The sequence below is a fragment of the Stenella coeruleoalba genome, assembly GCF_951394435.1.
Source record: "Stenella coeruleoalba genome assembly, chromosome: 10".
Classification (NCBI taxonomy): domain Eukaryota; kingdom Metazoa; phylum Chordata; class Mammalia; order Artiodactyla; family Delphinidae; genus Stenella; species Stenella coeruleoalba.
Genome location: NC_137156.1, coordinates 42,330,030 through 42,402,118, shown reverse-complemented (window position 1 = coordinate 42,402,118; position 72,089 = coordinate 42,330,030). Strand labels below are relative to the sequence as shown.

At 42.3% G+C, this 72,089-nt stretch overlaps 1 protein-coding gene across 2 annotated transcripts; it reads left to right on the top strand.

The window, feature by feature from the left end:
• Positions 1-23,632: 23,632 nt before the first annotated feature.
• KLHL31 (kelch like family member 31) lies at positions 23,633-37,650 on the top strand (the record flags this gene model as incomplete). Of its 2 annotated transcripts, XM_079935294.1 has the most annotated exons (3): positions 23,633-23,882; positions 34,007-35,211; positions 36,918-37,650. In XM_079935294.1, exons 2-3 carry the CDS (start codon positions 34,040-34,042, stop codon positions 37,648-37,650), a joined length of 1,905 nt encoding a protein of 634 aa, XP_079791420.1. In that variant the 5' UTR covers positions 23,633-23,882; positions 34,007-34,039. The 2 variants fall into 2 exon arrangements, with proteins under 2 accessions (XP_079791420.1, XP_079791421.1); XM_079935295.1 differs by lacking the exon at positions 23,633-23,882 and having other exon boundaries at positions 34,001-35,211.
• Between the last annotated feature and the right edge of the window lie 34,439 nt (positions 37,651-72,089).

Below are 72,089 nucleotides of genomic sequence, written 5' to 3'. Positions count from 1 at the left end.
TCAAATAGTAGCAGCCTTGACATCCTGCAGAAATGCAGCTGAGCTCTCCTGCCCCCTCTCCATTCAGCAACCTACCTTAGGTCCTAGTGGCAGAGAATCCAGCGTAGTGGAGGATGTTACTGTAAAATGACAGGCTGGAGCCCAGGCTTCGTAAGGAAAAAAAAAGAGAGGGAGAGGGAAAACCCAGAAAGGTGCTGAGCATCTATTAAAAATAACCAGGGCTCCAGGGACTGGAAGATGAAAAAAGACATAACAGTATATATAATAATAGCATTTTGGTAAGTGCTAGCCAGTACCGAAACAGTTTATGTATAAACAGATTACCACAATTTTCACAGCAGCTCATTGAAGGGGATGTAGTTAATATCATCCATGGCCCAGAGAGATTGATTAACATGCCTAAGGTCACACAGCTAAGAGAGTGGCAAAGGCAGGATACAAATCCAGACATTTCTGACTTCAGGATCTGTGCACTGAACCTCCACAAACTGTCCCTTTGAAAGATGTCAAGTAACCATAAGGAAAAGACATAGACCCTCTAATAGAAAAGAAGACTCTAGGATTTCGGAGGTTTGTACTTACCACAAAGTCATGTAGCCCGTGACTATCTAGAGATGATTTCTTCCAAGGTAACCATTCATTCTCTATGTCCAGTCAGTTTGCTTCCTTTAAATTTGCCTCCACCAACTTACCCCCAGCCTCCCCACCAGGACAGTATTGTAGGTTCTGGTCACTTCTTCTTCCCCCAGATCTCCCACGTCTGTCTGCTCCCTTGCTCTCACACCCGGAAACTAGCAGTTCTGCTTCTGTCACTTTTTGGCTGGCAACAAAGAGATTGGGTTTCTTGAAGCAGGAATTTTAAGGCTACACTCAGACGTGTCTCCCTTTTCTTCAATAGCAGCATTTTTCTCCCAGTGGATTCAAAACTACTTTTAACTTGGAAAATTTCATCTCTCACGGCATCTCTCTATCGTGGATCAGGATGGTTGACATTGTTTGGGGATTATGGTGAGCCAGGCGTAGCTCTTAGTTCTTTACCTGTATTAGCTCATTTAATCCACATGCATTACCTGATGGGATGATACTACTGTTAGTTCCAATTGTAGATAAGGAAAGTGGTTCAGAGAAGTTAACATATCTCTTGTTTCCTGGTTAGGTAACTGTTGGAAGCAGCAGAATCCATGTTCTTGGATCCTAGAGTTGAGTTCCGGTTCATTTATGGTTTACTAGTGTCCTGGTGAGACCAACGATGCTGAGTATTAACATGGTTCTAGGGACTCTAAGGTGATCGTTGGTAGCCCTAGTTCTTGAGAACATTCCAAAATGCGTGGAACCACATTTAAATCACTGTAAAATCACATTTGTAGACCTGAAGGCATATAATCCACCTGCCAGGGCCACCATATTATATAGTGGAGGCAGGAAAACCAACCCATATCACTTGCAGGCGTAAGCAGGCCAGTGTCCAAGCTGCCATGTTGCAAAATCACATTACTTACAATAGTTGCCGTGGACAGGCAGGGATTTGTGACTCCCAAACAGCACCTTAAATAGCAAGATCCAGCAAGACACGTGGTTCGGATTCTTTTTTTAAAAGAAAAAAAAATCTCTACATTCTTAACAAATGGCCTTATCATATTGGGAATCAACTAAGATATTGACTAAACTAATAATGTTTTATTTTTACTTTGTTATGGACATAGGCAGAAAAAAATATCCATTCAGATAAATAAGTTGATTTGCATACTCAAAAAGAACAATTAAGAGGAATTCCTTCAGGAATATCGAAAAAAGTAACAGTCTCCCATGTGTGAAATCCTCTTTTATGCAAAGTCTAAATAATACTCTCCTAGTGCCCTCATCTGATTATTTCTTTACGGTAAGTTCCTAGAAGTAGAACTATTGTGTCAAATGATATTAAGGGGCTTATCATACACTTGACCAAACTGTCATCCAGAAAGGTGTCCCCAGCTTCCTACAAGAGCCCTGATTTCCCACACTCTCACCCTGGCTGATATTATCCAGGTGTTTTTGAATTTTACCATCAGAAAGTATGTTCAGATTCTGCTGAATCTATTTTTCCTTACTTCTTGGGTTTGTGTTGCACAAAACCAAACCCCACCTATCCTCTGGTCTTGTTTCACCCTCTAGGTCCTCACGCCCTGACCTCCAGCTTCACAGGTCTCCCTACAATCTCTGCACATGCTCTTCCCTCTTCCTGAAACCTCTCTCCCTGAGCTCTGCCTGGGGGACTCCTACTCGGCCTTCAGCTCTCTGCTTAACCATCTCTTTCTCAAGAATGCCATCTCTGTTTCCCTCACTAGATCAGACTCCCATGAAGCTCCCTTCAAAGCACCCCTCTCTGTTGAAATGTAATCTACTATGTGATTCACTTATTAAGGGTCTATCTCCACGACTAAATCGTAGCTCCATGAATGCAGGTATTTTTTAATGTTACCCATTGGATTCTTAGCCAAAGAGTACCTAGGACATCCTAGACACCGAACAAGAATATTTGAACAGATAAATCAATGAATATTAAGAAATAAATAGAACTAGGCTTCAAGTTGCTATTGACTCAAAAAGAGAAGTAAATGCAAAAAAAAGTTTTTATAATACGATGGAATAAATATGCTACTATAGAAATATACAAAGTTCAGTTCAGAAGAGAGAAGGGGCAAGTGTCTAACTCTGGAGCAAACTGAGAAGGCATTATTGGTAAGGTCACCTGAGTTGAGACACAGAGAGTGAGCTCCTAAGAGAGAATGAGGGTGGGGTGAACATCAGGACTGAGGAGGAGGCCCTGCAGAGACCCAGCCAGGGAGCCCTGGGAACTCACAGGCACTGAGGGAGGTTTTCGGAGTGAAGCGGAAGGGAATACTGGAAAATGACAGGGCGAGAGAGGTGACTGGAATTTTATTATGCAGTTTGCACAGGCAGAGAAGGCACCACTAGAATCTGCATTTTAAAATCTTGCTTTTGCAAACTGGAGAAAGCATTGGGGTGGAACGGCGTCAGGCAGGACTCAGAGAGACAGGGAAGAGGCTGTTGAAACGGTCCGGGAGATAGATTAGGGCCGGAGCCAAGGAAGTAGCCGCGGGTTGAAGATGAAGAGGTTGAGACGGGGGTGAGGCGGGGTGGTGAGGGGGGTTGTGGGGGGGCCTGCAGAATTTGCAGGGCTCCGTGTCAAACCGAAAGGCAGGGCCCCTTGTTCAAGGGACAGTGCCAAGAAGTCGTGAAAGGTACAAGTGTTTTCCTTTCTTCCATAGCCCCCCACCTCCACCCCAAACCTCTCTCAACTTAGGGTATTTTTTATTTGCTACTTAATGCTTTTGCCAGTAAAGAAAAATTAAATTCTACATTACTACAATGAATTTTACCCCTCATCTTTATATTGTGCGACGCCAGTGTTAAGTACAAATATCAGAGTTTTTAACTGCGGAATTACACACTTTGAATTTCGTGGCTCATTCCGGAGGGTTCCTCCAGGAAGGCTGGAAGGAGGAAAGAGATTGCCGAGGCACGAATTGCCCTCGGGCGCTGCGGGGCTGAGACACGGGGTGCTTTTGATCCCGTCTGAGGGCCCCCGGGTTCCCAAGGTGCTGCTCCCGTCCAGGTGGGATCTGGGGGAAACAAACCAGGCGTTTCCCTTCCCACCGCCTCCAGCCCCAAGCCCTGCGGGACAGGATCTCCCAAGGATCTTAAACCCGTGCCCGGAGACGCTCCTCCGCTTGGGGAGGGGAGCGGGGGCGGGGGCGGGGAGGTTGCTGCACAGAGAGCGTCCTCCTTTAGCCCCCCGCCCGCCGCACACGGCCCCAGCCCGGGATGGGAACCGCAGCCGCCTCGCCAACCTCCACCCGCACCCCCGCTCCAGACGGCACAGGGCCCAAGTGTCTGATTCCGACGCTCCCGGACAGCGTGAGAAATGCTGGGGGCCCCGGGGAGCAGGCGGAGAGCTCCCGGCGGGGAGGCGGGACCGCGGTGAACCCAGGCTCCGAGGCCCCTGGAGCCTGCTCCATCCCCCCGTTAGACTTCATCACAAAACACAGATTCAGACAAGCTGGTTAAGACTTGCGAGACAACAGCTGCAGAGCGCTGAGCCCCAAGTACACGTTCCCCTGACAGCCCGGCCCTGTCGGGTTGCAAAGCCGTGAAGCTGGCCCCAGGCAGAGACAAGAGATATTTAAGAGGTTAGAATAAGATGATGGGTTTCATTGTGCGTATGTGGGTGTTTTCTGGGAGGCATAAAGGAGAGGGGACCTTTCACAACCAATAGTTTTATGTCTTAGGTGACAGATATGGGGGTTCCATTAGTCCAGAGAGGGAATGTAGAAAAGAGCAGGTGTGTTTCCACCTGTGGCTCCTTCACAGTGTAGCGTTCTCCGCTTAACCTGTTCTCCCAGTAGATTTGCCTTGTCAGGGGGCAGTTGCCTTTAAAAGAAAAAAAGTTTCCCATACAATATGCAAGACTTGAGCATGTGAAAAATTCCATGGAAATCTCTTGGCCCAGAGAGTAAAAGAAAAATTAAACTATTATTTAACTTTCCACTAAAATTTGGAGAATTTTCTAATGCTTTTATAAAGAAAGGAAAAAAATCTTGACTTCTATAATTTCCCTCTTCCCTCAAAATATTCAATAAGTGTGTGTTCCCATTTGATGCCTGGGTCATACTCTTAAGTAATGAATTGGCTGAAAGTAACGTTCCCGTTAAAATATTTAGCATAACTGTTTACAATAGCCAAGACATGGAAGCAACCTCAATGTTCATCAACAGATGAATGGATAAAGAATATATATATAGTGGAATATTACTCAGCCATAAAAAAGAATGAAATAATATCATTTGCAGCAACATAAATGGACCTAGAGATTATCAAACTAGGTGAAGTCAGTCAAAGACACATATCATATGATATCACTTATATGTGGAATCTACAAAATGATACAAATGAACTTATTTAGAAAACAGAAACAGACTCACAGACATAGAAAACAAACTTATGGTTACCATGGTGAGAGGAGGGGGATAAATTAGGAGTTTGGGATTAGCAGATACAAACTACTATATATAAAATAGGTAGACAACAAGGTCCTGCTGTATAGCACAGGGAGCTGTATTCACTATATTGCAATAACCTATAAGGGAAAAGAATCTGAAGAAGAATCACTTTGTTGTACACCAGAAGCTGACACAACATTGTAAATCAACTATTTTTCAATAAAATAAGTAAATAAATAAAATATTTAGCATAGAAGTGTTGAGTTAAAATTTAAGGTAGAAGTTTTTTGAAGCTTTCTGTGTTTTCAAAAGCTTTCTGTGTCCAAAAGATGAAAGTGAAAGTGTCACTTATTCATTCAGCAAATATTTATACTGAGAACCTATAGTGTGCTAGGCTGGAGGTGCAGAGGAGAACAAATAACACACAGGCTGTTGTAGAACAAGATCATCCTAGTGGTAGAAGACCTCCAAAAAAAGGTGAATACAAAAGCACGGTCATTTCTAGATGTATTTTCCTTGCCCTTGCCCTGGAATCAGCCGAATTCTTCAATGACTCCCGGTTCCTTTTCGTAGAAAATGGTATTTAGAATTCAGAGTCCTATCGCGAAGGTAATGGAGCATCCCTGCTCCCAGGGTCTCAGCAAACAGAACTCTAGCCGGTTATCTCCACACACGCATGCACACACACCCACGAATGCACAGCATCAGTGCCAATTCTAATCACACACCACAGGGTTCCTTCTGCTTTCCCCCCTTTTCATATTTATAGCTCCCTTCGCTGACAGTGAGAGACCTGGGACCCACCATTCTTGATACGTTTACTTATCGAATCGATCCCCTCCTTATAACCACGTTCTTACTGCCGCTGCCACCCCTTTCCCCGATGTTTGCTCCTTTCCTCCCACCCTGTTTCCACTCCCATGTCAGTCCCACGGGAGCGTGGGAGCTCCCCTCCCTCCACCTGTGCTCTGACAGGCTGCCCTGTGTGGACACCTCCCTCACTCTGCTTGGATGCGATACCCTGAGCCACGCTCTTCTACATCGTATGCCTTCTTCCCTCCACTTGAGCCCTGACCCCCAGACCTTACTGCCCCTGCATAGACAGACCTCCTGACCCCCACAGGCTGCCCCTCTACGTGGACACCTCCTCACCGGGTTCCGGAGCCTGTGCTCTCATCTGTGTGGTCAAACAGGCCACAGAAGTCAGGAAGAAAGACCTCCAAGCTAGCGTGTGCCTTATTTAAGGGGCTGGGGCAGGAGAGGATGGGTTCGTGGCAGCAGTCCTCCTGCCCTAAAGCTATCGTTACTCTCACTTTCCTCCTGCCCAGTTTATTGAAGACATTCATCTGTGAATTGAACTGGAATGTAATGTGCAGCAGGCATCATCATCAGCCAGTGCAATGCGTTAGATGAAGTTCTATTGTCCTCGGAACATTTTTCCACCAAAATAAGCCAAGTCTTAGGATCTTGTATTGCTATTTTTCAGAAAGTTTCTCTGGGGTCAGGTTAACCCGCAAAGAAATCAGGTACTACTTCAGTGGGTCCCTTGAAAGCATTTTTCGTTGGTCTGTTTTTATTTATTTTTATCCAAATCCCACCCCCCACACACACACAGCTTATTAGGTATGATAAATAAGTTAAAGAATAAGTCACTAAAGTATACTGATGGATGCAACCCTGAGTAGTCTTCCTACCTTTCAAAGATCCTTTCATTTAAAGAGTTCTCCTTTTAATTACTTGCTACCCTCTGATTCCTCTCACTATATCCATCCTCAATATTAATGTCCTAACTTTTCCCATCAGCCTTGCTTTCCAGACCAATCCTGGATTTCCTTGCTAACTCAATAGCAAATTCTGGGATTCCACCCAGGGACCAGAGTACTTGACCATCTTTAAGTCCCAGACACAATCCGTCACAGCCTGGAGTCCATGTAAAGAAGAAGAATGGCATGTGTGCACAGGTATGCACACAGGTACGTGCACAGGTGTGCGTGCAGAGCGCACAGCACAAGCCAACAAGCCAGCTCCCTCTTCTCGCCGCGTCCTGATCACTTTTCCGCCTGCACAGTCAAACCCTGAGCATGGCTTTCGGAGAAAGAGAAGATGACGCAGATTTAGAAGCAACCCTACGGCTTTTTCTGCCATTTCTCCCATCAGAGATCTTCTGCTCGGCACTGACCACAATTCAAGTTCATTATATATTTGGAACCACCCAAGACCCAATCAGATTCTGAGGGTTTGTGTCAGGGGATTCAAACTGACTGCCCCTGGGCTGAATCCAGCCCCGTAAAAAGTTTACATTTGCCCAGAAGAGCATTTAAGAAGTGCCTGTGAATGTTTGCAGGTGGGGTCTGCCCTTCCTACCTGGCTCGGTGCTCAGCACACTTCTTACAAGGCAGCCTCCACACCCTTTCTACATCCTTTGCCTGCCGTAGAGGCCCTGGCATAAACCCTGCACTCATGACTTCCACTGCCCATAATAATGATTGCTCTTCCCCACGCACGTATTTTCCTTTACTTGTTATTCCGGGATCTTGTTCCCTATCCCTGTTAAGAGGTCTTATAATATTTTCTTCCCAGGCTCTCCTTCCACCTTTCATCACATATTCCTTTTTACTGTTCACTCAGCCACAAAATTCAATTGTTTTGGAGCCTGGCTCCGTCCACAGGTTTTGTAGGGAGGGAGCCAGATAGTCATGAGACCTGGCTTTATTCTGGTCTCTGCCCCTGGTGAGCTGTGTGCTGTTGGGCAAGTTGTCTTGGAAACTGCAACCTCCAGCCCCCCATCCCAACGTGAGGGACGGGGAGTGCGTGGTCTCAGTTTCCTGTCAACTGTCCCACGTCACATTTCTGTGATTTGCGGGGGGCAGGGGGGTGTGTGGCGCAGAGAGGTCACAGTCCAAATAGAAAGAAATGGTAAGGAAAAGTAACATCTGTTTCATTAACTCAACCATTATTAGTTGAGAATGAGTAGGCACTGGGCACACGGCAGTGAATAAGATAAAGTCACTGCCTCAATTAGAGGGAGACGGTAAGCAAACGAAGAATGTTGGGTTGTAACAAAGCTATAAAAGGAATAAAGTGAGGTCACTCAGTAGAGTGACTGAGCAGTGACTTAGGCAGCGAGGGAGGGCATCTCTAAGGAGATGATGTTCAAGCTGTGAGCTGAGTGAGGAACCACACGAGGAACAGTCAAGGCAGAGGGAACGGCAGTGCGAAGGCTACGAGGCACGTTAGAGAATCTAAAGCATGCAGTGTGTCTGACATGTACTGCGCTGAGGATAGAAGGTACAAGCAGAGGGGAGGGAGGGAGGCAGAGGTCAGATTGTGAAGGGCCCTGTGGGCTCTGATGAACTGGAGGGTGGTAAGCAGAGAAGTGGCCTGGGCTGCTGGTATGGCTATAAGTGGGGTGGAGAGGAAGCCAGGGAGGACTTCTGGTGATGGAGAAAGCAGGCGAATCTGGTTGTATTTTGGAGGTGGACCTGGCAGGACTTCCTGAGAGATTGTGAAGATGGAGGTGGGGAGTAGGAACCCAGGACCACCCTTGGTGGTGTGGTGACACTCTGGTGTCAGCAGACCCTCCAGTCACATGCATGAAATCCAGCAGCCCTTCCAATGCTCTCCTTACGTCTCCCTGTTCACCTGTAAACAGCAGTTCAGACAGCTCTGTGCTTCCGTTCAGCATATATTTATTGATTGCCTATGACATGTTTCTTTTAAAGTAATGTGGCTCTTTGGTTAATTTCAGTGCGGTTGTTTTAAACCACTCCAGTCGGAGCCGACTTAATCAGCAATCTAAGCTGTGGATGAGATGAGTTCCTTTTTCAGCATTGGCAGGCTGTTTGCAGCAAGTGAAGACGCCTCAGCTTCATGCCAACTGTGGGCAAATACTTCGGGTTCTCAAGCCATAATGTTCTAGAAATTCAGAGGAGATAGCCAGGTTGAGGCTCGGGGATGATCTGTGCTTGTCAAACTCTGTCCTGCTGCGTGTCTCAGCTCTCTCTCCATCACAGATATCATTTGCTGGAGAGGAAAGGCCTCGTGTGGGGTCTGTCATGGTGTCTGTTAGTAGGGGCCCTGTTCAGTCTGATCTGCTCCTTTGAACCGAGCGCCCTCCTTGCTGCTCTTGTGGGTACAGACCTGGGTCTGCTCCACGCAGGGTTTTTAGATACTCAAAGCTGCCACTGAGATCACCACTTAGTAAAGCTCCAATCTATGGAATTATGCTAAAGTGGGCCCCTTCGTAACTCAGGCAAAAGAAAAGTGAAGCCTGTTAACAGGCTTGAAGGAAAAAAATATGAAATCTTCACCAACTCCTCAAAACCTAAAAAAATGTGGTTGTTTTATTCCACCCAGGAAACCGGACTTAGTCAAGTGTAGGACTAGTTCTGCTCCCTTGGGATTATCATTTTAAGATTCTTCAGCTGGACAGGTGCAAAGTCATTCATCCAGCTTGGCTCGCTTCCAAATGGCAAAAGCCTCGTCTAGACTTTGAACATCTTCAGCGGCCATTTGCTGACATTTCTGCTCATTTCCACACAAGCAAGGAGGGAATTCCAAGCCCACGTCCCAAGTTCACTCCTCACGTCGTTCACGTGAGTGATTGCAGCTATACTGGAAAGTCATCAACTTGTCATGGCTTGAGTGGCTCACAGAAACTCCTGACACCCCAGATGTCACCTTCCAATACTCCCAAGACAATAGCTAGACTAGCAGAGTAATAGGGTATCAGGTAAATGCTTTCTTTCCTGTTGCAGGGAAGTATGCTAAAGCCCAGAGAAGGGGGGAAAGGCACCATCACATCCAGCAGCGGGAGCCAGCCACGTCCCCGTAGGGGTGATGGAGATGCACCAATTCCAGAACCAGCAACTCTGCCCCCCAATCCACCCATGGAAGAGCCACATGAGAAAAGGTTTTTGAAAGTGTTCTTTGGAAATCTCTATCATGTCACAGTCTGGTCAGCCTTTTAAGTGGAATCATAAAGCCCTAGCCACCTCCACGTCACCTGTGCCCTGAGCGTAATTCCGCAGAGGCCTGCAAAGGCACAGCTGAGTGTGCAGTGAGGTTAGCAGCTATGTGTGGAGTGAGGGCTAGAGGGCCTGGTTACACTGAACCGTAGCCAGGTGGGGCAGACGCCAGCAGGCCAGGCTGGCAGGAGAAGAAGGACTGACCTGAACTCAGTAATCTCAGTGCACAGGTTACATTAGCATTTCTTCCCCTTAGTAAGAAGCACATGGCTCCTTGTAAGACAAATATACCTCCAGCAAACCAATTTTGGCAAATAGAAGGCATTTATTCATTTAAAAAGTACACCAGTCGATTATGCTGTGTGATTACAATTATGTAGAAGAAGCTGTGCAAGTATATCTTGTCATACCTTTTCAAAATTTGTAAAGTGTTTTTATTGAAGTATAGTTGATTTACAATGTTTCAGGTGTACAGCAAAGTGATTCAGTTTTATATATATATATATATACATCTCTATTCTTTTTCAGATTCTTTTCCATCACTGGTTATAACAAGATATTGAACACAGTTCCTCTTGTCATAACTTTGTATGGTGACAGAGGGTAACTAGACTCATAGTGGTGATCATATGTAAAAATATTGAATCACTATGTTGTAGACCTGAAACTAATATAATACTGTAAGTCTGCAATACTTCAATTTAAAAAAAGATTTTAGAACAAAAAATTTCACAATTTGTATGGAAACACGAAAGACCCCAAATAGCCAAAGCAATCTTGAGAAAGAAAAACACAGCTGGAGGAATCAGGCTCCCTGACTTCAAACTATACTACAAAGCTACTGGCACAAAAACAGAAATATAGATCAATGGAACAGGATAGAAAGCCCAGAGATAAACCCACGCACATATGGTCACCTTATTTTTGATAAAGGAGGCAAGAATATACAATGGAGAAAAGACAGCCTCTTCAATAAGTGGTGCTGGGAAAACTGGACAGCTCCATGTAAAAGAATGAAATTAGAACACTCCCTAACACCATACACAAAAATAAAATCAAAATGGATTAAAGACCTAAATGTAAGGCCAGACACTATAAAACTCTTAGAGGAAAACATAGGCAGAACACTCTATGACATAAATCACAGCAAGATCCTTTCTGACCCACCTCCCAGAGAAAGGGAAATAAAAACAAAAATAAACAAGTGGGACCTAATGAAACTTAAAAGCTTTCACACAGCAAAGGAAACCATAATCCAGATGAAAAGAACACTCAGAATGAGAGAAACTATTTGCAAATGAAGCAACTGACAAAGGATTAATCTCCAAAATTTACAAGCAGCTCATGCAGCTCAATATCACAAAAACAAACAACCCAATCCAAAAATGGGCAGAAGACCTAAATAGACATTTCTCCGAAGACGATATACAGATTGCCAACAAACACATGAAAGGATGCTCAACATCACTAATCATTAGAGAAATGCAAATCAAAACTACAATGAAATATCATCTCACACCAGTCAGAATGGCCATCATCAAAAAATCTACAAACAATAAATGCTGGAGAGAGTGTGGAGAAAAGGGAACCCTCCTGCACTGTTGGTGGGAATGTAAATTGATACAGCCACTATGGAGAACACTATGGAGTTTCCTTAAGAAAAACTGAAAATAGGACTACCATATGACGCAGCAATCCCACTACTGGGCATATACCCTGAGCAAACCATAATTCAAAAAGAGACATGTACCACAATGTTCATTGCAGCACTCTTTACAATAGCCAGGACATGTCTAATAACCTAAATGTCCATCCACAGATGAATGGATGAAGAAGATGTGGCACATATATACAATGGAATATTACTCAGCCATAAAAAGGAAAAAAACTGAGTTATTTGTAGTGAGGCTGTTGGACCTAGAATCTGTCATACAGAATGAAGTAAGTTAGAAAGAGAAAAACAAATACCATATGCTAACACATATATATGAAATCTAAAAAAAAAAAAAAATGGTTCTGAAGAACCTAGGGGCAGCACAGGAATAAAGATGCAGACGTAGAGAATGGACTTGAGGACACGGGGCTGGGGGTGGGGAGAAGGGTAAGCTGGGACAAAGTGAGAGAGTGGCATGGACATATATACAATACCAAATGTAAAATAGATAGCTAGTGGAAAGCAGCCACATAGCACAGGGAGATCAGCTCGGTGCTTTGTGACCACCTAGAAGGGTGGGATCGGGAGGGTGAGAGGGAGACACAAGAGGAAGGAGATATGGGGATATATGTATATGTACAGCTGATTCACTTTGTTGTAAAGCAGAAACTAACACACCCTTGTAAAGCAATTATACTCCAATAAAGATGTAAAAAAAAAAAAAAAAGACCTTGTAAGGCAAACTTTCAACCAATAAAAAATAAATAAATAAATAAAAATTTAAAAAGATTTTAATAAAGGAATGAAAATTGATACAAGTAAAATAATATAATAGTAATAGTTGTCCTTGTTCGTTGGGGTAATTTTTTTCTACATTTCTAATTTTCTTGATTTCATACTTGTTAGTTTTATAGCTTTAAAGAGAAACTAAATAAATGAATTTTGTAAAAAGAAGGCTTAATAACTCCAAAGACAATCAATTAAATTATTAGGGCTTATGAGCCTAGTAAGATTTATATTTAGGAGATAAATATATTTAAATCAGTAGCTGTCATAATCTATTAATAATCAATTAGAATGATGACATATCTCTCTATCTGTATCAGGAAGAAACTTAACAATAAATGTGCAAGATCTATGTTTGTGAAGAACGTATTAAAATATATATGAATAACATACATGAATAAATGGAGAGACAGGCCTTGTTTTTTGCATGGAGCACTAAATACTATAAAAATATCAATTCCACTCACATTAATGGATTAAAATGTAATTTCAGTAAAAATTCCAATAAGACTGCTTTAGAACCTGCCATGGGAATTCTAAACCCATCTGGAAAAAAGTAGAGAAGAAATTTGTTTAAAAAAAGAAGAAGAAAAATGAAAAATAAACTTTCTAGAAGTTCTATGAAACTGCAGAAATTATGGCAGCTTGGACAGTCACACAAATGAAAAAAGAGATGAAAAGAGGAACCAGATTATATCTGTGGGGTTGATTATATGATAAAGGAGGTATTTCAAATTCAGAAGGCCTGTTCAATGCTGAGGATGGAATTTGAAAATAAAAGAAACAAAGTATTGTGCGTAATCCCGAACAAACTTTTTGGTCAACCCAATAAGAGCTCAACTTTAAGTCATAAGTAAAATACGTATTTTGTGCACGGACTAATGATCAGATGGATTAATAAATGACAAATCTATGCAAGTAGTAGATGGAAAAACCAGGGATATATTTTATAAGCTTGTGATGAGGAAGTCTTTCTTAAACAAGAAGTAAAACTCAGAAGTCATGAAAGACAATTGACAGACCTCACTATATAGAAAGGGAACACGTCTGTGAACCATTGTCAAACAGACTGAACAATGAACTATAGTCTAGAAGGAAAATACTTGTAACATATAGTAGACAAAAGATTACTGTAAAAAGATAAGCAACCAAACAGCTAAAGGGATAAAGGCCATAGACAGGCAATCCCAAGAAGAGATCCTTAAGTCTAACAGACATTCATCTTCATGCCTTCATCATGATGTGCAAATTAAGACACCCATGGGAGCCACTTTTCACATATCAGATCGGTTAATCTTGAAAATATTGATAATACCCATTAATTGCAAGGTGGTAGGGAGAAGGGGCACTTTTATATGAGATGATGCGTATGTAATTTGGTGAGCCTTTTAGAGATATAATTTGGAGGGCAATTTGAGAAGAGCTATTTAAATAACCCAGCAATTCCACGTCTACACGTCTGTCCTACAGAACATCATGTACATGTGCCCATGGATGTGTGCACACAGTGTTATCTGTAAAACAGAAAAATTAGAGTCAACTGAAAGTCCCCCTTATGAGGGGCTGGTGAGATGAATTATGGCTCAACCGCGCTGTAGAATACAACACCATGTCGATAAGGACGAAGTAGGTCTACAGGTACTGACGATGGAAGAGGCTCATGACATGCTGAGTTAGAATATCGTGGCATACGTGTGTGCAGGGATAGCTTGATTTAAAAAAAAAATATTCTTTATACTATGTGAAGAATGGAGGATTCTTTTATTTTATAAACTTTCATAGTTTCAAGTTAGATTACTCATCTTTTTAGAACACTTGCTTAACTGAAGTATTCAAAACTAAGCACCTCTAGAGCAGTCCACTTCTCAATGTTCTTGCCCTCCCTAGGGTCCCAGGCTTCTCATCACTTCTACTCTGTTCACAAAAGAGCCCTGGAAAGCTTTTAGAACACAGCGACTGCCTGGGCTCCATCTCAAGCAAGTAAGTCAGAATCTCAGGGGTAGAACTGAGGCATCTCAAAGCATGGTCTGCAGACCAGCATCACCAGCCTCTGAGAGCTTGTTAGTCATGCAGAATCTCAGGCCCCACTGCAGGCCTTTGCCAGCAAAATACGCATTTCAAGAGAACTATACTCAATATCCTATGATAAACCATAATGGAAAAGAATATTAAAAAAGAATATATATATAATTGAATCACTTTGCTGTACTACAGAAATTAACACAACATTGTAAATCAACTACACTTCAATTAAAAATATATACATTGGGGCTTCCCTGGTGGCGCAGTGGTTGAGAATCTGCCTGCCAATGCAGGGGACACGGGTTCGAGCCCTGGTCTGGGAAGATCCCACATGCTGCGGAGCAGCTAAGCCCGTGAGCCGCAACTACTGAGCCTGCGCATCTGGAGCCTGTGCTCCGCAACAAGAGAGGCCGCAATAGTGAGAGGCCCACGCACCACGATGAAGAGTGGCCCCCCCCCTTGCCACAACTAGAGAAAGCCTTCTCACAGAAACGAAGACCCAACACAGCCATACATACATACATACATACATAAAATAAATATTTTTAAAAATATATATATATATATTAAAAAAATACGCATTTCACGTCATACACCCTGGGTGATCCCTGGGCACATTAGAGTTTGAGAGGCACTGACTATTCCACTTATTGGCCTAGAGTAAATGACTTAATCTCTGCAAACTCCACCTTCCTCTATTATAAAATGGGGGAAAATCATATCTGTGAAAACTGAAGAGCTGTCACATGCCCGGGGTCCTGCCAGGCACATGGTAGAGACTCAGGAAATGTGGGTTTCTTAAGCTGGCTACTTCCAACTTTGTACCTGAAAGTGGGGGCTTGCTCAAGTGACCTCCACCTGCCAACTCAGAGAGCATCCATGCTTTCCGGTTCCTGAGAGGTGTAGGCCACGCTCAGGATGCACAGAGGCTCTCGGCAGTGGCTGTCCTCCAGCACACCCTGGCTTCTGCTCCCAGAGATTCAACCGTGTGTTTACCAAGAGGCAGCTGGGTGTGTCCCCAAGCCTGTTCATGCCAGAACTACCTGTTACAGAATTTAATTAAATAATTTATTTAAATATTATGTGAACCAATTGAAATATTAGTACAAAAAGAAGGTGGTTGTTTCTATGAAACGCTAACTTGAATGCTTTCTAAAACACAGTTAAATGCAAGCTTCTAAAAATGGGTGTGGATGAGACAACTGTATAAGACAAGAGAAAAGAAATCATATACATTTATAACTATATTTAGGTCTCCTTGCAAGTTTCTCAAAATTTTCAATCCAGTATAAGGAAACCAAAATTGGAACTCACAATCAATGTTTTGTGGGTGAGTTAAAGAAAGATCTATTCACCTGTGCTCACACAAAAGGCCTTGGCTGTACATTGAAAAATTGGGGGTGAGTGTACATTTTTAAGTTTCAAGTGTAAATAAGATGCTTCAGGAATTGATAGGCATCTCTTGAAGGGTTTCGCAAGTGGTCTGGTTAGGAAGGCTTGGTGCTCAATAGGGTACAAAGAGAAACTTTGGGGTCTGCTCCCCAGCCTCTGCTGCTTTGCACTGGCTGCATGGGCTGGTTCTTTCCCTGTCCTTGTGTGACGTCTCAGTCACTCTTGGGTGGGCGGTAATGTCCTGAGGTCACCTTTGGTCTTTAGGAAAGTCTTGTTTTAGTAATTAATAATGTTCAGTTTAGTATAATAATCAAATTCCAAAATTTTTCCCTTCCCTGAGCTGAGGCCTGATTTAGGCCAAGAAGCCTGGAGTGGGAGTCCTGGGGGTCAGGGGCACAGGGGCCATCAGGGCAGGCGGGCATCTTTCCTCTTCCACTGCCTTCCCTCACTAGCTGCCTTTCCCACCCCTCCATGTTGGGCCCAGGGCAAGAGGGTTAGGACGAAGGGCACAGTCTTCTATGGATGGTGCCTCTAGTCTGGAGCTGCTGCTCATTGGACTTGGCATTCAGGGCTGACTCTGTTACAAGGTGCTTCCCTCATAAGAATCCCCACTGGGAACTCCATGATGACAGCGTAACTCCTCGGCCTGCCCACTTTCACCATCACTCAATCCTCAGGCTTCTATTTTGAAGAACCCTCTAGAAAGCCTTTTCTTTGGGCAATCCTTCTTAAGAAAAGAAGGCTCCAGGCCAGGTCCCTCCCAAGAACTCACACAATCAATCAGAAAAGCATTTACCTCCTTGTCCCATTGTTGGAAAAAGTACAGCTTGCTCCCAGTGCTATTACTTAACTGCAGCTCCAGCCACAATAGCCTCATGGAGAGTCAGACACCCAGGGAGTTCAAGCACAGTTTTACAGGTTATAAACATTGTCATCTCTGTGAATGGGACCTGTAGACTTGTACAGTGTGCAACTTGAACAGCCATCCTCAGAGTTCAGACACTAGTCCACTGAATTCCAGAGGACACAGATCAAGCACCTGAAGTGACTCCCTCAAAGCCTTTCTCACCTGGATTGAGAAGGGAGGACACACACTTCTCCCCCTCCCCCCAAAAGGGAAAATGCCATAGCTCTCCCAAGAACTTCCTTCAGAGGAATCCTCTCTCTTTGCTCTCTTTTCTCTTCTTCTCAACCTCCTAGCTCCATCTTAAATTACTTCCAAGGGTCACAGAAACAGTTTTTGTTTTTGTTTTTTTGACAATGTAGCTAATGAGAAAAATGAGAAGCTAATCTTTGGGGTCTTGTTTAATCTTGTTTCAGTCTTGCTTTATTCTAGAGCTAGTGGGTTATTAATACAAGCAAATCCCTAGAATGACAAACTTTCTTGAGCATTGATCAGGTATCAGGCACCATGCTGGGTACAGAGATTCAAAAAAAAAAAAAAGGACACTACAAGGACCTTGTCCTCCAGGGTCACATAGGCTAGGGAGGGGAAAACCACGTTAGTATAATGTGGCAGGTGTCACGAGACAAAGCTATACCCGTGGCATTACAGGAAAATGGAAGAAGGCACATAGAAAAGTCTGGGAGATGGGTGGGAAAGAGGCAGGCAGGTACGTCAGGGAAGGGGTCGATGAAAAGAAGGTTACTGATAGAGAAGATATGCTATCAAAACTTGTTGGTAAAGAAACATATTATTTTAACCCTGTGTGGCCACAGGACTCAGTATCTCACTTTTATTAAGCCAAACTCTGCCAGGAAAGCAAGTTCTCTGATTAACAGGCGTCTACATTTTAGAAGGTGGACTCTTCAATGGTGCCACCGCAAATGAGAGCTGGTCCTCGAGGCTTTCATGTGTATACTGTTTTCATTATTTGACACCAAAAGGCAGCCCTCAGTGACTATACGCTTACAGTCGGAGAACTCGTGCTCTGTGTTTTGCAAACTGCCTCATACTTTCAGAAGTACTTGCAATGTACATGTTTTCTCCATTCCAAGTGTGTCTTATCCAAAACAGTGCTGCCACCTTTAAAATGTCACAACAGAGCATATGGCTCGCAAGTGTCCACTTACGTCAAGAAGCTCTTAACTATATTGAGCACAGCCCCAGCACAGCTGGCATTTCTAGAAGTTATTGGGACAAGCAGTGGGAATTCACTGGGTTAGCTGCAGTCTCCACGAAAGTTTCTACTTCATTGATGGACCTCGTGTTTATTTTCCGGAAGTCAGAGTTTGATGGGAACTCTGAACACATCTGTGCTGCTGGCCTGAACCTATCTTAGCCAGGGCTTCCTGCTTCAAACCTACACGTGTCTGAATAATAAAACATCTCCCTTTGGTTCCCCTTGAAAAGGCAATGCTTGGAGTCTATTATCTGGAAATTCTTGGCATGTGGCCTCTGCTCATTCTGTGTGTCCCATTTTTTCACAGAGTCACTAACAGCTCCTCTCGCAGGCAGGTTCCATCTCCACAATAAAGATGGAGACAATGTGGGGGGTGGGGTGGGGGGATGAACTGGGAGATTGGGATTGACATATATACACTACTATGTATAAAATAGATAACTAATGAGAACCTGCTTTATAAATAAATAAATAAATAAAATTGTTTTAAAAAAGAGATGGAGACAGCATTGTTGTTCCCTGTGACCCGTCCACAAACGAGCACGTCCTTCTCAGTGAGGACAAGTGGATTAACTCTGGTGTGGCCCAGACGTCAGCTGAGGTCTCCAGGCCTTTTTGATATTTATTTATTTATTTGTTTATTTTTGGCTGCATTGGGTCTTCGTTGCTGCACAAGGACTTTCTCTAGTTGCGGCGAGCGGGGGCTACTCTTCATTGCGGTGCGCGGGCTTCTCGTTGCGGTGGCTTCTCTTGTTGCAGAGCACGGGCTCTAGGCACAGTAGTTGCAGCATGTGGGCTCAGTAGTTGTAGCTCGCAGGCTATAGAGCGCAGGCTCAGTAGTTGTGGTGCACGGGCTTAGCTGCTCCTCGGCATGTGGGATCTTCCCAGACCAGGGATCAAACCCGTGTCCCCTGCACCAGCAGGCAAACTCCCAACCACTGTGCCACCAGGGAAGTCCCCTGATATTTAAATAAAATTGGCTTGACCTCTCAAAGTCACTGCCATTGAGAAGTTCCATGCCCTCACCTGCATTTCAGGGACTGGCCCAGGGCCTTAGGCTTGTGTCTATCGCCTCTGACCCCAAGTGACCCCTCTGTTGGACATTCCATCACAGCCTATCTCCATAGCTCTCCTCTCATCTCTGCCCACCTGGGTGACCCTTCATTGATTTCCTCTCAAAACACCCACCCAGTGTTTATGGAGAGCAGGCTTTACCGAAACTTCTGTGCCACGGAGAGTCCTCACCCCGCAGAATGCAAACCACTGAAAACAGATCATGAGGCACTTTTGCTGCTCCAGGTACTTCAGCCACTGGCCATCAGAAAGTCCTCCAGGGCTCCTTTTCCCCCACAGACTCCAGTTCATGTTGTGCAGCTCAGCTCTCATCTCCCTGACTCCCCATCTTCCAGACGGCCTGCTCCCAGCTTCTCGCTTCTGCTCATTTCATGAGCTCCTGAGCTAGTAAACCACATAACTATAGAGGAAGGGAGTCTATTAAAGGGGGGATGGGGAGGAGAGGGATAAATTAGGAGTTTGGAATTAACAGAGACATACTCCTATATATAAAATAGATAATCAACAAGGACCTACTGTATAGCACAGGGAACTATACTCAATATCGTGTAATAATCTATAATGGAAAAGAATCTGAAAAAGAATATAATAATGTATGTATGTATGTGTATGTGCGTGTGTGTATATATATATATATATATATATATATATATATATATAAAACTGAATCACTCTGGTGTACACCTGAAACTAATACAACATTGTAAATCAACTATACTTCAATTAAAAAAAAAAGAAAGAAAATTTTAAAAATGAAAACATTATTAAAAAAAAAAATTAGATCCCATGCAGCTCAGGGAATCACTGTTGGAAGGCCAGAGAAACAGGCCAGGGAAAGGAAAGAGCAAACGGGGGCTTTGCAGCCAGAGCCACAGCCAAGAAGAGCTTCAGTCACCACAGCTGCCCCCACAGAACCATGGAAGCCACAGTTGGATGTCCCAAAGCCTCCAGCTCTTGATCCAGAGGCTACTCAAAGTGTGGTCCTTGGACCAGCAACATCAGCAGTACCTGTGAGCTAGTTAGAAAGGCAGCATCTTGGGCCCCACTCTAGATGTACCTGGTCAGAATTGCTATCTAACAAGGTTCCCAGGTAATTCCTGTATCCATTAAAGTTTGAGAAGCAGCATTCTAAATGACTTCCTACTGAGAGTAGGAATTGAGAACTGGCTAAGTGATCAGAGCTATAATGTACAGCAGATACATATACTTTGGGGACCATGGGTTATTGTCCAGTGATTCTTTCAGCTATAAAAGATTTTATAAAAGACACGTTTTAGCTAGAGAATCCCTGTGAATTGTTGTAGGAGACAACTAGGATGAGTAAAAAGCAAAATATCACAATACTTTTCATCTTTGTAATTTATTGTGTAGTCAGTATTACATTTTTATGCAACAAATGTTTATTGAGTACCTATTATGTGCCAGGCATTGTCTTGGTTCTGCGGCTGCAGCAATTAACAAGAAGAATTCCCTGCCCTCGGGACTTCATATCCATCCTTATTCAGCTCAGTTTTGTGGTCTGTCATTATAATACTTCTTGGCATACACTCTCAATTCTCTTGCTCTCTAACTTCATCTTACTCATTCAAAATTTATTTATTCATTCATTTATTCACCTAGTCAGTTAATAAACAATGACTCATCATCCACTATGTGCCAGGCACTGTTTTAGGCACTTGGGGCTCATGAGTGAACAAAACAGATAAAGATCCCTGCCCTCATGGAGCTTACATTTGAGTTGGTCTGTGGCAGGATCAGGGGAGGTTGGTGAAGGAGAGGTAGGCGCTAGCAATGGAAACAAATAAATTACCCACATTGCAAAACCCCTTCTCCAGTTAAATCCAGCTCTCTGGTTTCTCTGCAGTTGAACATGGCTTAAGAAAAACACACAAGCAGGCTGACAGGTCTCAGACCAGCAGTCATGGCCATTGACCTCAACTGGGCCTTCTATCCTGCTGGGCAATCCTAGCCCATGTTCTCCGTCACCAATACCACCTACACTACCCTAGTCTTTGCTGATAACTCACCTAATATTTTCAATCTCTTTCTAAACCTCTATATTCTACAAAGGTTATACTCCCCAAATGCCAGAGCATTCTTTCCAAAATACCAATCTCATCATGGCCATCTTTTTGTTAAAATAAACTTCAACACGTAGGTCCCCATTGCTTTAAGAATGAAGTTCACATTTCTTCAGACACAGGCATAGAGATCAGACTTGTGGTTGCCAAGGGGGAAGGGGGGAGGGAGGAGGATAGACTGGGAATTTGGGGCTGCAAACTATTACACATAGAATGGATAAACAACAAGTTCCTACTGTATAGCACAGGGAACTATATCCAATCTCCTGGGATAAACCTTAATGGAAAAGAATATTAAAGAGAATGTCTATATGTGTGTAAAACGCAGTCACTTTGCTGTACAGCAGAGATTGGCACAGCATTGTAAACCAGCTCTATTTCAATTAAAAAAAGATTGAATATCTTATTATACACTACAGCCTCCTGTCCAAGCTCCTTTTCTACCCATGTTCCATGCCCCCTATTTCCAGCATACCAACCGCAGCAGTAGTTGAATCCTGGCATGTGCAGCTACTCTGTGAATGTTTTTCAATTGAAGTGTCTCTTAGATTTTCCATTTCTGCCATTTATTCTTCCACTTGGGTTCATACCTCTATCTCAAATAATATTCTATTGAAAGAATTATCTCAGGGTTGTTCCCGTGAACAACGTGAACTGAAATTAACAGTCTTGAACAGATGAAGACAATAGTGTTGGTCCCCACACCTACCTCTTGACGGCCCTTTCCATCATCATATCAGCATTACCATAAATACTGATATAAGGCTGACTTTTTTTTTTTTAAGATGTTGGGGGTAGGAGTTTATTAATTTATTTATTTATTTTTGCTGTGTTGGGTCTTTGTTTCTGTACAAAGACTTTCTCCAGTTGTGGCAAGCGGGGGGCCACTCTTCATCACAGTGCGCGGGCCTCTCACTATCGCAGCCTCTCTTGCTGCAGAGCACAGGCTCCAGATGTGCAGGCTCAGTAGTTGTGGCTCACGGGCCTAGTTGCTCCACGGCATATGGGATTCTCCCAGACCAGGGCTCGAACCCGTGTCCCCTGCATTAGCAGGCAGATTCTCAACCACTGTGCCACCAGGGAAGCCCCAAGGCTGACTTTTTATCACAGTAAGAGTAGAGTTGAGTGCTCTGGTCCTTTGTTGGACTAAAGGAGGTAGAAATAAGAAGGATCATTTTGGAGTGAGTCGTCCTCCATTAGCTTTATGTCAACCATAGAATAAAGAGCTTTCTTTGATTTACTTCTAACACATTCTGGGCTGGAGATCTATGGGTGGAAGTAAATTTTTAAAAATCAAAAGAGTTTTTCCTACAAAAAAGCTGGCTGGTTGCTGTACACCTGAAACTAACACAACGTTGTTAATCAACTATTCTCCAACATAAAGTTTTAAAAATTGTTTTTAAGGCTGGCTGGAATTCAAATAGAAGTGGTAACTAAGATGTTATCCAATGAGTTGAGAGGGGTCAGGAGAGCTAGAGGCAAATACATATAGAATCATAGAGTTTTAGAGCTGGAAAGACACCAGAGATGATCCAACGTGAGCAAGAATCTCCTCCGTGTCACCTCAGTGCTATAGCTTTTTTTACGAGCACCCTTCTAATCATAGGGAACTGGTTCCTTTTCATCACTAGAACCCATTTGTTATCAGAGTTCTCCTTCCTTATTTTTAATTTTTTCCCCTGGAGTTTCTACCCATGGGCCTAATTTTTGACACCTTAAGCTACAAAAATTTTAATTGAATCCCCTTGCTACCCAACAGCCCCCAAAACCCTTGCACCCAGGAGACTCACTTCTCCTAAGTCCTCTCTTAGTTCTCCTTTTCTGCAGAGGTTCCCAACATGCCCAGCTTCCTTCCAGCCACTTCCTTCAGGATACAGAAAACCTTCTCAGTATGCCACAGCGGCCAAGCAATGCTGAATGCATGACCTGACTAATGAAGAATAATTAGAACATTTATTTTCTATGATCTATTTTTCTTTTATTGCCGCCTAATATCAGGGTAACTTTTTTAGCAGCCACTTCACGCCCTTGGTGCCTATTTAAAGCTTGTGGTCAGTTATAACCCTCTACATTTTTTTTTTCCACAGGAAGTGTTGCCAAAGTATTTCCCCAAGCTGCATGTGTGCTGGAGCGTGTGTTCATCTCAGGCCTCCCTGTGGATCACCGGATCATAGAGACTGGTCACGAACCTTACTCTGTTGAACTGTACGATGACTCCAGTGATACTGGTGCCATATGTGAGCTACCCCAAGTTCCTTTTCTAAAGAACAGTCTATTTAAAAACCCAATCTTCTCAAAGGAACTGAGGTGACCAGGCTATTAACCTTTCTAGTAGCTCATTTTTATCCACAACCTTCCCTTTCTCTTACCAAGTACACACACTCTAATCTGCTTCCAACAATTAAATACCCACCTAGTTAATTTTCTTTCCTCACTCCCAGGTTGATTGAGTTCTTGACTTTCTTGTTTTTAAATACTGAGCAGGTCAAGAAACCCAAGCCCTCTCCACCAACCAGGGCTCCGCCCTCTGCCCCGGGGTGGCCTGAAATTGAAGCCAAAGCGGGGGAGGAGGGCTCAGAGCGCAGGCTCGGCAGCGCTGCAGCCGGAGGGACGACAAGAGGTCACTCTAAAAACTGCTGCTGCTGGGACGCGTCAGGTGGCTGCTGGTGGTTCCCCAACGGGTTTTCCTTCTCCCTGTCTCTCTCTCCACAGATTGCTTCTCAAAAGGAATCTGCTGCTGAAACTTCACCATCACAAGTCGGGGACGCCCCTCACACAGGACGGTAAGGACCTGGCGCCTCAATCTCCAATTCTGGTCTTCTAATCCTGGGGTGTGAATGGTGGGGGGGGGGGAGGCGTCTGAGTTCGCGGTGGTAGAGCGATCTCATTGACAGTGGTCTACAGCTTGGTCAGATCCTCCTGTTGGAGCCAGAAGACATCTTCTTGAAATCCAAGGGATGCAATAGATGAGAAGAATGTCATAGCAATAGAAATGCATGCTAAGGATGCCTTATGAAAGTAAAGTGACTTGTAATTTCTAACAATAATTTTAAGTCTCTAAAGCCTAATGTAGGTTTTTCTTCCTCTATTTTATGGAGAGGGGAGGGGGGAAATGAAATTCTTGGGTTTTGTTCATAAAGTTTAGAGTTTCACCTCCATTTTTTGTCAGGAACCGTCAGGAACATTTTGTATCTGATAAGTTTAGATAAAATGTAATCAGTTTTGTTGAAATGGGTAGCAAACAAATCAGACAACTCTTTGAATCCCCAGAAATAGAACCTATTGACAAAATCCCTCCTGCAAAAAAAGAACAGCTTTTAATTTAACTGTGAAACAAGTTTTTGTTCCAAATGTGTACCTATAGCAATGCTGACATATGTTTTATGCTAGAAATCATTTTGGAAATGAAACAGTAAAGTAGAGAAGCCCCCTAAAGTTGGACTTCACTGAAAATGGCAAGAGGCAGAGGCTGGGTGTTTCTATTCCGGGGTCAGGCTGCCAGCCGACACACGGGGGGGCTGGAATGTGGCGGTGACCGGGAGCGGACGCAGCTGACGCCCCCTTGGCAAGAAGACCTTCTGGGACCCCAGCTCATTCTGGCATGAGAGTGACAGTGACACTTTGGCACACATGGCTTCCCAGCTTGCCCTGGGTACAGTCTCTCCCAGGAGGCCAGGGTGGAGGGCAGCAGGAAAGAGAATGCTCTTACTTATACAGTGACAGTTCTTTTCTGTAATTGGTTCTAGGAGTTTTCATCTGAAATCTGTTTCAGGCCAGGAGGGACAGGTGTGATCCTGTCACATGGACTTGCCGCCTTGTAGAAGAGGGTAGAATTATGTTACCATGTCTTGGCAGCCTCATTTCAGTCCAACGGTTCTGGATCTATTTGGGATCATGGACCTTTTTGTGAATCTCTGAAAGCTCTGGGCCCACTTTATAGAAAAATACACATAAACACACATGCACAACATGTTTTCATAATATTCCAGAAATGTTCATGGAATTCCTGGGCTCACCTGAAACCCAACCCAGAAAAGGGTTGCCTGATAAAATACAGGACACCCAAGTACACTGAACTTCAGATAAACCACAAACCAGTTTTTATTATAAGTATGTCCCAAATATCACCTGGGATATATTTAAATACTAAAATAGATGGGTGGTTTTTCTAAAATTCAAATTTATCTGGAGATCCTATATTCTTATTTACTAAATTTGGCAACTCAGACCCAAATGCATGACTTGCAGATGGAGAATCCCCTGTCTCTGTTGGTTTATCCATATCCGATCATGAGTTGATGCTAGGGTTCTAAAAGGCCATATTGGGGGGGCAAGGGGAAGGAGGGAGAAGTGATACAGACCGGACTTTGACTATTCTGACAGCAAAAGCCAGCTGTTTATTTTTAACTCTCTGTAAAATTTTACAAATGAAAGGTACACATCTCATCTGACGGATGATTAAACTGAAATCCTAAAAAGTTGAATGTTTTGCCTTAGGTCTTTCAAATGGTTAGAGCAAAATTAACATCAAAACCCAATTCTCAGTTCTGTGACAACCAAAGGGACATTAGTCTTACAAACTAGATTTCTAACCCCACTTCCTGCAACCTTAACGTACACACACAAAAGACAAATAAAAGAAAGAGCTATTTTACTAAAATTTTCAACAAAACCAAAAATCTTAGCACAGGGTCCTTACATCCTGTATCCAGGTTTGGAAAATAGAAGTTAGCTTTATGTATAGAGTGTGTATATGTTATAGATAGCAGGCCTCTAGCTAAGTTGAGCCATCAGAAATTGATAATATTTGTCTTTAAACAAAAATTGATAATTCCGTATTCAACCTAACACTGAAAAGGAGGTGTCTGGTTCTCTGATCAACAAATTCATACAAGATCTCCTTGAACCTACTTCTGTTTTTGGCTTACCCAAACTACTAGAGTTTCATAGACTTACAACCCCTAATAGGATAAAGAAACCCATAGGCTCTGATTGTCCCCAAACGAATCTGTCTTACAATTAAAAGGGCAGCTCTTTTATTTCAGTGTTTGGAGCTATAAAGAACCATTTCATGTTCTCCATATCCAAACTTTGATTTTATAAATTTGAGTTCCACCTCACTCAATCTCAATCTTCCCATGTTGGAAGGAGTTAACTTTTTAACCTGCGACAGATTTCAACCTGCCCTGGATATAAGGGCTATATAGGGGGTCAGGGTTCAATCTGGGTTTGAATCTTTGCCCTACTACACGTTATATACCCATCGTGTGACCTTGGATATGTTTTTAAAACTCTCTCTGAACCTTAACTTCTTCATTTGTAAAATGAACATAATATTACCTGCCTTTTAGAATTTTCACGATGCTTAAATTTTAAAAAATAATATCATGTCAAGTATTTACCTAGGCTCAGCACACAGTTATCCCTCAATTTATACATGTAGCTCTACAATTATTATTTTAGGTAGAAATGAAAGTAATAGCTTACATTGAATACATAGTCTAGATTCATGCTTGGTGATTTATATCTAGGAATTAATTATTCACATGCTTAAATTGGCAAATACAGAAGATCACGGCAAATTTGACAGCTCACTTAACTGCCCACTGTTGTCACGTGTTGAATACACGACATTATCATCATAGAAATGACACAAGAGCCAAGACCGCCAGTGGGCAGTGGGAGGAGGACATGGAATTGTGCCTCTGTTGCCCTTCTGCCCACTTTCTAACAGGCAGCTCTTCCCGGGGACCTGGGAGGCAGCTCTGGGCGCTAGTGGATGGAGCGGGGAGGGAAGGAGGCGTGGGGTCCACGACCAGAGAAGAATTCTCTGAGCTCCCTCCACAGAATGAAGGGATAGCTCCAATAGCCTGGGGAGCCTTCCACAACCTTCTGCACTCTGTGCAATCTCCTCTTTTACCCAGAAGGGGAAGGGACGGGGGGCACTGCAGTGCCTCCAAATAGCTGCTCATCTGACCTGCGCTGTCCAGCGTGTCCTGCTACGGCAGGGCCACTAACGGTCCCGGGGCACCTGTAAAGCTCTTTTTTGATCCCAAGGGGGCAACTCACTAGAGCCCCCTGGCTGGGGAGGGAGAATCATGCCCTTCGTGCTTCAGGAAAAACGGAGAAACAGTCCTGAAACTGTCCCAGTTGCAGGCAGCTCAGATAGGCTGGTCCCCTCACCATGCAAACCCCATGCAGACTGACTGTGACCCCAGTCAAAGCCCTCCCTGGGGTGTGGAAATCACAGCGACTGCCCAGCTACCAAGCCTGGGGAGGGGGTTCCCTGAACCTCTGGCCACAAGGTCCTCACTCATTAAAAAAGAAAAGAAAAAGACAAAAAGCTTTGAAAACAACAACAAGAGTAAGAGAAAGCCCCATCCAGCTTATTGAATCAATAAGAATGGAATGCTTTCGAAATGGATTGCTCAACACCAGGTAACACCCTGTATTGTATAAGAACGTGTACAGGCAACTCGTTGTAACCACTGCCTCTTCCTCGTAGCCACGTTTTGGTATCACTGTGACCACCATTTGTGATCAGTTACAATATGACCCAGGGGTGCATAGTGAACATTTGTATAACTGTAAAAATTCTATATGTTATAATTGAAAAGACAATGAGACTTCTGTGCAAATTGCTTTGACTACTTGTCCTCATATGACCTTGGAGCTGAGTAGTACGTTTCTGTGAATATTCCATTTTTTTCTAATCATCCTCTACAAGCCCACACCATCAGCCTGGCAGTCCAGCACCGTGACCAGATGAGTAAATGGAAGTGAGTTAAACTGTTCCCCTTTCCTTCCATTCATGAGTCCTTAGGCTGCCCTCTTATAACTTCTTTCCTTTAAGGCTGCCTTTGCTTTTCATTCAAGTGTGATTGTAGAAAAATGCTGGTTGGTTGGTCAGTTGGCATGGAGTATGTGTGTGTGTGTGTGTGTGTGTGTGTGTGTGTGTGTATGTGTGTGTGTGTGTACCCAGTGTGACATGTCAGAAAGGCCTCAGTGTGAGGGTCCTAGAGAGTCATCAAAGGCTTCCCCGTCTGCCTTGTGAGAACATAGCCTCTGGGTTTTGATCATCCATGAAGAGGGAGCTGGTCTTCCCTGCAGTAAGGACTGGAGCACACCCTGTAGCTCTCCTACCATACTTGCCTTAAATTGAGAAAAGCCATGGCCGGAGCCCCACCTCCCTGGGAGATGGAAGAGCAGGGCCAGAGGAAGAGCATTTCTTGGGATGTAGGGAGCAGTGAACACCTCTGCAGCCTAGAGGACAACATCAGAGCCTGGCCCATCTTCCAAGGAGTGAGCCTGGTCCCCAGACTCCTCTGAGGGGTCTGCAGCATGTTATCGGAGGAATATGGCCCAGACTGAGAACACCTGGGCAGGTGGATGGAGAGCCTCACCTTCGAGGTGCAGACCTAGGAACAGGATGTAATGGCAGTTCTAGTAGAGAAAGACTGAATTTATGAGCATATCTGGGAAATATGGCCACCAGGAAGTGGTCTGCAGGCTCTGATTTCAAAACTCTCTTAAATGGTCTCCTGAATCTCAGAGCTAAAGAAGCCATTTACCTTTACACAGTGATTTTGAGGATTCTAAAAACCCTCTCTTATTAAGAAAAAATATATATATTTAAAATATTAATTAATAAGATTAAATTAATGTAATTTGATTAATGTTAAAATATTATGTAAATAATAATATAATATTAGTTTAAAGAATATGCATATATGTTCCACAGTGGTAGCTCTGTTAGAAATTTGCATGTGAGTCATTGGAGTACACTGATAAAAAAAAACCAAAAAAACTCCAAAAAACATGCATATCTGGGAGAAAGAGTAGATTTGCCCACTGATGGATTAGCTTGGATCATCTGTCAGACTAGCTAATGTGTCACCCAGTAGGGCCCTGGAGAAATGGGACAAGGGCAAGAGAATTCAGATAAAGGGTCATGAGGGTTTCCATGGGAACACCAGGGGCAGCAAGAAGGCCAGACCATGGAGGAAAGAGAAGGCAGCAACAGAAAGTAACAGAAGGAAGCCGTGGAGGAAATTTGACTGATTTCACTAGGGCCTCAGTGCGCCCTCTCCTTCCTGGAGGTTCCTTAATCCTTCTCAATTGCATAGCAACTCATCAAGTTCAAACCCTTCCTGGTATCCAGCATCCTTTCTGTATCCTCATGTTACCTGCCTACCTGTCTCCCTCACTCCAGCAATCTTCTTCGTCTGCACATCCCGTGCCGAGTCACCCCTCCCTGCTTCCATAACAGGCATTTCCTCTGCTTTAAAGGCCTTCCCCCTCCTATACCTACTCCTCTTAAAAACCTTTCATTCCTGGAACAGGCAAGATTCCTGTTATCTACAAATCTTCCCATCCTAACCCCACTCCAACAAAACAGTTCCTTTCATTTGAAATCTGAAGTCCAGGTTCATAGATTCAATCTGTTCTATATAATCTGTTATTTTCCTGACATAACCTATGTCCCAAGTTTCTTAAATTTCCAGGCTTACCTTTCTCGTCCATAGCAAAGTAAATAATCTGTTCTTCAGCCTATGTCATTGCATGAGTTCCATTTCTCTCCCTGGCATTTTCAAAAATCCCTTAGAAATGTTTAACTGTTCCAGAAATCTACTCTTGATCCCCATGACTGAATCTCCATCCTGTGGCCACTTCCTCTGATTGGTTTCACCCCAAAGCTTAAACAGGTTACTTCCTTCATTCCCTAAAACACATCTAAGAAGGTTATTGATTTTAATGAAAACAATTCAAATTTTTTGAACATTCACATTTTGCAAGACACCCTATTAAATGCTGTACAGACATTTCTCACTAAGCTTTCATGGACCACCCGACAGGCAAGCACCATTATTATCTTTACTTTAGAGGTAAGCCAGTAGAGTGGAGACTCTAAGAGGTTAGTAATCCATGGAAACTCACAGCTCAGATAAATAGTGGAGCTGGTATTTACATTGTATTTTCATTTTCATTCTCATTCAGTTTGAAATACCGTCTAATTTCTTCTTTGACTCATGGATTATTTACAAGCGTATTGTTTAATTCCCAGGATTTCCTCCAAAACAATGAGTGGTTATAAGCCCGACATCCAAATGAGTAAAAAATTGCCCATAGGACTTCCTCCAGGAAAATAAGCAGGGCTATTTCCAAAAACACATTTGTACTCCTACTGGTAGAATCTACTGGGTTTTTGTTTTGTTTTGTTTTGGTTTTTTAAGTTACTCTGCTGTGATTCCCTAAATTCTTGTTGTCATTTTGTACTTGTCATTGTTTATCTATTTAACACAAATTACATATTGTATTGCTCCATCATTCCCAGTACAGTGCCGCCCACACAGCAATAGGTGTCTGATAACTACTTGCTGAACAAAATTTTTAAAATTTTCCCCAGAAAAATCCAACAAGGGGACACTTACCACCTAAGTCAAATGCGTTTGAAGACTAAAATGATGGTGGGTTGAAAATCTGTTTCACAAGGTAAGGATGCATGTGGCTTTGCCTGCAAGAAAGAATGAGGAAGCACAAATGTGCTACAGTCTTGTAAACAAAAACAAATGTGAATATGACAGAGCTTAACGAGGAAGAAAAAAAGCCCTGGCAAAGCAAAAGACCTTCTCTGTTTCCTACCTACTTGCTACTCTCCTTCCACATGGAAAAGAACAGGAACAAACACAATAGAAAGTTTTTAACATCTATTCCAGTAATTAAACTGAAGACTTTCAAGGGGGATCAAAGCTAAGTTTTACCTCTCAGGATGAACTCAAAAGTGAGACAAAACACACACACACACACACACACACACACACACACACCCCACCCCTCAAAAACTATAAAACACCTAAACATCTAAATGTGCACCTACAAGAGAATAATTGAACAAGTTTTATATATCCTTACTATGGGAATCTATGCAGCTGTTAGGGACAATGATATAAATTTATGTATGTGCTGATATGGAAAGATGTACATGAGTACATCCAAGTGAAAAAAGCAAACTGCTGAATAATATAGCATAAACTTGTTTTTTTTTTTTTGCAGTATGCGGGCCTCTCACTGTTGTGGCCTCCCCCTGTTGCGGAGCACAGGCTCCGGACGCGCAGGCCCAGCGGCCATGGCTCACGGGCCCAGCCGCTCCGCGGCATGTGGGATCCTCCCGGACCGGGGCACGAACCCGTGTCCACTGCATCGGCAGGCGGACTCTCAACCACTGCGCCACCAGGGAAGCCCCATAAACTTGTTTTGATACAAGTTCTCTTATAGTGGTATGCTGGAGCTCATGAGAACCAATTTACATTTTCAGGGATTTAGCAAACTGGTTGTTGGTAGCTTAAAACCAACCACAACGAGTGTATTTGTACTCAAGAAATTAGCACCTTACAAATAAGGGGTATTTTCCCCCCCTGGAGAGTTGATTTACCAGCACACCACTGCTCAAACTATGCAAATATAAGTTTGCATAAGCATATACAATTATCTGGAATGATATAAAGCAAACTGTGAGTTGTTGAACTACACATACTGATTTTGTTATTTTTAAAATGAAAAAAAAATAAATAAATGGATGAACCTAGTGATTATCATACTAAGTGAAGTAAGCCAGACAGAGAAAGACAAGTATCATCATGTGATATCACTTCTATGTGGAAACTAAAAAAAAAAAAAAAAAAAGATACAAATGAACTTATTTACAAAACAGAAGTAGATCCACAGACATAGGAAACAAACTTATGGTTACCAAAGGGCGAAAAGGGAGGGAGGGATAAATTAGGAGGTTGGGATTAAAATATACACACACTACTCTATATAAAATAGATAACCAACAAGGACCTATTGTGTAACACAGGGAACTATACTCAATGTTTTGTAATAACCTATAAGGGAAAAGAATCAGAAAAAGAATATATATATTCTGAATCACTGTGCTGTACACCTGAAACTAAGATGACACTGTAAATCAACTATACTTCAATAAAAAATAAAAATGAAAAAAGTAACACCAGTAATTTCACAAGAAAGTGAAAGGCTATAGATAAAATCCATTTAAAAGTCTAAGTGGGGCTTCCCTGGTGGCGCAGTGGTTGAGAGTCTGCCTGCCGATGCAGGGAACGCGGGTTCGTGCCCCAGTCCGGGAAGATCCCACATGCCGCGGAGCGGCTGGGCCCGTGAGCCATGGCCGCTGAGCCTGCGCGTCCGGAGCCTGTGCTCCGCAACGGGAGAGGCCACAACAGTGAGAGGCCCGCGTATCACAAAAAAAAAAAAAAAAAAAAAAAAAGTCTAAGTGTAGCATCTTCTGATGACTATGCCCAATATATTGAGAAGGGCTAAAATAATTTAATCTGTGATACTTTAAGGGCCACGTATTTATTTGGTAAACTTAATATATTTCAAGGCTACATTTAATATTAGAGCTGTGCAGAGCTACGTAATAGAGCTAAATCTACACTTCCTATAGATTTAAAAACGGGTTCAAATATTTATAACATTGATAATAGGAAGTGGTTACTGTCCTTAATATGTCAGCATCTATATAAATATATTTCTAAGAGGCACATTAGTAGATTTAGAACTTTAGTGTCAAAGCATAAAAATAGCTTTTATTCTTAATGGGCTGCTAAATTATTATTCAAAAGACTGTATCAGTTATACTCCCATCAACAATGTATGGAGAGTACCACACCAATATCTGATATTCTGAATATTTTAAAATATTTTAACCACTTGATAAGCAAAATTTGACGACAAAAAATAAAAAGGCTCTCTGGATTTCAGTTGACAGTTCTCTGATTATTGTTAGTTTAGCTTTTTAAAAATATTAACTGTTTGTATTTTATTTTCTGTGAACAACCTTGTTACCTAGACATAGTCTTTGTCCACTTTCTACTTGGATTACCTTTGACTTATTAACTTTATGAGCCCTTTAAATATCGTTAGGGAATTCCCTGGCGGTACAGTGGTTAGGACTTGGCGCTTTCACTGCTGGGTCCCAGGTTCGATCCCTGGTTGGGGAACTAGGATCCGGCAAGTCTCCCAGCAAGGCCAAAAAATAAATAAAAATAAATACTGTGTTCACTTCACTTTAACCTTTTATCTGTCAAAAATGTTACAAATATTTGTCTTCACAGTCTGTTGCTTGTCTTTTAAATAGTTGGTGCTGTTTTATAGATATACATTTTCATTTTTTTAATATTCAGATATTTCAGTCTTCCCCTTTATGCTTCTGGATTTTATGTTATGCTTAAGAGGGTCTTTCCTACTCTAAGATTTTTTTAAAAACTACTTTGTTCTAGTTCTTGTGTAAGTTTGTGTGTGTTTGTGAGTCATTTAGAAATTCAACTGGAAATTATTTTAGTGACTATGTAGAGTAGAAAGTACTTGACTATCATTACAATTCCTTATCCATTGATTGTTAGCCACGTTTATTCTAATATATATTCTACATTTAACACGGATTCCTGAATTTTAGTGTTATGATATTTTATTGAGAGAGAAAAACTTCAGGGTAGTTGTCATTCACTTTTTCCTGAACATAAACTAAGCCCCTAAAAAGACATTTAACTACTATTCCATAATAACTGTACAGGTAGATCAGAGAATATTGGGTCATTTCTGCTACATAAAATTACTTGGCCATATAGCTATTGAGAGGTCTCATTTGATAATATAAATGTTTCTAGAATCGTCTACAATGATCGATGCTGAAGTAAACTGTGAATAAGATGTGCATCTAGTTTAACGTAAGTCTTTAAATCTAGTTTTGACACTTTAATCAATCTACGTTATGCCACTAAAAAACTACTATCTTATTAAAAAAAGGAAAGTTTCTCAATGTAGTATTTCAAAGTTTAATGCACAATTAAAGTAAAACCGTTTCTTTTTTTTTTTTTTTTTTTAGCAAGTTCTTGCCTGTGACAGTGTGTTTGCCACCATGGCCCCCAAAAAGAAGACTGTCAGAAAGAACAAAGGCAACATCAATGAGATGACCATCATTGTAGAAGACAGCCCCCTCAACAAACTCAACGCTTTGAATGGGCTCCTAGAGGGAGGCAATGGCCTTAGCTGCATCTCTTCTGAATTAACAGATGCTTCTTACGGCCCCAACCTCTTGGAAGGTTTAAGTAAAATGAGGCAGGAGAGCTTCCTTTGCGACTTAGTCATCGGCACCAAAACAAAATCCTTTGACGTTCACAAGTCAGTGATGGCTTCTTGCAGTGAGTACTTTTACAACATCCTAAAAAAAGACCCCTCTACCCAAAGGGTGGATCTCAGTGATATCGCACCGCTGGGCCTGGCCACGGTCATTGCATACGCCTACACTGGAAAGCTCACTCTCTCCTTGTATACCATAGGAAGCATTATTTCTGCTGCTGTTTATCTTCAGATCCATACCCTTGTCAAGATGTGCAGTGACTTTCTGATACAAGAAATGAGTGTTGAGAATTGCATGTACATCGCTAACATTGCCGAAACATACTCCCTGAGAAATGCAAAGGCAGCAGCCCAAAAATTTATCCGGGATAACTTCCTTGAATTTGCAGAATCAGATCAGTTTATGAAACTTACATTTGAGCAAATTAATGAACTTCTTATGGATGATGACTTACAGTTGCCTTCTGAAATAGTAGCATTCCAGATTGCAATGAAATGGTTAGAATTTGACCAAAAGAGAGTGAAATATGCTGCCGATCTTTTGAGCAATATTCGCTTTGGTACCATCTCTGCACAAGACCTGGTCAGTTATGTTCAGTCAGTACCGAGAATGATGCAAGATGCTGATTGCCACAAGCTTCTTGTAGATGCTATGAACTACCACTTACTTCCCTATCATCAGAACACATTGCAGTCTAGACGCACGAGAATCCGAGGGGGCTGTCGTGTGCTTGTCACTGTGGGGGGCCGTCCAGGCCTTACTGAGAAGTCCCTTAGCAGAGACGTCTTGTATAGAGACCCTGAAAATGGATGGAGCAAGCTTACAGAGATGCCAGCCAAGAGTTTTAATCAGTGTGTGGCTGTGATGGATGGATTTCTTTATGTGGCCGGTGGTGAAGACCAGAATGATGCAAGGAATCAAGCCAAGCATGCAGTCAGCAATTTCTGCAGGTACTGCCTCTTTTATTAGGAATAGAAATCGTTCGATGTTATGAACATAGAATGAAATTAATCATGCCTATTAGCTTAATTCATTGGCTCAGTAAATCAATAATAATAATAATGCCACATTACATGTATATAACACTTCACATTATATAAAGTGCACTCACATATATCATGCATTATAATTTTCCAAGTAAGCCAATGAAGCGAGCACGGAAGATATGATGATTCTGATTTTACATGTGAGAAATTTGACACCCAGAGAAGTGACACCACTAGTAAGTAGAATTCACATTTTCTCATTTCTGGTCAGGGTGCTCTCCACAATACCCTGCCTTTTTGACAGAAACTGGGTGAAAATTTAGTTTTTAACATTAAATGGTAAGAAAGATTAAAATGATACAAAATTTCTTTTTAAGTGGACTGTTACTGATGACTTCAGATTTATAACTGGCAACTAGAATGAGATCATTAAAAATGTGGCAGCTAATTAATTTTAAATATTTCTTTAAAGACTGAATACCATCAATATTTTTGATACATGTAAACAAGAGTAAAAGCATGATAAATCCTGCAGAAAGTGGAATTGAAATGCATATTATTTTTGTATATTTATAATAAAAAATTAAACCTCCATATACATGAAATGTTCAGAAAGTCATGCTTCTATCATGGTAGTGGTTCAAAGGCAAACATAACTAATGAACAAGATCTGAAAATTCATCTAGTAAATCATAAAAAATATTCTTTATTGTTTCATTATATGTACATGTGTGTCATTTAAATGAATCCAAACAATTGATTTTTAGCCCTTAATTTGTAGCTATGGTTAAGTTTTGATTTGGAGGTGAAATGAGACAAATATGAATGAACATCAAACAGAGTCAGTTCTGTGTTTACAATACTTGGAACTATGGAAAGTGTTAGTTTACTATGGGTGCCTTATTTTCCTCCTGCTGATAACTACTTGTACTCAAGTCACTGTTTTTGAGCTATTGACTTCAGTGCTTCTGGTATAATAATTGTAATGCTGAACACTGAAAAAAATATACCCCTACACTAAAAAGTCAGACCTACTAATAAGTGCTAGAAAATAGAGAAGCATCAAAAGTTAAGGCTTTGTTGATGCACTGGGACATGAGTTCTATTGTTCTCATTATAAACAGATGACAGAAGACTTAGTGACTTAGCTTTACAGCGGCAATGCCAGGAGAGGTGTGTGAACAAGAAGGGGTTTGTGAGAATGTAGGAACTCAGTCAACTTTCTTGATTAAGCCATGAGAATGAGCTAGGGGTGGCTGGTGTCTGAAGATATGTGGAATTGACTTTAATGTGGCCGTATTCCCTTCTCCGATTCCACAAATACCCAGCTTCCACCCTTCCTCCACGTGCGCATCCCCTAAATCCTACGGGATGATGGATTTGAATATGAAGGAAAGAGGACTGGAGGTCGGTCTCAGCGGGGTGGTCTCCCGGTAGCTGCTTTTATAAACGGGAGGAGGGGGAGTCACCTATGCCTGCCCTGCCTTTCCCAAGAGTCACACTTTTTTACTGGTTGAGAGAGGATTAGCAGCCTCCAGGCGAGGAGCTGCGATGGGTCCCCAGCCTCCTCGCAAGGATAGTGTCGAGCCTCCCACGTCCTGGTTGGCGGCGTCACCTGGGTTCCCCGGCTGCCGCCCACAAGGCTGTCACGCTTGCTCTACCACTTCCAGATACGATCCCCGCTTCAACACCTGGATCCACCTGGCCAGCATGAACCAGAAGCGGACGCACTTCAGCCTGAGCGTGTTCAACGGGCTCCTGTACGCCGTGGGCGGCCGCAACGCCGAGGGCAGCCTGGCCTCGCTCGAGTGCTACGTGCCGTCCGCCAACCAGTGGCAGCCCAAGGCGCCCCTGGAGGTGGCGCGCTGTTGCCACGCCAGCGCGGTGGCCGACGGCCGCGTGCTGGTGACCGGCGGCTACATCGGCGGCGCCTACTCGCGCTCCGTGTGCGCCTACGACCCGGCCCGCGATGCGTGGCAGGAGCTGCCGGCGCTCAGCACGCCGCGGGGCTGGCATTGCACGGTGGCGCTGGGCGAGCGCGTGTACGTGATGGGCGGCAGCCAGCTGGGGCCGCGCGGCGAGCGCGTGGACGTGCTAACCGTGGAGAGCTTCAGCCCGGCCACCGGCCAGTGGAGCTACGCGGCGCCGCTGCCCGTGGGCGTGAGCACGGCGGGCGCCTCGACGCTGCACGGCCGCGCCTACCTGCTGGGCGGCTGGAACGAGGGCGAGAGGAAGTACAAGAAGTGCATCCAGTGCTTCAGCCCCGACCTCAACGAGTGGACGGAGGACGATGAACTGCCCGAGGCCACCGTGGGCGTGTCGTGCTGCACCCTAGCCATGCCCAATCACGTGACCCGAGAGTCCCGCGCTAGCTCGGTGTCCTCCGTGCCCGTCAGCATCTGAACCCGGGGAGCCGCGGGCTCGCGGGGAGAAAAGATAGGCATCGCGGTTCAGCTAAAGGAAAGGAAACTATCTAACATTTACTACAGGGGAGTCTTTTCAGATCCATCGAGGCATCTGCCTTGGTGGTTTTCAGTTGCTGGTGTGGCATCATCTACCTCTCTGTCGATTTTTTTTTTTTTTTTTTTTTTTTTCTTTTTTTAAGCAAAATACAGATCCGGAGCCAACAAAGGAAAGAAGCCATTTATTTCAGCGGCCACTGGGTGGCAGACAGAACTCGCGGTGGGCACTACCATCGCGGCATCCTTTCTAAACATAGAGCGGTTACACCCACATTTGAGATTGTGCTTCTGCACTTTAATACACACGAAGCCTGTGTGAGTAAGAGATTTCTCGTACAAAAGTTTATTTTCCTTTCTCTTTTTTTTTCTTTAGGAAGTTTAAAATATTCCTTTATAGGCTTCATTTTTAAATGGAAATCAGTCTACATCCATAAGGACTTAAGATTTAATTCTGTGTTTCTATGCAGTTTCTTTACTTATACATGCCTGAGTAAAGGATTTCGAAAGGCATCCCAGGAGAAAATCATAAAGCTTAAGACAAATACTGACGGGAAAGTAATAGGGATTCCACCCCGGGGCTGACAGGTTGATGCCTTTGGTTTAGCGGTGATACCCTCCTCCCTGCCTCAGGTCCCCAAAAGTATTTCCTATCATAAAATCCTACTCTCAGAGAAGGAACTGACATCAGTCATCTAATTTATAGGCAAATTTAAACCATTTTCTTGTTTCTCCTAGAAGTATTCACATTTTACTTTGGTCCCCCATTAAAAGAATTGCAAGTAGTACTCGCACCCTAAACACTACATCAAGATGGTTAAAGGCAACCTTGACCTTCATGTAAGCCCCCAGAAGAACACCAAATAAAACTCTGTCTGTAAGGATCCTTAACATATAGCATATGCAGCCTGAAGGTTATGCAACCAATAACAATAATTTGATTTCTTCCAGTCTTTTAGATGAGTGAGAATGAAGGAAACATTTGGAATTCCTGGATTTGGCAATAGCAGGATGAATGGGTCCCCCTGTTGGTAAATTCTATTGTTTACCAATTGATTTCAATCCTGATTTCTCAATTAAAAATCTAACACGTTCATTTTCTATAGAAATGTTAGGATAATATATGCCCATTTGATTATATATTTTTAAAATTTCATCTGCTCCAAATTAGCTTTGCAAATTAAACTATATCAGCTCCATATCATTTTTCTTATATGTTCGCCAAGTTTGGAAGCAAGGGAATGATGGCAGTAAATGATACATATTTTCCTTTCTTCTAATTTATCCTTTTATTCTTTGATAGTTCACTTGTTTTGGAGAGGAAAGGCCTATAAATTATGGGTTGTGTGCAAATGGATTTTGAGAAATAAGACAAACTATTTAAATGGTGAAACATGACATCTATGACAGTATAACCGGGTTTTCATGAACCCTGTCCTCTCCCACTGTGTGTAGATAGGTTATGGCTAGAGTTACAATATTTATATTGAAAATATTTTATTCGAACTGTGAAAAGTGGTTCATATAGTAGTACACTTTGTGGAACAATTTTATATCATTGCCCCTTATGGAAAGTTCAATCTCTGGGTATTTAATGGTAACACTCGGGTAAAGGCTAGAGCATTGCGGGTTGAGAACAAAACGTTATTAATGTAAAAACACTGGGCTGTTTCCTAACCCCACACAGGGCAGGAGGAGCTTCTCCAAGTACAGAGCAGATCTGCTCCTTGATTCTTTATTGGCCCAGGCTGAAAAATAAACCTGTGTGAGAAACCAGTGTATGGAGCTGGTTATATCACTGAGCTCTTAAGTCACAATGTACAACCTATAGACAGACTTCTGTCCTTGCAGCACCTGGGTAAAATTAGCTTTTCATTTGTAATAAGTTGTTTAGGACACAACTTCCAAAGCCTATGCGAGGGTGACTGTAACATTTTTTAGTTTGGTATAAACATATCTTTTCATACAATCGAGAAGCCTATAGCATACCGTTAATTCTGAGAGACAAAAAGTGATGTATCATGGATTACAGGTCATAAGTGGGCAAATAGACATAATCTCTTGATGCTCACCAAGAGATGTATCTCCCATTGAGATCCTAGAAGTATAAGTGGGGGGCTTAATGCTGGAATGAAATAAGAATCAATCAACTGTAATATTTTATCATGGATGAATGAGGAAAGACGCTGAAACTAGAGGATTTTTCATCTATCAGAGCTTTGTAAAATACAGTGCACAAAAACTCGGCAGTGGCTTTCTAGAGGTGACCCTGGAGATGTGTTAGAATGGATAAAGCATTTGAAATGACCATTTAACGTAGTTTCTACATTGGTTATCTGAAGACTCACAGTATACAAATATTGGGGCTACCCAGGTTCCTGGGTGCATTGCTGCTGTATCTCCTGCTTCAACCATTAGGTCAATAAACAAAGACCGATAGGAATTTGGAATTCCAGAATTTCTGACATAACAAATTGGAAGGGAGCGTGGAACCTAAGGGTGGGTGAAGGTTTTGCCTCCTGGAACATCCTGCACAGACCACTGAAAGACATGAAAATATGCAGCATCAAAATAATGCCTGTCATCTTCCACGTGTCAGTGAAACACACTCTTTAACCCAACTACTGAAGCAGGTACCTCTAGAAAACTTGACGACTTCCCCATGTTTTCCAACTGGAAAATGACTTCATTTTCATTACGTTGTAAGCTTACATTCAGTCACGCTCCCAAGTCTTAGGAGCCAAGCCGATACCTCCTTTTATTTTTCCGAAAGCAGAGGACTTGTTATTTTTGTAATACCAGAGTCCTGGGATGAAATAAAAGCATGGGTTCAATGTATCAGAGAAATAGCAGGTTACCCAGCAGCTGAAATAATAAAACTCAAGCTCTCTTTTTCGGAGTGGGCCAGAGACCTGACATAAAACTTTCCAGGGAGCCAGCCTGTAGTCTGTCCGTTTTTAGTTAGGTTCCTGATGCCAAGTTGTTGACCCTCCTGCACTAGTTGCTTTCAGTGGCATTGGATGAGTTTTATTTTTACTTCCTATGTTGTAAGAATGGTTATGAATAAGGAGGTCAGGGATGGTACAGATGAATATAATTCTAAACAAGGATTAGATGGTAGTGGACTGTTACGAGTGAGGAGGTATAATTGAGGTAAGAAGAATGAGAGAATGTACTGACTGGGTCTGTGGCTTAAGGCAGAGCAGCAATTATAGTAAGTGTATTTTACAAACATGCACGTAGATAGAGGTTTGCTTGGAAACATGTAAGTGTTAAGAGGTCCACATTTTGCTGGTTATCCTGGCCAGATAGCTTCCGAATTCAACAAAGTTACTAGATAAAAGAAACTAAAATCACTTCATTTAATTAATGTTTTCCCTGAGTTACAAAGAAGTGAATTTATGTCATCCACTCTGAATGACTCTTCTCTGAATGAGCTAGATTCCCACCCCAGCCACTGTTGGATATATTCTCTAGCACAAGGCAGCATTCAAAGGAATTATTTTTCAGTATTTCTTTTCATATTTTAAAAACTATAGACTAGTTTCCTAAACACTCCTCCATGGTAATTATGAGAATTAAAGATTCTAAAATATTAACAATTTACCCTCCAGCACATTGAGAGGGTCAAGACCATTTAAATGTCCCTCTCAGGGAACTTGAAATAAAATATTTGTCTTGAATACTCCTAAAAATCTTTGTATTATTTAGCAAATTTTGGCCCAAAATTTCTTTGTTTGCTTAAGACATTCTTGTACTCTATAAGGAACAACAAACTAAAAGGTATGTCGTGTTTGTAACTCCTCTCTATCAATAAAGCTGCGTTCAATAAGCACTTTGTCAGTGATCAGATATGGGTAGTTTTGAAGTGTTCTTTCTGTGATGGTTGGGGTGTTGGTTTCTTTCTCTTTTTTTCTCTATTTAGTTTTCCTGATGACTCAGCTCAACAAAACACAACAAAAAAAGGAAACGACAAATAACTGAAAAGCTGTTCCAATAACTTGAAGACTAGTGAAAAATAAAAAGGGATAAAGTGACTTGCTCTGTAACTCAGACAGAAGCCTAGGTCTGTCTCTCAGTCCTGACCATGTAGAAGTCATGGATTAAGTGTGGTTTCTTATCTCAGTTCCACCCTGACCACAGCCAGCCTGGCGCAGACTCAGGTTCATCATCATTTGCAACGAAACCACTTTTTAGAAAATGAAATTGTGTTGTTATGCAGACCAGCCCTCACAGCCTTTCTCTTCCACCTCACCGTCCAGATGAGCAAATGATATGGAACCAACATGAGATGCTCAACCTTTGATCTGAGTTAGCAGTAAAGTATTAAAACTCAGTTGAAACTATCTTGGTCATTTCTAGAAAATTCTAAATGGCAGAAATACTTGTTCTTAAGGCTCTCCAAGCTGTGTGACCACGTAAAGAGAGTGGATTGGCCTCCAAACCGAAACAGAAGCCACGTTCCCAGTTTTGAGCATCCCAGCCAGGGGGCCCAGAGTTTCTTTGTGTTTTCTTTGAACTCTCACAGAATTCCAAGCTTCCCTACAGGTTAGCACCACCCCCCGCCCCCGCATTCACATACCATCTATCCAACTCATAACACAGATGAAGCTATTTCATCCCACTGAAATAATTCCCTTGTGTGTCAAAGGAACAACCATTTTGCACATGCTGTACTTGGCAAGCTTGGTAGAAAGACTAGAGGTGAAAAGACATTTGAACACTCCTCTTGGCTTTCCTCCATCAAGGTGGTATGGAAGTGCAGTGAAGGTCCATTTCAGGAAAGGGAACAGGCCTTGAGGGGGAGAGATCCAACCCGTGACTCTGGAAACACCCTGCTCAGCCCCTTTGCTCTCCTTTCTAGCCACATTCGCAGGCTGGTCTATGAACCTGGGTATCAGACGCATTACTCCTTATGCCAGCACCAACCTTCCACCCAGTTTCAAACCAAACCTGCTCTTTAGGGAGTGGCGCGGAAGAGAAGGCACTTTTCCTGAACCTTTGGACAGGCACATTAGCCTCAGGTTAGCCTAAAGATCCCATGGGTCTTCTTTCCTTATCCCTTTCAGAGAAATGCCTTATAAAGTCAGGCTGACTCATACTGACCTCCCATTCGGACTTTGCCTTGTTGTTCAATTATGGCTATAGAAGTGATTGCAATCTTCAGAAAGAAGGCCCTTGTAAATTACCATTATTTAGCCTAGAAGGGGTGATATACCAAAATGGAAGAAGCAAGACCTTGATTATACTAACAAACATTTCTCCCACTGCACCCCCTTCCAAAGCATTTCAACGTGTACCCAAAGGAGGGAAGTGTCCAGTGACACGATTGGAGAACTTGGACGCCCTTTATCTGGCTGTCTTTGCTTTGTGCTCATGTTTAGGTTATCGCCACAGGCTCCACATTCAGCAATTCTCTTTCCATGTTGGGGATACCCTTCCCCCTCAATGAGAGGGGGAAACTGAGCAGGTGGGCCAGGTATGGAGGTGATTTATGTCAATTGCATCTACATCACTTTGGCCGGAAGTGGGCATACGGCCCTACCCAGATGCAAGGGAGCTGGGGAAGGATGTCTTCATGTGACACCGGGAGGAAAAACAAAAATTTTCATTGAGGATTTTCTCTGCACGATGAAGGATTACATTCTGGAAGCCGTAGCTCTCATCTCCCTCCCTGGCTGTCCACGGAGCAAGGAGCTTGCCTGGAGAACCACCTTCCTCCACCACACCCCTAGGGATCCGCTCACACTATGCAGGGCTCTCCCCCACCGCCAAACCCTTGCCCAGGTCATAAGTCTTGCACTCAGCTCCCCTGTTATATCTTGCCTTTCCCCTTCTGAAGGACAAGCCCAGACAACTCTTGCAGCCTTTTCTCAATTCAGGGCCCTTACAGGTCTACAGCATACATTAAATGGGTTCTGTAAGCCTTGGGTATCTGCATAAATCCGGTTCTAATGAACTCAAGGAAGCCCGTCTAATATCACAAGCCCCCCACACACACCTCTGCCCCCCTGGGTCTCCCTGTCCCTCTACTTCTAGAAATGCTCTACACTCTTCTTGATTTTACCTCTTCTAAGACAATATGGACTGTAAAGTCCACATCTGTGACTAAATTCCTCTTATTCCAGCCATACAAGAAGGTTCCCAATGCACGATGGTTTTGGGAAAAGAGAGCACATCATGGAGAGTCTAAGAAAGGGAATACATGCTTCGATTCTTTTTTTTTTTTCCTTTTTGTGTTAGTTTCAGGTGTAGCAAAGTAATTCAGTTACACATATATATATGCATATATAAAAATATATATATTCTTTTTCAGATTCTTTTCCAACATAGGTTATTATAAGATATTGAATATAGTTCCCTGTGTTATACAGTAGGTCTTTGTTTTTTATCTATTTTATATATAGTAGTGTGTATCTTCTAGTCCTAAACTCCTAATTTATCTCTCTCCCCTCCATGCATCGATTCTTAATCACCACAGCAAGAGAGGATTCCTCAGGGACAGAGGGAGAAGGAAACTGAAATGATTATAGTCTGTCCCCCAAGTTTTCTTCCCTAACCTTTATGAAACTTTTCCATTTATTGCAGGCTTGAAGTTGAGAAATGTTTCATTCTATCACAATTCTGCATATGGGTAACAAAGAAAATTCTTCATGCCCAGAGAATCCTTGTTTAGCAAATGTTCACTGGCATAACTGTGCACCAGGCACATTGCTGTAATACATCGTGAACGTGATGCTGTGTTCCCCCAGGGATAGTGAGGAACCAGAACCCCCATGGGGTGACCGATGCCTGAAACACACATTTAGATCAGGCAGAGCCAACCATACAAAGCACAATTAAATTGTTTTTGAATTTTATTTTATTTTTTTATACAGCAGGTTCTTATTAGCTATCCATTTTATACATATTAGTGTATATATGTCAATCCCAATCTCCCAATTCATCACACCACCATCCTCCTGCCACTTTCCCCCCTGGATGTCTATACGTTTGTTCTCTACATATGTGTCTCTATTTCTGCCCTGCAAACCGGTTCATCTCTACCATTTTTCTAGGTTCCACATATATGCATTAATATACGACATTTGTTTTTCTCTTTCTGACTTACTTCACTCTGTATGACAGTCTCTAGGTCCATCCACGTCTCTACAAATTACCCAATTTTGTTCCTTTTTATGGCTGAGTAATATTCCATTGCATATATGTACCACATCTTCTTTATCCATTCGTCTGTCGATGGGCGCTTAGGTTGCTTCCATGACTTGGCTATTGTAAATAGTGCTGCAATGAACACTGGGGTGCATGTGTCTTTTTAAATTATGGTTTTCTCTGGGTATATGCCCAGTAGTGGGATTGCTGGGTCATATGGTAATTCTTTTTTTTGTTTTTTGTTTGTTTGTTTTGGGTTTTTTTTTTTTTGCAGTATGCGGGCCTCTCACTGTTGTGGCCTCTCCCGTTGCGGAGCACAGGCTCCGGACGCACAGGCTCAGCGGCCATGGCTCACGGGCCCAGCCGCTCCGCGGCATGTGGGATCTTCCCAGACCGGGGCACGAACCCGTGTCCCCTGCATCAGCAGGCGGACTGTCAACCACTGCGCCACCAGGGAAGCCCTTTTTTTAGTTTTTTAAGGAACCTCCATAGTGTTCTCTATAGTGAGTGTATCAGTTTACATTCCCACAAACAGTGCAAGAAGGTCCCCTTTTCTCTACACCCTCTCCAGCATTTGTTGCTTGTAGATTTTCTGATGATGCCTATTCTAACTGGTGTGAGGTGATACCTCATTGTAGTTTTGATTTGCATTTCTCTAATGATTAGTGATGTCGAGCAGCTTTTCATGTGCTTCTTGGCCATCTGTATGTCTTCTTGGGAGAAATGTGTATTTAGGTCTTCTGCCCATTTTTGGATTGGGTTGTTTGTTTTTTGTTTTTTGGTTTTTTGGTTTCTTTTTTTTTTTTGCGGTATGCAGGCCTCTCACTGCTGTGGCCTCTCCCGTTGCGGAGAACAGGCTCCGGACGCGCAGGCTCAGCGGCCATGGTGCACAGGCCCAGCCACTCCGCGGCATGTGGGATCCTCCCGGACTGGGGCACGAACCCGTGTCCCCTGCATCGGCAGGCAGACTCTCAACCACTGCGCCACCAGGGAAGCCCGGGTTGTTTTTTTGTTTTTTTTTTTTTGATATTGAGCTGCATGAGCTGCTTGTATATTTTGGAGATTAATATTTTGTCAGTTGCTTCATGTGTGAATATTTTCTCCCATTCTGAGGGTTGTCTTTCGTCTTGTTTATAGTTTCCTTTGTTGTGCAAAAGCTTTTAAGTTTCATTGGGTCCCATTTGTTTATTTTTGTTTTTATTTCCCTTACTCTAGGAGGTGGGTCAAAAAGGATCTTGCTGTGACTTATGTCATAGAGTGTCCTGCCTATGTTTTCCTCTAAGAGCTTTATAGTGTCCAGTCTTACATTTAGGTCTCTAATCCATTTTGAGTTTATTTTTGTGTATCGTGTTAGGGAATGTTCAATTTCATTCTTTTACATGTAGCTGTCCAGTTTTCCCAGCACCACTTATTGAAGTGACTGTCTTTTCTCCATTGTATATCCTTGCCTCTTTTGTCATAGATTAGTTGACCATAGGTGCGTGGATTTATCTCTGGACTTTCTATCCTGTTCCATTGATCTATATTTCTGTTTTTGAAGCACAATGAAATTAATAAGCATGTGCTTCTTGCCAAGTTTTGTGTTCCTTGGTCCTATGGGGAAGAGAAAAGTAAACCCAACTTAGAGCCTGCCCTCAAGGTGCTCAGACGTGGTAAAATCTCTCTAATTGACTACATTTGGCCCCTGATCATGCTCTTTCTCTGCCCTGCTCTGTGCTCCGGGAGGCTGACCCCCAGGGATTGCATCATCCAGACTCAGATTCTTCAGCCAAGAGGTTGTATTTATCCAATAGGAGACCTCAGAGAGGTCAGAGGCAGAAGAGAGTGGCTGGGGTATTTCTCTCCTGTCCTTTCCTGGCCGTGGCTATAATTCTGAGCCTCCAGCTCCTGCCAGGTGGCCTCTCCCCACACCGCCTGGACTCCAGCTGTCCCTGGACTCATACCACCACACCACAGCTACCACTTCTAGATATTTTTTCACTGGTTTGTTGATGCTTTGCCACTCTTTTTAGAATATGTTCCTTCAGAGCGAGGAACTTGTCTGTCTTATTCACTGCCGTAAATGTCCAGTGTCTAGAACGATGCCTGGTGTGCAGCAGGGGATAAGTACTTTGTGTTGAGTAAATAACTAAGTGAATGAATGAAATAGCAAAACCATCATGACTTAACCACTTGCTAGATTCCTATTCCAATATCATTTATTTAATCAATAGTTATTGCACGTCTACTATATTCAAAGCACTTTCCCTTGCCCCAGGAAGAGGGAAGCACAACAAAGTACACAACCATGACAACGAGGACTCCTCCAAACTAGCTGGAAGCCAAGAATTCAATTGCTGAGAAACATCACAGGCTAAAGGAATTATCCAACCAAACCTTACTCTATATTTACCTTTTTTTTTTTTTTTTTTGGCTGCGTTGGGTCTTTGTTGCTGTGAGCAGGCTTCCTCTTTGTGGTGGCTTCTCTTGTTGCGGAGCACGGGCTCCAGGCGTGTGGGCTTCAGTAGTTGTGGTGCACAGGCTTAGTTGCTCCGCGGCATGTGGGATCTTCCTGGACCAGGGCTTGAACCCGTGTCCCCTGCATTGGCAGGCGGATTCTTAACCACTGCGCCACCAGGAAAGTCCCTACCTATTTATTTTTAAATTTCTCAGAAGATTGATAATATTTCTATAGTTATTTCTCCATTAATTTTTTTTAATTGCATACTTTCTCTCTATAATTGCCAAATCTTTAAAAGCAGGTTAGGACTAGTTTCAGCAGTTAGCTGGTAAGTGTTTATTTAGTGCTTACTATAAGTAATATAATATAGTATAATAATATATAATTATATATAATTATAGACTATGTTTATATACTTATATATATTCTATCAAATAATGTGTACATATATGAATATATAGATTTTATTGAATTTTATAGATAGATCTATATCTATTTATCACTAAATAAATACCAGCTGAATGCTGAAACTAGTCCTATATATAGTTATTTATATAAACATAGTTATATTGTTATAGACTGAATGTGTCCCCTCAAAATTCATATGTTGAAGCCCTAATGTGATGGTATTTGAAAGTGGGGGCCTTTGGGGGGTCATTAGGTCATAAGGGTGGAGCCCTATGATGGGATTACTGTCCTTGTAAGAAGAGGAAGAGTTAGCCCTCCCTCTCTACCATGGAGGACATAAATGAGAAGATGCCATCAGTAGACCAGGAAGAGGACCTTCACCCAGAACCCAACCACACTGGCACCCTGATATCGGACTTCCCAGCCTCCAGAACTGTGAGAAATAAAAATATTTGTTTATGTTTAAGCCACCTGGTCTATGGTATTTTATTACAGCATCCCCAGCCGGAGAGAACTAAGAGATAGAGATGGAGATTATAGAGACAGAGATATGTCTCATCATGCTGTTACATGATTGCATTCTGAGATTGAGCCGCTCTGATTTCATCCCCTTGACTTACATGACACCTGAATGAGTTACTAGGTAATGTTCATTTCTTTAAACACGTCTTGAGGGCAGCCATGTTCCTGGCCACATGGAGAAATGTGAGAACGTTGGAGCCCACCCACTGACACCCAGGTGGCTTTTTCTGGTTCAAGAATGAGCCATAGATAGAAGAACTCCTGGGAGCAGGGCACCTGCAGCCTGAACCCTGGAGCCCTTCAGAGTCCCCAGACAGGCCTCCACTGATGGTTCTCTCATTTCCCTCATGGATAAAGATACTGAGGACAAGTCAGGACTCATGGCACAGTCCTGGGTGATGGACAATAAAACTCTGGGCTTGAGATACTAGGATATCTTCCAGAGATACTAGGAATGTGGCATGTATAAAAAAAAATAAAAAAAGAAGTCAGCAAATTCAGCTGGAAGAAGGACCTGCCCACTCTTCAGAGGCTCTCCATGGAGGCACACTTCTGAAGGTGATGCAGTGGACTGCAGACCAACCCAGGCAAGCGTGGGAGCCACGTGCTAAAGGTGGCAGGGCCACTGGAGGAGAGCCTCACCATCCAGGAATGCTTGGATGGAACGGCGACAAACTGGCTCCACCGAAAATCCATGAAATATCGAACACTTCAATTTCTCCTGAATTCTTCCAGTTGAAAGCCAGCTCTATAAGTTAGTGCCTTTGGTGAAGCCCTTCAGTCCCTTGTCCCTGCCTGCACTGACCAAACACAGACAAGATAGGGAGTCCTCAGGGATGAGAGGTCCCTGTGATGTCCAGAGGTAGACCAGGGTTCTGAGCTGCAGGAGAAAACTTTAAATCAGGAGAAGAGTGAGCAGGTGAACAGGGATAGAGCACACGAGTCCCCTGCTGCAGAAAATGCCACCATAGGCCCTGCCACACTCCTGTGCAGAGAACAGGTTATGACCCAGCCCTGCTTTGATGCCTCCCAGGTTTGCTATTGGCATTTAGCAGTAGGGATTTTGCTGTAGGTTCGCCAGGCAGGGTCTACGGAGGCCAGTGCTTCTCTGGCTACAGTCAGCCATTTGCGTTTTTCCCCAATGCACCACGCACATCATTCCACTTTCTCTTCGTGCATTTTCTCTTTGCTCACGCAGAGCAGAGTTAGAGAGCCCTGTTTTACAGAACTTGGCCTCCCCATCTCCCAGCCCCACTGATGGTCTGCCCTGGATATCAGGCACTTGTTTGGGTCAGAACTCTGCAGGATTCCATGCCATCAATTGTGGCTCACAGGTCACTGGCAACCAGAGACAGAGCTGCAGTGTTCTCTGGAGCCAGAGAGGGCCTGCTGACTGCCACAGAATTGTCTTTCCAGCAGCCCTGGAACAGCTGTGTGGTGCTCTGCCTGTGTTGTCCGAATGCTGGGGACGATGCCCAATTCTCTGTGAGTTTCCCAGTAATTCTGGTATCTGCTCTTTATACTAAAGTGCCCACGTACTTTAAGGAGGGAAAAAGAGTGAGCCAAAAGGTTTTGTGCCAGGGATTAAGACTATGGTAAAATCAGAGAGAAGATCAGACCGCTTACAAGACCAAGAAGGCCTGAGTCACCTCTAGTGGAGGTTGGTCCTCTGAGGTTACGAGCACTCGACAAAAATCTGAACGTGTCCATCTCTTCCCTTGAGGATAAGTAGAGGTTCCTGACAAATGATGGAAAAGCGAGGCTCCTAACCTTTCATTTCATGGAGTGATGTTGCTCACCTTCAAGGACAGACGCACAGTCACTTGAAGACGCATCAAAATCCTCCAATGCCTAGTAACACACACCAAAAATATCTTAAAGGCATCTCAGAAGAACGTAGAACAACTTTGGAGAGAAATGATGGGTGGTTTGGATGAAAACACTCATCTTCAGGAAAGCCTAAAACTGCTTATCTGAGGGATTTCCCCGGTGGCACAATGGTTAAGAATCCACCTGCCAATGCAGGGGACACGGGTTCAATCCCTGGTCCGGGAAGATCCCACATGCTTCAGAGCAACTAATCCCATGCTCCACAACTACTGAGCCTGTGCTCTAGAGCCCGCGAGCCACAGCTACTGAAGCCCGCATGCCTAGAGCCCATGCTCCACAACAAGAGAAGCCCCTGCTCGCCGCAACTAGAGAAAAGCCCGTGCGCAACAACGAGTACCCATCACAGCCAAAAATTAAAAAAATTTTAGAAACCAAAAAACTGCTTATCCTAGAAGTTATGAGATGGAAGAAAGTGTGGGAATTAAAGAACAGAAAAAAAAAACCCTTTGAAAACTCAAACCATGAGAATGAAACAGGTTGTGAATGACAAAGCAACCAGTTAAACTCTCTAACTGAAACTATACTGAAGGCGATACATTTGTCTGCTCTGTTTAGAGAAGATTATGGATGATGGCAACTTCGAATGAGATGAAAATAGTGAACCACACGTGGCTGCCTAAACTGTCAGTCAGAAGTCACTTTGAAGAAACTCATTGATGCTGCTAACTTAAACGTTTCCTTAAAAGGGTTTAAAAGAGAAGACCAGGAATTATTTTAAATTATTTGAATAAAATCCAATGGATGAGGAGCTTACAGGTCGAATGAAAAGTTTCCAAACTGAGCAAATATCTTAACATTTAAAAATTCACAACCTAAAGGTGAAAGTCAAGAACTTCAACTGAAACTTCAGATATCGCCTGAACTGTGTCAAGAACATGCAGTGAAACTTGGCAGAAAACCAGTCGAGGAAGTAATTTACCTCTTAGGGAAAAAGCTTCCTAAAACATAGGAAAGCATCAGCAGCATGAATTGGAGACACAACTCCAACTGGAAGATGACTGAAGATCTGGAGAAAGAATTACAATGAACAACTTCCTTCTTGGAGAGCTAGATGGACTATCTCCCACGGGAAAAAAGCTCAAGAGAGCTGGTTGGCAGCTTCATCAACTGAAAAAAAGCTCAATGGACTAAGAAAAGGAAATGGCTGTACCAGACAAAAATCGGCTGAAGCTGATTAAATTTCCAATTTTCTCAAGTGACCCTACAGTGGGCTGATTAATGGCCACACCCTACTGTCTGGATCCTGTGTATATGTCATGTCATGTGGCAAAAGGGACTTCACAGAAGTCATTAAGGTTATGGATCTTGAGGTGAGGACTATCCTGGACTCACCAGACGGACCCAACCTAGTCACTTCAGACCTTAAAGCCAGAGAAATTTCTCCAGCTGGAGCCAGAGAGATGCAGCCAGAAGAGGAAGTCAGGGAACTTCCAAGTAGGAGAAGGATTCACTGCACTGTTGAGGTGTAGGTGTCCAAGTGCAAAGATTGAAAAAAAGACCTCTAGAAGCTACAGCCAGCCCCTGGCTGACAGCTGGCAACAAAACAAGGACCTCAGTCCTACAGCCGCAAGGAACTGAGTTTTGCCAACAACCTGAATGAGCCTGGAATGAGTCTGTCTATAAGAGGCCAGCCCATCAGCACTTTGATGCAGAGAAACCAGAGAGCAAAGCCACACCTCTAACTTACAGAACTAGAATAAATGTGTGTTGTTTTGAGGGCTAAGTTGAGACCTAATGCCCTTCTATTCAAAAAGCAGCCTTGGGCATAGGTCCAAGAGGATCAGTGCATCCCCTGAGCCACCAGGTCCCTGGGGGAGGAGGAAGGTTAAGGAGTCTGGAATGCAGGTCACATGCAGGTTGGATTCTGCTTTCAAGGCATCTGACCCCTGCATACCCATGGCTACGGGAAATTTTCCTGCATTCTCTCTCTTTAAAAGTCATTTTGAGTCATCTGTTTTTAGCTTAACTACTATTTTTTAACTGAGGCTACATCTGCTGATAAAATTACAATTCCTAAGGTAGTGTTTTTCAAATATATATAGGTGGTTGTTATGTAATTCTTATGCATACATTATTTCCACTTCACTGGACCCTGTAGAGAATAAGTCAGATAAATATTGTATTTTGTTTAAAATAAAAGGTCTAATTTATTTATTTATTTATTTTTGGCTGTGCTGGGTCTTTGTTGCTGCACGTGCGCGGGCTTTCTCTAGATGCCGCGAGGGGGGGGCCCTCCTTGTTGCGGTGCGCAGGCTTCTCATTGCAGTGGCTTCTCTTGTTGCAGAGAAATAATTAATTAATTAATTAAAATAAAGTAAAACGTCTATTATCACTTAAGCCATCATTGAACTTCGACATGACCAGATGGAAACATTCAAAAGAATGGAGATCATTTCTATATCCTATGAGCTGTTATTTGAAATCCGTAAAAGTAGGTTGATACTTACCTCAGAATTTTTTTATTGTTTTTAAAAACAACACACACACAGACCCGAATGACAACACCACCCCCAGCTAACCTTAGTCCTATAATATTTTTATAATCACTAATTCATAGATGAGAGGATTTGACATTTGCATTTGTTTCTTATTTTTCCATTTTTTAACCTTTATTTTGTTTAGGATATTTTTTACTGTTTAAATGTCTCTACATGTTATGCAGTCAACAAGTTTTCCTTTTGTGAAAAACGTAAAGATACCTGTTGAGCTGTTGTTACCTCTAGCAACCTGCTAGGTGCTAGAGATCCAAGATGACTAGACCTTGGCTGGTTGTCCCTGGGGGCCGGGGTGTGGTGAGGGAGAGGCTTGGAGACAGACGTGCGAACAAGTGATTGTTGGATGATGCAATATGTGTAACCCCAGGGTGTGTGCAGAGCCTCGTGTTATCACCACAGGAGATGCAAATTCTACCTGCAGGGGTCAAAGCAAAAGAGGCAAACTTCCAGATGAATTTTTAAAAAGATTTAGGAATTCAGTGTTTCTGTGGACCATGCATTATATCAAAGAGCATTATAAAGCCTATACGCTTGCCTCTCTTGAATTTTGCCAAGAAATTTAGCGAGGGTTTTCCCCTCATGGCCTCTTATATCGTCTTTGGAAAGGAATCTAACTGGCATTTTATACTTAAATCCAGCATCTACTAAACAAATGGTTTGGGCCTCATTTTCTGTAAAAATGGCAATTAATCATAACCATCCTGCTTACCTCATAAGACGATTGTAAAGATGAAGTTAGATCACGTATGTGAAAACACCAAGGCGCTCTACAGATTACTCCAGGCCAAAACATTTCTATACTGAGTTGCCTGTGGCTGATGTGAATGACTGCCGTGTATTAAAAGAACAGATTCATTAGAATAATAAAGATATTTGATTCCTTAGAGTTCCACAGCACCGTTCTTCTGAAGCTTTGCACATCTGTTCTCTCTTTGGCCTCCAGGCCAAATGTCTTTCCAGGATAAGCCGGGGCACGTGTTACTGCCCCAGACTTGCAGAAGAATGAGGAAGATGAAGTCACAGGGCGGAATCTGGACTTGAACGCCAGCTCTTGCCTTCAGACCATCCCTAGACACATATGGTGCCCAGAGCGCCAAGGAGGAATGGCTGTGATGCTTCCCAACAGATTATTTTAATAGCCATTCAGAAGAGATAAGGATATCCTTCTGATATATCCTTATCCTTAAAGATAAGGATATATTTATTCCAATTACAAATGCTCAACAGTAAAGTTCATTCTCTTCAATATTCAACTGGAAATAATAAATCATGCCTCTAAAATATAAAGGAGAAAGCACTGCCTGCCTGACTGCCCGGGCTCCCACCTTCCTCCCAGTTGTCTGCACAGCTGTGGGGACCTCACTGCTCCGTTCTGCTCCAGCCATGCCGGGCACAGAATACCCTTCCCCATCTCCACCTGCGGAAACTCCTCTCCTCCCTAAACTCAGTTCAAATGCCGCTCCTCCCCAATCCCAGATGCCAGAAATAGGTTCCTCAGCTTAGACAAGTGGGTAAGAACCCAGAGCCCCAGGAAGCCTGCCTGAGTCTGAATCTCCGTCCTGCTACTTTCGAGCCCCATTTCTGCCTCTGGTCCCTCATCTCTAAGGGGGAAGTTATGGTGGCCACACTAATAATGGCATGGTCACTACAGGGTTATTAAAGGGATTACTGAGATAACACATGTGGCACACACTTGATGGCTCATGCAATACCCAATAATACTAGCAGTCAAGTTCTCTTCTTTTCCTTTGCAGGTTTTCCGTCCTGCACCAGGTAGCCAGTTCCCTGAGGATGGGAATTCGTTCCCTGGCACCCCTTCCCTGGTACATAAGTGTAGGTTCCAGCTCTGTCGTTTATGATATCTGCGAACTTGGCCTATCATTTAATTTCCTAAAGTCTCAGTCCTTATCTGAGGACTGAGATAATGGGGTTAACATGGAAATCAAAGCCAATAATGTGTATTAAACCAATGGCACAGTGCCGGTAAATAAGCAATTAAGCAAATATATTTTAGCCACTGTCCGGTGATTAAGAGTTTATATGAAAACTGTATTAAAGGGTTAAGGCTCTGATGTCACAGTGTTCCTCAGACAGTATTTTCTGACTTTTACAGTTAAAATTACAGATCAAAATTTGAGGATTGAAAAAAGAGAGAGAGAGTAGTGGTAGGAGGCTCAGGGCTGGGAGGACCGCAGGAGGCAGCCTGATGAGATCTATTCTCCAAGAGAGACAAGAAGCCCTCAACTCTACTCCTGGAAGGAGGCCATGGCCTCCTCCTGATGAAGGGGGAGGGAATGGGGAAGGGAGAGCCAGTTGGGGAGAACGTAAGGGACAAGTAAGATGAAGAAAAGGGAGGCAGAGGGACAGAGGATGAGGGAGACTCAGAAGAGGAAGAGGAGAAAGAAGGAGACAGACAGAGGGGACAAGGGGACCAGAGCAGCTCTGTGACTGAGCAAGCACTCACCTAAAGGTCGTCGGATGGAGTTCTACAGCCCAGGAGGGTGCTGGGAAAATCTAAGGGGGTAGTTGTTTGTCCCAACACTTGCAGGTTGCATATGGCAAGTGGACTACACAGGCAGGTCCCACAACTCAAAGAAGAGTCCCACATCCTGCTTTTTAAAATTTTATTTTATCAATCTTTATTACGTTTTAAAAGTCATTTAAGGGACTTCCCTGGTGGTCCAGTGGTTAAGAATCCATCTTGCAATGCAGGGGACACCGGTTCAATCCCTGGTCGGGAAACTAAGGTCCCACATGCAGCGGGGCAACTAAGCCCGCGCGCCACAACTAGAGAGAAGCCCCATACGCACTGCAACGAAGCAAAGAGCGCACGCACTGCAACGAAAGATCCTGCGTGCCACAGCTAAGACCCGACGCAGCCAATAAATAAATTTTTTAAGTCATTTAATATGATGGTTTACATACCCTACTCTTTAAATTAATTAATATTGAAGTATAGTTGATTTACAATGTTGTGTTAATTACTGCTGTACAGCAAAGTGATTCAGTTATACATATATATATTCTTTTTTTACATATTCTTTTCCATAATGGTTTATCACAGGATATTGAATACGGTTCTCTGTGCTTTACAGAGAACTTGCTGTTTATCCACCACATCCTGCTAGAGGAATGTTTGGCATGGAGGAATCACTCGATAAGTATTAGCTATTAGGATTCTTCTTCCCAGGAAATTTCCTTCCTTTGACTCCGGCGGGCCCCCCTGGGAAGCGGGGAGCACTGCAGAACGACTCAGCAGTGCTTGTTGCGATCCTGCTATGCCAGGTGCACGGTGCTCTTTCTATCCATGTCATCAAACACAGATCAAATTAGAGGGGAAAGCTCTACAGGAAAACAAAGACACCAGAGAATTCCCCTCTGACAGGCACAGACCAAGACAAAAGGAGTTATGTGAACACGAGCCATATATTCAGAAGAGTTTAGACAATACACTTCTTTGTTATATTGCATGAGTTCATGGCACCCAAAGACGCTGCAAATACAGGAGGACAATAGCTGACATATCAGGTTTTGCAGTCATACTACCAGTGGCTTACTGTTTGCCAAACTGCCTTTGGCTCGGGCCCTGAATTCACATAACAAAAAGAGGAGAGAATTAAAATGCTCACTTCCATTTGGCTTTAAAAGTCCCAGCTTAGCTGAAAGATAAATCAAAAATAAAACCAGAAGGTAGCCCGTTGCATTTGATGACAGGATTATTAGTTTATTCCTTTCCTGAGGTATCTAAATAGGAGGAGAGAGGGTGTTTCGCAAACATAAGCAGAGGGTAAGCCTGCACAGAATTTATCTGAGTTATTAGTTTATATCAGCCCATGGGTGTTGGACTAGTTTTCTAGGGCTTCACAAATGACCCCAAATTGGGTGGCTTATAACAATAGAAATTTATTCTTTCACAGTTCTGGAAGCAAGAAGGCCAAAATCAAGGTACCAGCAGGTTGGTTCCTTCTGGAGGGCTGCAAGGGAGCACCTGATCCGTGCTTCCCTCCCAGCTTCTGGAAGTTACCAGCCATCCTTGGCATTTCTTGGCTTGTAGCTACATGACTCCAAACTCTGCTTCTGTTGTCACATGGCCGTCTTCTCCCTATGTGTCCCTGTGCTTCACATGGCATTCTCCCCTGTGTGTCTCTGTGTCCAAACTTCCCTTAGGGTGCTGGATTGGAGCCACCTTAATGACCTCAACTTACCTCGATTACATCTCCAAAGACCTTTTTTCCAAATAAGGTCACATTCCCAAGTACCAGGGGTTAGGATTTCAACATCTCTTTTGGAAGGACGCAATGCTGACAATAACAGGTGATGAATTTGCTAATTGCTAAAGAGAATTTAGAGTCAATCAAGTTCTGCCCACTGGCCTGAGTATCTTCATTCCTTATATGAGGAGGGCAAACAGACTTGATTTGGGTAGGGATAACTCTCTTCTAGTTTTCACTTGAGTTCTGTTTTGATACTTTTCTCAGTTTTAGAAGAAATGGTATTTGCCTTGTCTCTAAATCTATTATTAACTCTGTACGTAGATAAGTCATCCCAGAAGGTAAAATTACAAAGGCTGTTGAGTTAGTCATTGCTGGCCATGACATGGGAGAAAGAAAATAGAGGCCACCTCAGAGAAGTTCCTCCACTCTTGCCAGAGGCTGGCTGTGTGCAAAGAACTTCACCAGCTGGGAGGGAAAGTAGCAAACGGGGCCCCCCTCTTTAAAGAAAGCCTGGAATAATATATTCCAGCCCCTTCTGTATCTTAAAAGCGGGCATGAAGTTTGGTTTAAGGCTATTAGCTTCCAAAGTTACAAATGTAAGATCGAAGGGAAACGACAGTAACGTAGTTCCACGCAGGCAAAATGGTTCCTCCTTTCCCCATCCTTTAGGAAAAAACAATAACCAAAAATTGCTTGTGGAGAGTATGAAAGTTAAATTTACCTGTTTGTTTTGTCTGTTTATTTATATCATGGGTCAGCAATGGGGGCCCACGTGCCAATCTGATGGCTGCCTGTTTTGTGAATAAAGTTTTATTGAAACACAGTCACCCCTATTTGTTTTATTATCTATCGCTGTTTCACACTACATGGCAGAACTGGGTGTTGCCAGCAAAGCCTGAAACATTTACCATCTGGCCCTTAACAGAAGAAGCTTGCCAGTCCTTTAGATTTAGGGAATTAGGAAATAAAGGATATCACGAGGCACCAAACACCCTGCTCATGGATTACCAGTAGTAACTTGCAACCTCTTGGCACTGCCATTTCTTTAACAAGCCTATGAGCTGAGTGGTAAACACTTGGCATTTGTGCCTATCGGTACAAGCCAGGCAGGGTTTAAACAACCAAAAACCCCTAGCAATCATAAGAATAGGGATGCCAAAATTGGATACTATTAAGAATCAGAATCCCCGAACTGATAGAAAAGAAGACTGAATCACAGTCTGGGATAGCCTTCTAGGGCTTGAAGCAGGGTGTGGATGAAGAATGACGCCCTGCCATATCAGTAAACCAAGGATGTTGCAGCCATCAAGCCCTCAGCCACTGCAGCCACGCCCAACAGTGCGCCCTGAGGGGCTTCAGGATGGAAAAAAGGAGGATACTGGCCCCAGAGAGCTAAGGTGCATATCAAAGGAATCATTTCAGTGAGCCCATACTCTTGTACCTTCCCACACATGGAAAAGTGCTAAAATCCTTAACTTGAGATGTCTGGTTTTCTTTAATTAACAGTAACCTTTTGATGTTCCAACTCCCTGGTTTTTGTTGCAAAAACTCTATGTCCCGCCTCCTCCCTTACTCTTGGAAGCAGTTCCTCACAGCTATCTGAGAGGCTGCCTCCCGGGCTCAAGTCCTCAGCAAGTCCACCAAATAAAACGTAATTCTCAACTTTTAGGTTGTGCACTTTTTTCAGTTGACAAGGGGATAAAATCCTCTTCTTATGCTTGTTGATAACCACTTTCTGGCGCTTCTCCTTGCTACTGTCATTCTTGTACTTTGTCCCCTCCTTTGCTTGGGTCACCAAACCACACCAAACGGTGCTGTAGACCCCTGAGCCTTTCACGGGGTGCCCCCCAGAGCACCTCAGACCCAGTGCTCTATAAAAAGCACCTGCCATTTTGTCCCAGGGGCTGAGGCTCCTCTCCCAGCTCCCACAGCCCTCTCCCCAGCCTATGGCTTTGATCGGGTGTGCTCGTATTCTCAACCCAAACTGTCTTTCCGGCCGGGCCCTACGGATGAGTGCCTCGGCTGAACTGTCTGCCTGGCTTCGCATCAGATCATCTTTGAATCCAGGCTCTGCGGCGAAAATGCCAGACCTGATCTAGCCCAGTCCGCTCTGACCTCATTATTTTTCCCCTAAGGGCACAATGTCCAATCTCTACCACTAAGCCACAGGGACTTCGATGTACTATATTGGCTGTTGCCTTTTTGCTGAATCTGTCTTTCTATGACAGTTTCTGGGTTAACCCAACTTAGAATATACCAGAACCTGAAGGGGCTGCTAATCTTTTATGTCCTAGGAGAATATATATATATATATATATATATATATATATATATATATATATATATATGGCATTTAGAAGCTTGCCTGACTATAATAAGCACCTAATACATGGTAGTTTTTATGTTATTATGTTATCTGAGCCAGCGACTGTAGTTTCTTAAGTGCTACCCAGTATTCAGAGAGCTTCTTAGAACCAAGCGTTTACTTCTAAGAACAGGATTTGTCTTCAGGTTATTGAAACTGTAGTCTTAGGTAGGATCTCTTGAATATTTCTCAATTCCTATTTCCAGGTGGAGAAGGGAAGCTTGGGGAATGTGCCTTTAAGTAGAATGAGAAGGCAAGAATACCTGTATTTATTTTTCTTATTTTATTTTTAAGCCACTGAAGCTCAGTTGGGCCAAAAGATAAGCAATCCTTGAACTGTCACAAGCTTTGTCTAAAACAGAAGCATGTTTTTCATCTTCTCAACAGAATGTCTTTTATACTTTTCCATATAGCAAGGATTGTTTTTCCCCAAATACTAGCACAGAAAGAACTACTCAGTGTCAGAGATAGCATATTTACCCAACATAACTGCAGCCCTCCAGGGTCATCTATTCTCATGTGCTGCTAGATGATCCATGGTTATGATGTGCTGAGTATTTACTGCTCATCTCTTGAGCTTCCCGTCTCTCCATGTTGGTGTCTTGTCCTTTGAACTCTTTGTCCAGCCAGCCCTGGGAGACAGGGCTGCAGGAAGGGGTGTAATAGAAATCAGGAAGCAAAGGTACTGGTTCCCCAGCAGCGGCCAATCTGGGAAAGGACCTGTTTCAAAGATTATTTGGGACAAACACATGCTGTACTGTTCCCAACACTACCTGTCCAGTGTCTGCTCCAGAAGTAGCCACGTGAGGTGGATAATAATTAATGGGCCTGTAGGGACCAGACCAGTAACTTGGTAACCACAGGGAAATTTTAGACAGTGGGCCTGGCTCCAGATATGAGATAATCTGTGATCTTTAGAATCAGGCCTCATTTAGAAGAGCTGGAGCTGGAGTTGAGCCCATACTAGCCTGCAGGTAAGAGGGCCTCCCAGAGGCGTCTTGTCTAACACAAAGCCCGGAAGATTCCTTCTATCTTGGACTTGCTTTATTGTTGCCCTCGTCAAACAATATCATAAATATTTCTCCATATTCTCCACTAAATTCTGAGCTCCTTAAGTGGTATGATCATATAATTTTCATGTTTAGATCCCCAGTGCCCATCAATCAGCCAATTCACTAACCAATCAATTCATTTCAGGTAAAAAAGAACACTGTACCACACACCCCTCAATTAGACCAAGCAGTTGAGATACTAATAGGGCTTCAGGGACTCCTCCAGGGTGGTTTAAATGTGGCATCTTCCTTTCTCCTACCTCTTTCTCTGGGTCATTCACAAATGGACTGGGAATGTTGGTCCCCTCGTGTCTTAAAACTAAAAGGCTCTGTCTGGTTGTGGGGCGATGAAAGAACACTTGGGACTAACAAAACTTTTCCCACCTACCTGCCAGGTGGCATGAACGTCATCCAAGCCTAGATGCAGGGATTCACCCAAATATTTGTTGTCATCTATTGCAACATCCTCTTCTAGGAAAGAAGAAAACAGCTTCCATATCTCTGTGCCCCTGAATGTTCTTGGTCTAATCTGACCAAAGGCAGCTCTTGGCCTTTCAGTGCCAAAAGCACTGACCATCCTAGTACCTACAGTGTCACCCTGACCAAGCACTCTGGAGGTGTGCATGACTCATGGAGTCCCACCTTCTGGAAGTTACAGCAGGAGTGGGGATAGCATAACAGGGCCAGAGTCACAGCAGGAGAGGTGACCAACCTGTCATTTACCAGAGAACAAAGCAAGTTTTTTTCATTCTCAACCCCCCTGAATAATACTCCATTTATGTTTTATTCCTTTTAAATGAATCCAAATTTGCCCCTCATTTCCTTACTTTTAGTATCTCATTCTAGATCTATTTAGATCCAGTGCCCTTCCTGTACCTATTTAAAACCCACTAGTTTACCATCTGAGTCAGATGTTCTGGACTCTGACCTCTGGTCAATATTTGAGACAAGATGAAGAGGTGACTTTAAAACTTTCAAAGGATAAGAACCAAATCAGCACATCCAACCCTTACAACCTGCCATGTATCACAGAAGGTACTATATGGATGTTAAAAGGGTGAGCAGAAGTGCCTTAGGCTCCACATCCCCACCCCACCCCCCCACCCCACCCCACCACCACCACCACCCCACCCCCGTTACACTGAGACATTGTAAGAAGGCATCAGGAAATAGACAAGGGAATTATAGGGGAAGGAACTATGAGCTATGCTGGCTGGAAGCCACACGCCTTGTGGCGGAACAGATTCTTTGACCACCTCCAACAACAACTCCCAACCTCTTTGGAATTCTGACATCCTATCACTCTCTGTTTGACTATCTAGTCTTGATCTGACAGCTTCCATCTTGCAGGAAACAAGTTACACAGCATAGATTCATTACATTTTTTCAAATGAATGTGAATGAACAAGACTTTTACTGCAAGCATTTTACTGCATCCCTTGAAACAACTTGCAACACCTTGGCTAAACAAACACCGTTTTTCAAAAATAAACTCCAGTGGTTGTGTAGCTATTATAGCACTGTAGCCACTAGGGGAGCATTACTGCAAGAGTCCTAGGAGCTAGCAGAGAGCAGTTGTAACCTCAATCAGGAGACAGCACAAGAGAGGGAGAGTTTCCCACTTCCTGCAAATGAAGTTCAGGACACTTCCTCAAATCCTTCCAGTAAATCCTCCCTTTACTTGAGCTAGATTCGGTTTTTCAGTCCTTTAAACAAATGATCCTTGACTAGAGCATGCTGAACTGGAACTCAGACAAAGGATAAATGGAGAAAAACCAGTAAAAAGCTTTGCAGGCCCATCACCTGCCTTCTCTCGTTTGACCATCCGAGCACAATACCCTGCGGGAGGGGAGGGTGAGAGAGAGCTTACCTGTGTCTGGTATCACTCTCCCACCTAACAGAGCCATATTCCCATCTGAAATGTTTAACTCGGATAAAAGAGGGCATTTTCTTGGCCTCTTTAACTGATATCTTTGGGTAGGGCAAAGGAAAAAGAGACATTGAACAACATGAAGAGGAAAAATAAAACAAAACATGAAAACGTGTGGCAAATAATTCCCACCCAAGCATGCACACTCCTTTACAGAGCACATAAAAGACCCTGGATTTGGAAAAAGACTCTGTTCCCTCAGAGTCATACTTACATTTTCAATAAAAATATCTTTGCTCTACAGACCCATCTGCTGCCTGAGTCTACTATAAAACAAGCTCCAACTTGGCCTGGCTGTAAGGGGGAAATGTGAAGCTGGGAAAATTATTTCCCCAGCTTCTTTTAGCACCCCGCCCCCCTTTATTGTGGTAATTCCTCGACTTTCACCCACAGGTTCCCATAACTGCTTTATTTCCCTTGTGCTTAAGGCCAGGTCAGCACACAGTGGTTGGTGGCCCAGTCCCTCAAGTCTCTGCTTTCTGCCGAGTCACTGTGTGTCTTACTAGTTCATACAGGAAGTAGTGGTGTAGATAAAAGGGTTTGGCTTAGACAGGCTGACAGCCCACAGCTAAGGAGCCCAGTGCCTTCTCTGAGCCTCAATTTCCTAATGTATAAAATAGATATTTCTGCTCTCCTGGGTTGCTGACAGGCTTGCAGAGCTCCAGGCTGGGAGCAGGTACACGCCAGGCTCTACACACTACACTGCAAGGGGCCTGGCCTCTCCCCGAAATGTACTCACCTTCTTAGAGTTTCTGTTAGTGGGTCCAAGAGTGCATGAAATTTAAGAACAAGTTGATAAGGCAGCGAGAAGTGGGCAGAGGATGGAGTACGTTTGCTCAGGGGCACTTCTGTGCCCTCACATCCCACTGCAGGGGTAGAATGTGCTTTTGTACACTTACCACGGACTCAGTTGAAAACTTGACAGAAGGTTGAGGAAGGCATCGAGCAGAAAGGCTGAAGGAAGATGAGCAGTAGAAGTCAGCATAATTCTGCATCAGGATCAAAACTGAAATTCTGCAGATAAAATTTTATTGTGAAAGAAAGATGTGAATTAATGGGAATTACAATTTAATAAAGTTAGAATTAACTACTATCTTAGCTGATTTTTTATATACTGAGCTGAAAGGAAGTTTATAGTCATTCTTCTTATTATTAATAATATTAATATGTTATTATTATTATCATGTTTAGCCAATTCAGAGTCTTTTGGGGAACCAAAATGTCTCTTAATGACTTAAAGAAATTAAATTACTTATTTAGAGCCTATAATAAATCTCTTTGACTCTTTGTTAACAAAAGCTTTAAATCCATCATTCAGAGATGGATTCCAAGAAATAGCAAACTTATTAAGATTTAATCATACAGACTGAACAGCCAAGTCCAAGTAGTGAATTTGACTGAATTTAGCTGATGATGTGGATGAGAATTTGGTTCTCTGAAATATCTTAGAAAATAAATTCTGGGACTTCCCTGGTGGTCCAGTGGTTAAGACTCCACGCTCCCAGTGCAGGGGGAATGGGTTGGATCCCTGGTCAGGGAACTAAGATCCCACATGCTGCACAGTGCAGCCTAAATAAATAAATAATAAATAAATAAATAACACTGTAAAAAAGAAAATAAATTCTATGATTGTTAATGTGAGGATAGCAATCCATGTGCACAACTTTATGTTCAATCTTTATCTAGTTGGTTATAGTTTTAAAATTTAACTAGTAGGCTAATTAGTTACTCCCATGCCATTTTCTATAAAGAATAATAAGCCACTAAGAAGGTTTTATAAAATAGAGCTTGATGACATAAGTTACCTATAGGTGGAAAACAAACGTAAGTACATGAAGTAGAACTAGGAATAAATCCAACAAAAAATTGTCTACCATATGAAGCTATTTAGTATTGGTACCAACTTCTTAACCAGGTGTGGAAAAAAACAGTTTGACTTTTTATAAATATAAAATATTTAACTTTTTACTTTTTCAGGTTTAAACTTTACCTATTTGAAGCACATTCCAAAAAGATTCCTTTGCACTTCAAAATCTTCTACTGAGTCTTCTTAAAATTAAATCATATCTTATTATGATATTTATATTTAATATTATATCAAATTGAATTACTATTTTCCTACCTGATAGCTTGAAAACAAGGACTGTCATATTACTAGAAAATCCTACAAAAATGCAAATCTCAGCCTGTGTGAATTCCTGGGAAGCGATAGGATTTTTTAGGGACTTATCTATATATCCACATCTATAATTTTTTTAAGATAGAAAATTTCTGTAGGAATTGCTTGCAAGTTTCTGTTTACAGGCTTCAAAGACTTCAGATATACCCTACCCCTCCACTTAACACACTATTCTTTTATTTAAAAGGTTTCCCCAATAAAGTGTTAGTTTTATCAGGTTTTGGTCCCTACAAAAGCAGTCACCTTGCAAATTTCAGAAACAGATAGCCCTTAAGATCCAGCACTCACAATCTTAGATTTTCTGAGTCCTACTTTAAGTATTCTGTCCCATATCCTGTCCCACTGAATCATCAAAATAGCCCAGAAATTCCAGCATTTCAGCAAAAAAAGAAAAAAGTATATAAGCATTATAATAAACACATTCACAATTCAAAAATAACTTCAAGCCACAGATGATGAATAATCACAAGCTAAAGAAATACTTTAATTAGTGGTAGAGCTAGTAAGAAACTTTTAAAAGCTGACATTGTGCTAATTGATAAAATGACTTTTTTTCCTAATCTAAATAAGATTTCTGGTATATCAGTTAAAAGTATTAACATCAACAACATTTGCCTTGGTAGGTCCACGTAAGACACAACATGTTAATTTCAACAATAATGTTTTGAGTGCTTCTTGGCTTACTCCATACAAGGCAGCATCAAGCACTAAGTAGAGTTATAAACAACCCCCAGGGATCTTTCTTTGCACTCAATTAGGGAAATTTTTTAACATATACAAAAGTATACAGCATAGTATAAGGAGCCCTCACATACCCATCACCCAGTTTTAATAATTATCAGCTCATTGTCAGTCTTGTACCGTATCCCCAACCACAACTCCACCCCATATTATTTGAAATCAAATGCCAGATATCATAACATTTTATCTGTATACATTTATTATTTACTCTTAATTTTAAATACAAGCATAACAGCATTATGCCACCTAAAAAAAAAAACAACCCAATAATTCTTAAATAGTATCAAATATTCAGTCAGTGTTCAAATTTCCCTGCCTCTTAAGTCTCTTTTAATCTCAAGCTCTTCTTCTGCCATAGTTTGAGTTCCTCCAGAAAGAGACCGTAAGACAAGGGTTCAAGTACACGTAGTTTTTTTAGGAAGTTCAGGGGACACCGTGAAGTAAGGAAGAGAAGGCAACCAACAAAGGGTATTAAACATAAACCAACAATGCCATTTAACCATTTACCAGTGCATGATTGAAGCTTAATCCTTTCAGGGAAAAGGTATTAACACACACACACACACACACACACACACACACATGTAAGCCCCTCGGAATAACCTCCCTGAGAGTTGAAAAAGCAGGGTATTTATTCACCCACTTTATTTAGTCATTGATTAAAGGCTGCTTCTGGGGGCATTGATTTCCTGGCACTCCTGACCTTCCAAAAGGGGCAGAGCAGGCTTCCATGGGTCAGGGGGAAAAGCTCTTTGGCACAGAGGAGCTAGTGACAACTGGAATTCAGGTTGAGCACAGTGAAAGGTACAAAAGACAGGTGTAAGCACTGACAGCGTCTACTACACACTCTTTCCCTTCCTTGTCATTTATATGGTGAAGACGCTGGGTTGCTTTGTCCTGGAGAATTTCCCCCATTCTGGATTTTCCTGACTGCATCCACATGGTGTCTTTTAATCTGTTTGCTGGCCCCTGCATTTCCTGTGTTCTCACTCTCCAGTGGGTAGTTGGTTACAGACTTGATCACTTAACAGACTGGATACAGCAGATATATAATGCCCAGGACTTTTCATTAGCAGATATATAATGCCCAGTTGTCTTTCTTAGATATTTTTGCCAAGTTCATTATTTCATTAGAGCTTACAAATATTCTAACTCTTATTCCTTTTTTCACTTACTAGCAGGAATACTTCTATAATACAGAAACTTCCTCTTGTCAACTATTTGGTTACTCCATGATACATTTAGTACAAGAAAGGTAGGATAAACACTTGATCTTCTCCTTTTATTTACTAATTCTCAGAGTCCTCTGTAGGTGACCAGGAGTTCTTTATTTTTTATGAACTCGTGGATTTAAACATATCTGCTGTGTTTCAATCCATAGCTCAAATGTTTCTTTTCAAAAGGAGTATATCTGTTAATGTGCCTTAATGTCATCTTTAGAGGATTTGTAAAACTTTTTTCTTTTTGAGAATTATGTTTTATTAGCATCATTAGGATTCTCTATGTATAGTATCATGTCATCCGCAAACAGTGACAGTTTCACTTCTTCTTTTCCAATTTGTATTCCTTTTATTTCTTCTCTTCTCTGATTGCCATGGCTAGGACTTCCAAAACTATGTGGAATAAGAGTGGCGAGAGTGGACATGCTTCTCTTGTTCCTGATCTTAGAGGAAATGCTTTCAGTTTTTCACCATTGAGAATGATGTTTGCTGTAGGTTTGTCATATATGACCTTTATTATGTTGAGGTAGGTTCCCTCTATGCCCACTTTCTGGAGAGTTTTTGTCATAAATGGGTGTTGAATTTTGTCAAAATCTTTTTCTGCATCTATTGAGATGATCATATGGTTTTTACTATTCAATTTGTTAATATGGTGTATCACACTGATTGATTTGTGTATATTGAAGAATCCTTGCATCCCTGGGATAAACCCCACTTGATCATGGTGTATGATCCTTTTAATGTGTTGTTGGATTCTGTTTGTTAGTATTTTGTTGAGGATTTCTGCATCTATATTCGTCAGTGATATTGGTCTGTAATTTTCTTTTTTTGTAGTATCTTTGTCTGGTTTTGGTATCAGGGTGATGGTGGCCTTGTAGAATGAGTTTGAGAGTGTTCCTTCCTCTGCAATTTTTTAGAAGAGTTTGAGAAGGATGGGTGTTACCTCTTCTCTAAATGTTTGATAGAATTCACCTGCGAAGCCATCTGGTCCTGGACATTTGTTTCTTGAAAGATTTTTAATCACAGTTTCAATTTCAGTGCTTGTGATTGGTCTGTTAACATTTTCTATTTCTTCCTGGTTCAGTCTTGGAAGGTTGTACTTTTCTAAGAATTTGTCCATTTCTTCCAGGTTGTCCATTTTATTGGCGAATAGTTCCTTGTAGTAATCTCTCATGATCCTTTGTATTTCTGCAGTGTCAGTTGTTACTTCTCCTTTTTCATTTCTAATTCTGATTTGAGTCTTCTCCCTTTTTTTCCTGATGAGTCTGGCTAGTGGTTTATCAATTTTGTTTATCTTCTCAAAGAACCAGCTTTCAGCTGTATTGATCTTTCCTATTATTTCCTTCAGTTATTTTTCATTTATTTCTGATCTAATCGTTATGATTTCTTTTCTTCTGCTAACTTTGGGGGATTTTTTTTGTTCTTTTATAAAACTTTTAAAGAGATTTCTCCAGCAAAATTTCCCAATATGCAGCTCAGAAAATATTATCATCATTCCCAAAGAGCATAAAGTAAAATTCATCCATCTTTCAAATCAGAAAACTGGGTCTCCAAATCATAGAACTAATTTTTTTTCACTTTTTTGTTTGAAATAATTTCAAATTTATGGAAAAGTTGCAAAAATTGGACAAAAAGCCTATATAATCCAGATTCATCAAATGTTAATATTTTGCCACATTCACTTTCCCAGTCTCTCTCTCCTCATCTCACTCTCTTTTTTCTCTTTCCCCATGTGTCCACACACTTACACACACACACACATTAATCAAAATTAGAAATCTGACATTGATACAATACTAATTATCTATCATTCAGCTTGTATTCAGAGTCTTCCAATTTTCCTAGTAATATCCTTTATAGCAATTCAGGAGCCAACATGGATCGTGAATTGCTTGTAGGTGTCACACCTCTTTGGTCCCTTTAATCTGGACTGGTTCTGTAGCCTTTCTCGATCTTGACGTCGACAGTCTTGAAGAGTGCAGCGCACTTGTAGAACAGGAACTAGTGTTCACTCTTCTCAGCCCCTTCTGGAGTTGGTGTTGCCTTGGCAGTAAAACTTGCTGTGTGCTATCCTGACCTTCCAGAATCTATTTCTTAAGGGTGAATAAACCTAACAACTCATTTTCATGAATCTATATGTGCAGAATCTGAATCCACATACACATATGAAGATTCCAGGCAAACTTATAAAACAGTTGTGGCAGTGGTAGCTAGTACTTATAGCGCTTACACCATCACATATATTGTCATTTAATCCTCGTAACAACCCTAGGAGATCAATACAATTATCATCACCCCTATTTTATGGCACAGGAAACTGAGGCACAGAGAAGTTAAGTAGCTTGGCCTAAACCACACAGCTAGAATACAGCAAAACCTGAACTTCAACCCCATAAATCTGGCACTAGAGGCTTCTATGGGTTCTGTCTCTCCCAGATAAACCTCATCACCTCTTTCACAAGCATCCAGCCTGGTGAGTGAGTACTTGGCCCTGATGATAGGTTGGCATATGATCTGGGTAACAAAACCCTCAGGAACTATGTCTTGGTCTACTTCATAAGCCCCATACTCTACATCTAAGCCAGGTAGGAAAAGAAGACCAGAGAAGCAATAAGTTAGCAACAGACATAAATTCTTTGCAAGCAAGAAGTGGCAGTGTCTGGACAAATTGTCACAGAGTCATATTAAGTTAAATATTTACTCCCGCTGACAGGAGTAAATATTACATTTTTAATTATTATCCACTTTAACCAACATTTAGCTTGTGTCCACTGTGTATGGGAGACCATACTATGCATTTTGGAAAAAACACAAATAGAAAAAAGGGTCTAAGGGAGCAATATGCATTCATGAAAAAACAAAAGCCTACAAATATTTATCCAAAAGTATACACGTGTTGATCAGTTAGTATTATACAAAGAAAACAGTGTTCACACAGACCCTGAGGGAGCCATCAGAGAAGGGAAAGTTTATGGAGATAAATTTCTCCTTGAAGGTGTAGGTTTTAAAATAGGTTTAGAAGACATAGAGAACAAACGTATGGATACCAAGGGGGAAAGGGGGGTGGAGTGGGATGAATTGGGAGATTGGGATTGACACATATACACTACTGATACTATGTATAAAATAGATAACTAATGAGAACCTGTTGTATAGCACAGGGAACTCTACTCAATGCTCTGTGGTGACCGAAATGGGAAAGAAATCCAAAAAAGAGGGGGTATATGTATACGTATAGCTGATTCATTTTGCTGTACAGTAGAAACTAATACAACATTGTAAAGCAACTATATTCCAATAAAAAAAAAGTTATCGAGACAGAGTAATTATCAGAGACAGTAAAACTGTTGTATTAAAAGTTGAAAAAGCCAGAAATAATTAACTGCTTAATAGGGCAGCTTGGTCCAGGAGTCAGACCCCAAGAGGCTACAGAGGGAGGCCTTCTGTTTGGTGGGGCCTCAGGCAACATTAGTCATTTTAGACGAGACCTTTATTTTTCTTTCAATTTTTTTTTATTGTGGTAAAATACACATAACAAAGAAATTTAACATCTTAACCATTTTAAAGTGTACAGTTCAGTGGCATTAAGTACATTCATACTGTTGTACAGTCATCACCACCATCCTTCTCGGCAACGTTTTCATCTTGCAAAACTGAAACTCTGTCCCTGTTAAAGCATAACTTGCATGGCAACCACCATGCTACTTTCAGTCTCTGAAATTGACTGCATTAGGTACCGCAGGTAAATGGAATCATACAGCATTTGTTTTTGTCTTTCTGTGGCTGACTGATTTCAAGTAGCATGATGTCCTCAAGATTCATCCGTGTTGTAGAACGTATCAGAGTTTCTTTCCTTTCTGGACTGAATAATATTCCATTTTATGGCTAGACCACGGTTTGTTTCATCCATTTATCTGTTGATGGACGTCTGGGTTGCTTCCATCTTTTGCCTATTGTGAATAAGTAATGTATACAAATATCTGTTCAAGACCTTGCTCTCATATTCAATATCCTGTAATAAACCATAATGGAAAAGAATATAAAAAATGAATATATATATGTATAACTGAATCACTTTGCTTTACAGCAGAAACTAACATAACATTGTAAATCAAGTATACTTCAATTAAAAAAATCAATAAGAGAAAAAAATAACATAGGTTTAGAAAACCAAGGAACTATGTGGCGTTAAGAGTGTCTTAAGTGGGATAAAGATGCAGAGCTGGGAGGAGATCACACACACGTGGACCTACAGAGAGAGGAGAGTGGTGGACTCACCTGGGATGTGGAAGGATGCTAACAGCAAGCGTGACCATAAAAATCTCCAGACAGGTCCAAATAATGCACATGGGCTCAGGGTTACAGAGGTCAGGATGGGGAGACTGTCTCAAGAGCGGGAAGACTTTGGGTTTGGGGGTTTTGTTTTATTTTGTTTGTTTTTTATAACAATGTGAAACCGATTAAGTAAGCGTGAAAGAGGGGTATGAAAACAGCTCACTGGATCAAGGTCAGAAGAAAAACATCAGGGCTTTAGAGAAAGCAATGTGTTCTGATAAGTGGTGGGCAGAGAGGAAAAGAGGGTGGAAATGTAAATTTCTTCACTCCAGACATTTTGTCAAAATGGTCGTGGAAAATGAAATGGCAACTGGACGGAAGTGAGGTCAAGGGAGGGATTTTTTTTTAAGTAAGAAGAGAATATAAACTGGCTACAAATTCCCTGAGATTGTGTCTAACCAGAGCTACAGATATGAAATCAGCTCCCAATGTCTGCTTTCATGACCTCAGTCATTAGAAAAATGTGCAGGAGAAACAGGAAAACTGAGAAACATAAACCTTTGAGCAGAAAATAGAGGGGAATCATAGAAAAAAAACTTCATACTATTATGCAAAAGGCCACCTGTATATGCTTACAGTGGAAAGGGAGGAACCAGGGGCATGTGATGAGAGAAAAACACCAGAGTCAGTTAAAATTTTACATGCAAAGATTGAAGGCAAACCTAGAAATAGTAGTAATTGTGGCAGGCCTAGTTGACACTTATGTTGTGCTTACTCTGTGTAGGATCATGTGAGTGTAGAAGCAAAGACCCTACAGAGGGATCCAAAACCCAAGGAGAGACACTGATGTTTTTCATCACATCTCAGAGTTTTGATAAAAAGTAGAGGATAGATGGATGCATTCACTAATTCAATAAAACATTTACTGTGAACACTAGGGGTACAGAGATGAATTCACTACGACCCCTTCAGTCAAGGAGCTCCCAATCCAGTGGAACAGGCAGATAAGGACAGTCCAGTGCAACAGCGGCCACCAAGGACAGAGTGACAAACACAAGTGTTCCACTGAGACGTGGGGTTCCACTCAGTGGACTCCCATGAGCCCCTCTGTTATCCTGAGAGGATGCCCATCACTCAGGATGTTCTTTGGTGTTCTTAGCGTTGCCTCCTGCAGGATGACTACTAACCCTGCCCCAAGAAAGATGGTCTCTATTGATCCTTCCAGCCCCGTTGTCACCTCACTTCTACCGCAAATAACCAACCTTGCGGAGTGGACCTTGATGTTATCACAAAGAGGAACTTCACCTCACCTATACTGGAGCTCTCTTACTGGTGTTCCAAAAGGTTGTCTGGCTCCTAAAGATTATTTTTTGTAATTTTCTCTCTAATGCAACTTGAAATACCTCTACTGTGCTGAACCTTGAATAAGCTTCTTAACCACCTTCTAGTGAGGTTAAGAACACACAGATACACAAACATACACACACACAACACACACAC